This window comes from Aotus nancymaae, unplaced genomic scaffold, assembly GCF_030222135.1.
Source record: "Aotus nancymaae isolate 86718 unplaced genomic scaffold, 86718_ANA_hifiasm-v0.15.2.pri h1tg000058l, whole genome shotgun sequence".
NCBI classification, from domain to species: Eukaryota; Metazoa; Chordata; class Mammalia; order Primates; family Aotidae; genus Aotus; species Aotus nancymaae.
This window is the reverse complement of record NW_026988472.1, coordinates 4,810,642-4,882,730: the sequence shown is the minus strand read 5'-3', so window position 1 is coordinate 4,882,730 and position 72,089 is coordinate 4,810,642. Positions and strand designations below refer to the sequence as shown.

The following is a 72,089-nucleotide window of genomic DNA, read 5'->3' as shown; positions in this document are numbered from 1 at the left end:
ACACACACACACACACACACACACACACACGTATTTAATGGCAGGAGGAGGGGTTCAAGGAAACAGACTGAGAAGGAGTGACCAAAGAGGCAGGAAGAAAGTAAGCAGAGTGGCCTTTCTGTAGAAGTGGAAAAGGTTACCTGGACTTTACAAGTCTCTTAATTACTGGGTTCACATTCGTAAACCTGCTGAGATAAGCCTAAATTGTATATATGCCTCCCATCTACAAAGTAAAAATAACAGACTTAGGAATGTTGCATTCTTCCAACAAGTATTTATTGCAGTCCCACTCTGCTATATCAATTCACTGCATACAGGAAAGCTCCAAAGAAAAGCTCCAACCTGCACTGTCCAAGATGCACTTTGAAAGGGAAAATGTGTTTTTTATACTGCTATGGTAAGTTTCTGAACAAAGTGTGGGGATAAAAGACACATAAACCCTCTGGATTGATAGAAAATTGAGCTGAGAGATTTGCTGCATTCAGTCATGTATAGTATATTATTTCCAGTACACAAACTGATTTTTGTTAGTTGTATAACAATAGCTACTGTACTGAATGAGTAGCACGGGTCATCATCACTCATACATAAATGTGTCAGAGCATCTGTGAGCACCAGGCTCCAGGATCTGTGCTTTGGTGGACTTTTCTCACACATCCATGTTTTCTGCAGGATAACAGACCTCAAAGAGCTCACAGTTGGTGGGGACAGGGAGCCATACTGACGATAATGACAAAACAAGGGATGAAAACCATGGTGGGCATGAGACGGGGGGGCTCGGAACACAGAAGCTGTTCCTGACCACTTGGGCTAAGGGATCAGGAACAGCTTCTCTCAGGACATGCTATGATATATAATATTATCATCCCCCACGTGCAGATGAGGTTACTGAGGATCAGAGAGGCTAAGGAACTCAAGTGGTGGAACACATTTTCAACCTAAGTCTCTTGAAATGCAAAGTCCTTTGCATTGTGAATGTCACTAATCTTCCCATCATGATATGGTCATTTGTTTTTATTCACATTTGCCACCCATACGTCCTCCTTATCTTGATTCACTCCTTTACATTCTTTGAATCTGCTAAGTGTAATAAAGACAACTTTTAGTTACATGAGGCCTTTCTTCTTTTTTAGGCTGGATTGTTACTAAAACGTTAAGCTTTAATTCATTCTCCATCCACAGAGTGGATTAATGAAAAATGAAGGGATCACTGCTGCTAAAGTGTTAACCAGCCTGCTACACTGAGTATCGAACACAAATTAAAAATGCTATCCATATGCAGTGATGAATTAGAAACCCACTGCTCCCCTCCAAAGCTATTGACAACATCCTACAATAGTGGATTTTGTCAAAGGCCAGGAGTTCCCATGCAGGAGATAACACCTCTTGGATTTTCCATATTCACGCACACTAGTTACTGGGCATTGTTAATAAATACTGCTCATTGCCGTATGGAAATTCTTCCTTATTTTTCTTGGAGCAATAGAGCCAAGCAAAGCCATGAACACTTGATTGTTTGACATATTAGTCATATGACCAAATTTCCAATAACAGTACAACTCTGATGCCCAATATCTGCTCCCCACAGGCAAACTGGTTATCCAAGGAATCATCCACTCACTAGGTATTCCTGACAAACTTGTTTAAAGAAGTATAAGCTAATGCAGGAGACCAAAAACATTAAAAATATATCAAATGATATATGAGATTCTCTGCTTACTTCAATATGAGAAATGTTTCCATATTAAACTTCCATTGCTGCCATAACAATTTTTCACAAACTCCATGGCTTTAAATGACAGAAATTTACTATCTCACCATTTCTGTATGTCAGAAGTCTGGGTGGGATTGATTGGGTCCTCTGCTAAGGGTCTTAAAAGGCCAAAGTCAGGATGTCCCCAGAGCTGCATTCCTTAATGGAGGCTCTGAGGAAGAACCTGTTTTTTTAGATTGTTTGCAGAATTCAGTTTCTTGCAGCCTTAAGAGTGAGGTCCCCAGGTCCCTATTCCCTTGCTGCCTCTCAGCTGAGGGTGGGTTTTTGCTCCTAGAGGCTGCCTGAATTCCTTTTCATGTTCTCTCTATGACCTTCTCCATCAACAACAGCTTGATCCTCTCTCCCTCTCATGCAGAATCTCTCTCTGACTTCCGCTTCTGCTTTTTTTTTTTTTTTTTGAGACGGAGTTTTGCTCTTGTTGCCGAGGCTGGAGTGAAATGGTGCTATCTTGGCTCACCGCAACCTCCGCCTCCCAGGTTCAAGCAATTCTCCTGCCTCAGCCTCCTGAGTAGCTGGGGCTACAGGCGCTGCCACCACGCCCAGCTAATTTTTGTATTTTTAGTAGAGACGGTGTTTCACCATGTTGACCAGGATGGTCTCGATCTCCTGACCTCGTGATCTGCACGCCTCGGCCTCCCAAAGTGCTGGGATTACAGGCGTGAGACACCGCGCCCGGCCCCTCCTCTGCTTTTAAGAGCTCATATGATTACAATGGGCCCACTCACATAATCCAGGATAATCTCCCTATCCTAAAGTCAACTGACTTATGGCAGAAAGTCCCTTCCCAGCAGTATACCTAGATATGTGCTTAATGGAATAGCCAGGGTATGGGAATCTGGGCTGAATATCTGTAGAATTCTACCTACCCCACACATAAACACTTAAATTATTCTTATCTTTTCTGTAAGGTGGTGGCAAGTTGTCCAGCAAGAAGCCAAGGAAAGAATGATCTCTGACACTGATTCAATCCTAATTAGCCCTTCAGTGCCATATAAATTCTAAAGATTCTGTTTCTCCAACCAGAAAAAGACAAAATATTCCATACACAGTGTCATAAAAGCTGTGACACTGGAGATAGGGCATCTGAGGAATACAATTGTTTAGTTAGGAAGTCCCACTTACACGATTAGCAATAAAGGTTACATTCGTGCAGGGTATTATAGAAACAGTAACTCATACCTGACCTGTGTTTAGGAGATGCTGTTTCTCTGTCTGGATCACCTCTGTGCCATCTCAATACCAAGTGGTGCCTCAAATCTTCTGGCCACAAGATGAAGAGCTGCCCCTAGAAAAGATAGGCATTAGATCACCCAGAGAAGAAGTCCTTCTGAGATCCTAGAGAAGCTGCGTCCTCCAGCAGCTGTCCCTCAGGGAGTAGTGATTGAACGTGGCAAGTGATTCTTGAGAAAAGCAGGACTCTCTAGAAGAATGGAGCTTTACTTACAGAGATGGGACAAATCAGATAAACAATGTCCTAAATTCTCACCTTATAGGTCTAGGGAGAGTGAAGGAGGAAGGTCCAGCATGTAAATGGTGACTAGCTTCTTGGTGTGACAAGCTGGTTAGACTTTTTTTTTTTCATTTTCATGTGAAATAAAGCACTACTCCCTGATTGAGACCCCAGAAACCAACATAATCCCCACCTCCCACCCCTCACAGGACAGTGTGGCAGCACTAGAGGGACCCTCCCCCAGGTTCTGGTTGTTTGCTGGGACACATGACTCCTAATGACAAAAAAAGTTTCCAAGGCCCCAGAGGTGATGTAACAGTGGAATGATAGAGAAATAGGTCATAAACTCCAACCTTCTGGTGGTGGGTGTGGGTGTGGTGGGGGGAAGGTCCAGGCAGGAAGAAATCATGAGTGAGAGATTTAAAGGAGGTGGGCATTTTTGTGTGACTGGCTGGAGATTTTATTTCTTTTAGAGTATACATCAAAGAACAAATTTATGCTCAATTGTTTACATCTGTTTCTAATAGGAACATACATCTGGTTAAAATACTCAATGCATCTTGTATGCATACTCAAGCAGATACATAAAAAGGGAATTCCCCTTTTGCCAAGGGAATTGAACAGCCATTTGAATTTTACAAAATGGAACATTATTTTATGCTAAATGATTACAACAGACAAAAGCGATTCTTACAAACTATCATCATCCTCATTGTTTAGATTATGAAACCGAGACACAGAAGGCTTATGTATGCTACACAAAGTAACACATGTCGTAAGGGTTAGAGCCTAAAGTCAAACCCAGGCATTCTGGATCTTACCCACTACACTGTGCTGTCATTTGCTGATGACTCCCAGACCCACATCTTCAGCTTATTCTCTCTCCTTGGTGACAATACCTAGGTACCCACTCACCTCCTAGACACTTCTTTCTGATGGTCCCATAGACACTTGACACTATGTGCACAAACCTGAATTCACTGATGCTCTCCAGCAACTTGCAGAAGCATGCCTTCTCTGGTTTCAGCAATTCTGTGAAAGACATCTATCTACCTGCATGCACTATCTCAGACTCCTCTACTGCTCTCACCATCCCAACATATCCAATCAATCACAGGAAACCGCCAATTAAACGTTACTCCACTCTCCCCTCTTTTTTCACCTGCCGAACTTTTACTGGCCTTGGGCAAGTTTCCCTGGCTATGAGCTCTCAGAACCCACTGAATGAATGACCTTGTGATAGAGCCCTCTTCTCAGGTTGTTGTCATTGCTACCTTTATTGAACCACAACATGTGCATGCAAACATATGCACATGTGCACACACACACACTCTGACACACATTCTCCAACAGTTTGTGAGCTCCATAAGTGAAAAAGCCCTAAATTCCCAGAGACTAGCACAGTACCTGGCACCTGGTTTTGAATAAACTATATCACAGTTGAAGATCAGATGTTAACATGGGGACAGTGCGCAGATGTGAAAACAAACATCAATTTTCTAACCTTCCAGTGATGGTTATACCTAAACAAGAAAGCAAAGGGGAAGGATATGAAACTTTAACTGAATAAAATCTATGCATTGCACCACTGGACTAAGGTATTATTCAGTTTCAGAATTAGCTCAGTGGAAAAAGAGTCTGGTTGTTTCTAGGAAAAGACTCTGCTCTTAGTAGGAAACATATGGTTAAGAGTCAGTGCCATATTTTCCACTTCACATTACTGTTTTTTTTGACAATGTATCCTGGAACTGTGCAGTGAAAAAGAACAGCAATGATTGTGATGTCATCGAAACCATTATTTAAAGTCTTAGAAACCCTATTCACGGATGTGTTGTTACATGAGATAGTATTTGCCATAATTATTTAAACTGTTTTCATCAAGGTGTCCTATTCCGGCAAAAGAAAGTGGCCTATCTGAGATTCTTACTGTGCCAGGGGAACTTGTTTTCTTTTCACTCTGAGTTACCAATCAGCTGCCTGCTGGCTTCTCGGATGCCATCCAGAACTTTAAAGAGGCCTCACCCATCCCATCGGCACTTACAAAAGGTCCCACAAACCCATAGAAGAGATGGTGCCAGTTTCTCCGGACATATCTGTGAAATCTGTCCATGAGGTCTTCACTCACAGTTATTGTCATTTTAATTCCTCTTAGCACAGCACAATTAAGAGTGGTAGGGTCTGCAGGAAAAAAGGAAATGAAAAAACAACATAAATCTTGCCCCTACACTCAATGCCCTTTTTCTGGATGAAGGATAGACTAGAAACCCAGGTGTCCTAGCATAGTTCTTCATGCTGATGTGTGGATTACCCAGGCACAGTGTCAATGACTTTTCCCAGGCCATGGCTGGGCTGTTTGGGTCTCCATGTTTCTCGCCTTAAGGAGAGCAGGAGAAATGGCATTAGGTCTCAGGGCCTTGCCCAGACAAGACTCTTGGAGGCTATAACCAGGGCTGGCCTCCCACAAGTCATCCTGCAGAGAAAAGCTGTATCTTCCCTGATTGAGGAAGAGTGGAAGAGAGTGATACGGATCTAGAATTGATGCCATATTTCAGGCAGACAAGAGGAGATTCAAATTGTTTTTGACTAAAAAACCCTTATATAATGATAACAATACCTAGAATATATTGGGCATTTAATAAATCACAATACTGTTGCTGCTACTGCTATTGTCACTGCCGCTGCCGCTGCTACTATTACTAATAATAATACTAATAACAATAACAGTTCTCATTTACTTACTCCTTCTTATGTACCAGACACAGCATCAAAAGCTATGCCTTCACTTATCTTTTAACTGTTCCCATCATTCCAGTTAATCAGGAAATGGAGGCCCACAGAATCATAGTAACTTGCCGAAGTTCACACAAGTAGTAAGTGCTGGAGCTCAGATTCTAACTCAGATCTGCTTCATTCCAAAGCCAGTTTTATTAACCCCTGTGCTCTAATGTCTTACCTCAAGGAATAGTAAAATATGTTAGAAGGTTTTACTTGTTTGGTCCTGAGGTCCTGGACAATGACACCTTCTGAATTAAACAAGGGCATAAAAGATATTCTACATATGGGTAAGATATGATCATCCTCCTTATACCTACTCACAGTGTAAGATAATTAAAAAGAAAAAGTGATGGTGAATGATCCAGTTATCTGTTGCTACATTTTAAAAAATGCTCCACCATTTGACGGCTTAAAGCAAAAAAAGTGTCTGTGTCCTACACAGTTCTATGGGTTGGTGGGTATCAGCTCACTTGGGGTCTTTCGTGCAGTTGTAGTCAGTTATGAGTGGCAACTATGGTGTTCCAAAGGCTCTACTGTCCTGGACTTCCAAGTAGACTCACTTACATGACTGGCTTTTCATGCTGACTATTGGCTTATTTGAGGTTTACAACTTTGTAGCCTCCACCTGGTCTCTCCCTATCTTTTGGGATTCTCTTAGCATGATGTTTGTGTTCTCAGAGGGAAAACCCCAAGAGTGAGAGTTTTAGGAGACATGGGTGGAATTAAGTCTTCTTATCACCTAGACTTGGAAGAAACATGCATCACTTCTGCCATGTCCTATTGCTCCAACACAGTCCATATTCAAGGGGAAGAGAGTTAGACTCCATCTCATAGCATGACAATCAATGAGTGCAGAGAGGGAAGGAAGTTCTTGACAGTGGCTGTCTTTAGAGAATACCTACCACAGTGAGGATGTGGTGAGCCAGCATTAGCTTCCTTGCAGGTAGGACTGTACAGGCTGGGAATAAGCACCAACAGTATAAACACAAGAACCCTCAGATACAGTAACTTTCCTTCAAATTATTTATTCCAACCTGGAGCAGTGGGTTATGCCCATAATCCCAGTACTTTGGGAGGCCTAGTCAGGTGTGTAACTGGGTGACGGGATGCAGGGATTCAGCTCCCTCCCCAATCAGATGTACTCAGGTTCTTGGCCTCACTTGCCCCAGGAATGGGGAAAGGGCCCTGGAGGTGCAGTGAGCTTACCATTCAAATAAATATTAGACCCAAAGAGTTTAGCAGAAAATGAATTATTAGGCAAAGAGTTTGCAGAGAGTTATTTATTAGGCAGAGAGAGAGAGAGAAAGAGAGAGAGAGAAAAAGAGAGAGAGAGAGAGCTCCCAGGCTGCTGCGGGAGAGGATCCAGAGAAGGAGTCCATATATAGAGAGAGGCACAGACAGCTCCCACACTGTTGTGGGAGGGGATCCCAGAGAGGGAAATCCATTTAGGTAAGGCAGCAGGGGGATTTTAACCCTGGAGTTACCCCTGCCCCATTCATGTTCTTCTCCAATGAGAGGAGTTCTTTCAGACTTCCTCTGGAGTGATTGATCTTTGACTCTGATCCTGAATTGGTTGCTTGGGCCCACAACAGCCCCTCCTCCCAGAACGTTTGGCAGGCTTTATGAACAAAAGAAGCTCACCTGGAATTTTACCTAGCTCGTGCGAAACTGAGACAAAGAACTTTACATTCCTGGATGGGGGTGTGGATGGAGGTATGGTGCTGGGAAATTCCTGCCTTTGAAACACAGGCTGTTTTCCTTAATACAGTTCCTCAGTCCCTACTCTGAACAGGAAAGTCCAACTGCTGTTGGGACAAGGGCATTGATTGCTCTTTAACTACTTCCTGCTGAATTGGGGCATAGAAGGGGCCCTGCAGTTGAGGTTTCCTTCAGAGGGGAGTCTTCCAGGGGTGCAGGTTGATCCAGAGGTCCACGATAGAACTTATCAGCCAAAGACATCTGGGATTCCATTTGCAGGATCATTTGTGGCCTTATGGCTTTAATTCTAGAAGAAATGAATGTGACAAGAAGGTTAAAGATGAGAGGCCTGAAGGCCAGCAATAATAGAATGGTTATAAACGGACCTAGAAGAGGGTAGGGCCAGGACAGCCAGTTGTTAAACAAGCTTTAGGATCCTGTTTCTTGAAGGTGCTCTCTCTCTCTCTCTCCCTATATGGACTCCTTCTCTGGATCCCCTCCCATGGCAATGTGGGAGCTCTCTCTCTCTTTCTCTCTCTGCCTAATAAATCGCTCTCTGCAAACTCTTTGCCTAATAAATCATTTTCTGCTAAACTCTTTGGGTCTGATACTTATTTGAATGGTAAGCTCATCATGCTGCCAGGGCCCTTTCCCCATTCCTGGGGCAAGTGAGGTCAAGAACCTAAGCACATCTGATTGGGGAGGGAGCTGAGCCCCTGCGTCCTGTCACTTGGTTTACATCTTGATTGCTTGAGCCCAGGAATCTGAGACCAGCCTGGGCAACTTGGTGAAACCCCATCTCTACAAAAAATATAAAAATTAACTAGGAATAGTGGCATGTGCCTGTAGTCCCAGCTACTCAGGAGGCTGAAGGGAGAGGATAATTTAAAACTGGGAGGTGGAGGTTGCAGTGAGCTGAGATTGTGCCACTGTACTCCAGCCTGAGTGACAGAGCAAGACCTTGTCTCAAAAAAATTTATTTATTCCTAGGAAATAATAACACAGGCATACAAAGATTTTTGAACAATGTTATCACCCTAGTTTTCTTGGCAGGAGCAGAAAACTTCAAATGACCTAAATGCCCATCAGAAGGAAGTTGCTTGAAAACATTGATACACATCCATACACTGGAATGTATTGAAAACTCTAGGTGGGCCATGAGATCTTTACACTGGAATGTATTGAAAACTCTAGGTGGGCCATGAGGTCTTCAGGTCATATCCAGGAAGTAGAACGTGGCCCCTGTAGAGAAGGGGTTGAGACAATCAAGGCCCCCAGGTTATCTGTGTTGTCTTTGGCTCACAAAACTTTAGGCATGTTGTTCACTCTTTCTTTCATATTCCCCCCAAACACACACTCTGCCTTACTCTGAGGAACTCCTGGTTATTTCAGCTTGCAGAGCACTTCCTCAGGCAAGCTTTCCTTGCCACCCCTCCATTAGGGTAGTTTTCCCTGCCAGATTCTCTTTTAGCCTACCCTCATTCGCCTAAAGTGTCAGATAGAGCACATCAGTTTGTTGTAATTACTTGCATAATTATCTGTTTCTGCACTCCTTTTAAATGGGAAGCTCACCAATTTGCTATTTTATCCAGGGCTAGAGTAGTTTTTGAAGAGTCTGGGACTTACACATTAGGAACATGTTATCCCAATAGAGTCTGCAGCAGTAGACTCTACTACTTGGAGCATTACTCCACAGATATCCTCCCAAATAAAGTATTTCATATCTTTCAGCAAAATGTATCTTTTGAGTCTTGAGATACTTAGTGTTTAAAAAAAATTTCAGCTATGTGGGTTTCTGTGGCTATGATTATATGATTATTGTAGGTTTCTTGTTCACAGCTTAAAAGCAGTTAGAAAAGAATAAAACATTCCTGGGAGTTTTCAAAGAAAATGAGAATGAATCGAGCGACAAGCTAGTATAGCTTAAGGGTAGTCGTGGGGGTTTGCTGTTCACTGGACGAAGCTACTGCAAGGGCTCCCCTAAATAACAAATTCTCCACAACCCAGCCTCATCATGTAACATGTACAGAGCTGTTGTGTTCTCTTGTCCCATCAGGGGTGTTTTTTGGTGGATATGTAATCACAGTCGCATCATGGTGTGTCGCACTCAGCTCAGTGACTCTGGTGTGGGCACGTGAGAGTAGGGAATAATGAAAATGGAGCATAATGGAATTTGTAGCATTTGGGGCTTCTTAAAGCTACTTACAGAGACAGAATCAAGTTTGGATTAGTAGAGCCATTGCTTATTAATGTCTTTCAATGCTTGTAAATTGTCAGTCACTCCCCTAAAGCTACTACTCAGAGAATGTACACTCCTCAAAGGTGGATTCCTCTGTCTCTTTTGATCACTGTTGTATGCACCACAGCTAGCACAGTGCCCAGCATACCATAGACCATCACAGGTAACTCTGGATTGAATTAATGGGGCTCTTCTCCCAGGAGACAGACCCTTTGAAGCAGCCTCATTGTCTGGGCTAAATACCAAGGTTTTTGGTCTCACGGCCAAGGAGATGGAGGTTGTGGACACACACACAGACAGGGTGAGTCTGGAGCAGGAGTTTAATAGGCGAAAGGAAAGAACAGCTCTCCATCACAGAGAGGAGTCCCAAGCGGGTTGCCAAATTGTAGTAAAAATGTGGTGTATACTATATCCAGCATTTCTCCCCATGTTATCCCCCCATACCTTCCCCACCCCCCGCTGTCCTTCCCCTACCCCCCCGCAACTGCCCCCAGTATGTGATGCTCCTCTCCCTGAGTCCATGTGTTCTCATTGTTCAATACCCACCTATGAGTGAGAACATGCGGTGTTTGGCTTTCTGTTCTTGTGTCAGTTTGCTGAGAATGATGGTTTCCAGATTCATCCAAGTCCCTATGAAGGACACGAACTCATTATTTTTTATGGCTGCGTAGTATTCCATGGTGTATATGTGCCACATTTTCTTTGTCCAGGCTATCATTGATAGGCATTTGGGTTGGTTCCAGGTCTTTGCTATTGTAAACAGTGCTGCAATGAACATATGTGTGCATGTGTCTTTATAGTAGAATGATTCATAATCCTTTGGATATATACCCAGTAATGGGATTGCTGGGTCAAATGGAATTTCTATTTCTAGAGCCTTGAGAAATCGCCACACTGTCTTCCACAATGTCAGGGTTTTTATAAATGGGCTAGCGAGGAGGGGAGTTGTGAGGAGGGGCTGTCTTATACTCCTAGGGCCTGATGGTTTAGTTGGGACCAGGTGTGCTATCTGTACAGAGCAGAGTTTTTTTGTTTTTGTTTTTTTTTAATCAGCTCTTATCCCATTCCCTGACCACATAGGCCGACTGTTAGTTTGTGTTTCTTTGTCCTACTTATTGGGAGGGAGAGTTTCTGTGTCTGTTCCTGTACCTCTTTTTGCAGCTGCAGGCATACCCCGGAGTGTGTTTTTAGCGTCCCTATTTTAGTGTGCCTAAAAGGAAAGGAATGTGCTTATTAAGGCCCACTGTTTTACTGGGGTCAATTGTATAAGTGTGAAGTTTGGTAATTACCTAGCAGACTTCCCCTACCTCCTTCTGTGTCCCAGCTGTCTTATCTGTGTTTTACTGTCTGCTCTTTCAGGCTGCTTGTTGTTAGAGGTGATTTCTTTGAACTGCAGGAGGTTAGAAAGGGAGCTATTTTTGAGCTGTTTTTTGTTAAAAGGAGTTTTCTGCCAGGGACTCACTTTATCTTGTCTACCTAAATAATTTTTTTCTGCCTCCTATAACACCTTGAGAGCAAGAACTATATTTAATTGGTCTTTGCAGACCCAGCATCAGTTGCCTGGATGGTAAATGTCACTGAATTCTTGCTTATTGAATTAACTAACCTCACTTGAAAGTAAGACTGACAGAAATCTCCCTTCAATCTTCCCATTCCAATCCAGAGTTTGTATATTTATGTTATCCTGCAAACACTTCTAGCCAGCTGTAAGATTCAGGGATGAAGATGAGAACCTGATTCACTTTTCCATGAACTCTACCTGAAAACTGACATAATTCTTAGCAGAGTATGAGTTATGATAGCATTTCCTAGAACCCTGCAATTCAAGAGTCACTTTTACAGTTGCTGCTTTCCCTGCACTTCAGCTGTACTGTTTTATGATGATGCCATATTTAATTTTAGAAAAATCTCTTGGCATAAAACAAAATGATACTATAAAATATTTTAAAATAAAGTGCCAAATAGGCATAAGTTATGGGACGTTTAATTATTTGTGCTATCTAAACCTGTCATGTATCTTCTGCTGGTACCCTCCAGAAAAAGAACATGAGGAACACCTCTGTAACCAAACAAAATCTCAAGGAGGGAGAAAACATACACTGTGGAACACAGCGGGCATCTCATTAATAGGGTGCTAGAACGTACTTCTTAGAGGCTTTTCTATAGGACTTGGACTTATGTTAGGTGATTTGCAGGAGAACTCAAAAAGTGGGGCTTTTCTCTGATTGAACACTGTCAGGAAGTGGGGGATAATTCTGTGATTAAGTATTGTTAATGTAAAAAAAAATCACAGGATTATAAATTTGGAAAAAGGAGACTATTTCTTTTTTTTTTTTGCATTTTAGGTTTTGGGGTACATGTGAAAAACATGCAAGGTTGTTGCATAGGTGCATACGTCGCAGTGTGATTTGCTGCCTTCCTCCCCTTCACCCATATCTGGCATTTCTCCCCATGCTATCTCCCCCCAACTCCCCACCCCCCACTGCCCCCCTCACTCCCCCCAACAGACCCCAGTGTATAGTGCTCCCCTACCTGTGTCCATGTGTTCCCATTGTTCAATACCCATCTATGAGTGAGAACATGCGATGTTTGATTTTGTGTTCTTGTGTCAGTTTGCTGAGAATGATGGTTTCCAGGTTTATCCATGTCCCTACAAAGGACGCAAACTCATCGTTTTTGATGGCTGCATAATATTCCATGGTGTATATGTGCCACATTTTTCCTGTTCTTATAAGCGGTTACAGCCTGCAAGGTGGCCTTCTCACAGGCTGGGAAGCATAGCATCTGGCAAAGATCAGAGAGAGGCACTTCAAAGGAGGAGGGGTTGGGGTAAGGTGCTTTATTCTGAACAAGTTGGCTAAATATACATATTCGTCAGGTTACAGGAGAAACTATGAATATTCATTAAGGTGGTCCTGATGCATGCTTACTGAACAAACACGTATAACATATGACACATGTTCACCTTGGGGTGGAGACTTAACATTTAAACATATTACAATTAAGCCCTATATGTCAAAAGGTCTTTTCAGGATGCAAAAGCACTCAAGTGCGAACCCTCTGTAAACTGACTAGAACCAGTCCATGATTGGTGGTCTTATCTGTAGAAAGTTACTGAAATCAGTCGCTTGTCCAATCAAAGTTGTTGTTATGGCTTGTGAAACAGAAGGTCAGTTAGTGTCTGGTGATGAGCTACAATTGTTTTAGTATTGCTTATCACTAGGCCAGTGTTCGTTTAGCTGCTAGAAAAATAAACACCTTGTGGCAGTTAGAACAGAGTTTATTACTCTTGTCTGGCATGGCCTTAGGCCTTGTTTATAGTTTGGTGTCTTGTTGCCACAAAGAGTCCATTCTGTCAATCTTATGATCTCTGTTTTTTTTTTGAGACGGAGTTTCGCTCTTGTTACCCAGGCTGGAGTGCAATGGTGCGATCTCGGCTCACCACAACCTCCGCCTCCTGGGTTCAGGCAATTCTTCTGCCTCAGCCTCCTGAGTAGCTGGGATTACAGGCACGCGCCACCGTGCCCAGATGATTTTTTGTATTTTTAGTAGAGACAGGGTTTCACCGTGTTGACCAGGATGGTCTCGATCTCTTGACCTCGTGATCCACCCACCTCGGCCTCCCAAAGTGCTGGGATTACAGGCGTGAGCATGATCTCTGTTTTAATATTAATGCTGGGAAGCTGCTGTGTTTTAACCACAAAAGGGAGAGGGGTTTAATGGGGCATGTCTGACTTCCCTTCCCTTCATGGCCAGGAACTCAGCTTTGTAACTGAGTACCTTCATTTTTCTAGAGGTTGTTTAATTTTTCTCCCCTTTCTCTCTCTTTTCTCATTTCCCCAGCTCTCCTTTTCCTACTTAGTCCTTCAGAAATACAAATATAACCTTTCCCCTCCCTCTCACCAGACATTCCCTACAGGACAGGGTCTTCTAACTACGTGCTCCAAGACAGATCTCTCCTCCAGAGCTGATGGTTGGTTTGCAGACCAAAGCACGATGGAACTTTTACCTCCAGGGGGTAGCCTTGGAGCTTCCATCTTCCAGGGATTGCCTTGGAACTTTCATCCACCAGGAGGGCTTATTGAAAGCATGCCCACTTAGCCACTTTTATGACTTCTGCCCAGGAAGGCATCAGCTCACTTGTTCCTTTGATAAGATGCCAAGCTAGCAGGGGGACCACTGCCCTTGCTCACTCCCCCTCCACGTCATAAAAATGCCCACTTTCTGCTCCAAAGGTGAAGTGGCACATTTAAAGGCAGGATGCTCTGTGCCCCTTCCCCCAAGCTAGCTTCAGAATAAATTCACTTTTTTTTTTTTTTTTTTTTTTTTTTTTTGGTATTAGGCCTTGCTCTTGTTAATTAAACTCTACATGCAACAAGCAAATAACCGGCTTTTCAGTTACAATTTGAAAGTTTTTTTCGGGTCCCCTTGGCCAAGAAGGGGTCCATTTAGGTGGGGGTTGGGGTTGGGATTTTAATTTTAGTTTACCTCATCTTTAAAATTTTTATCTCCAAGGTGCAAAGATAAAACCATGGTCAAAGATTTAGTTGGGAAAAAAGCTGCAGTCACTTGTTTTTACCATTGCTGCTAGCAGTGAATCTGTACGGATCTGCAGCAACTTGATCCTTGCCTCCTCAGAGGAAAGAATTCAGCCGAGGGGCAGAAGTAGGTATGAGGCAGAGGGAGAGACCAAAGCCAGGTTTAAAGCAGGAGTGAGCAGGAATAAAAGGAAGCAAAGTACATTTGGAGAGGGCCAAGTGGATGACTTGAGAGACCCAAGTGCCCTGTTCAGCCCTTGACTTGGGCTTATACATTGGCATGGCTCTGGGTTTGCATTTCTTCTTCCTTGATTTTTCCCTTCTGGAGGACTGTCCACGTGCACAGTGGCCTGCCAGCACTTGGGAGGGACCGTATGCACAGTGTGTTTACTGAAATTGTGTGCATACTCACTTGAGGCATTATTCCCTTACCAGTCCAGCGTTCACAGGGGAAGGTCATATACTGGTTACATTTTGCCATTTTGCTTCTTAGTGCACATGCTTGAGCCCACTAGCCCAACTCCTGAGATCTTATCTGGAAGCTGCTGATCACCAGTTCTAGGTGTTTTCTATCTATCTCCTAGACTGTCTCTCCCTGGCACCAGCTGTGCCCAATTATTATTTTATAAAAATAGTTTAACTGCCTGACCATCACCTGATCGTTACCTGACATTCCTGGGGAGCGGGGGGCTCTCCTGCCCTGCTCATGTCTGCCCAACTACCTACTCTAACACCAGGATAAACAATTTTAATTGTTAAAGGGAAAAAATAGGTGCCAATGAATTGGACAACTAATGGTGTCTTGAACAGAAATTGTCTTCCTTTGGACAAAATGGTGCTGTTAACAGTACCTGATAAGGTCTTTTCCACTGAGGCCTAAGGGCAGTGCTTCCTCAATAACGTTTATCGAGAAGACCAGATCTCCAGATATTCGGTCATGCAGAGGCTGCTCAGGTGTGTGTTTTGGAAATGCAGCTTGTACATGTTGGTAGCAAAGCTGAAGGCATCATCTGAGTGTGTGGCAATAATTGTAAAATTATCCCATCAATGTTGATTTTATTAATTGCCAAATCATCTTTGCTATTGTAATACATAAAATGATTTTTCTAAACGCCACTTTTATGATGGCAATCTCTTTAAGTTAATTAGCAAGCATATCTAGTTTCTTTATCTCTCTAATGTATATAGAGATAAAACTGTTTTTATAACATTTCAAAGTTATGGACTGACCCTAAACCACACCTGTGACCAGCATAAATATTTGCTCATTCATATTTTGTCACATGGCAGGACCAGACAAGGGCAAGTAACTTAACCAAATGAACAGATTTAATTTCTGAGAGAAACTTACATTTTAAGGATAAATTCCAGTCTGGGATAGCAGAACCCACTTGCCAGTTATAAGCTTTTCTTTTTCAGTATGAACCACGAACAGAATAAAACCAAGGATATCCAAAGATATCTTTAGACGGTCTGTGCAGGATATGGATAATTGCCTAACACAGTTAAGAAATCATATAATTCTCTTCGTCAAGCAAAGGAGGAAGGTTCAGTAATGCACAGGGATGTGTTAAGGGGAAAGAGATAATGTTTCATAGGAGGGTAGGTGACTAGCCAAGAAGTGCTGAGGATTTTCTGTCTGTAGAATATTCTACACAGCTTGGGGTGAAAAGGAAAAATTAATAAAAATAAAATGAATGCATGAAAGAGAAGCAGAAATTAAATTTTTCTTTTATAAGTAAACTTTCCTGAGTCCTTCCCCCTCCCGTGGGATTGTATCCTCCTTTGCAAGTTTAATAAGTTTATAAATTCTTGTATTCTTGTTCTCTATAGCTGATAACTGTAAGTTTCTGTAACACAGCGAAGGTCATAAGAAATGCCCAAGCAGTCAGGACTCCAGCCTTCCGGGCACTGTAGCAGAAGGCAATAGATAAGGCCTGTGCTAGAATCCTTGAGCTCTACAGGTAGCAAACATCTGGGTCGCAGAGCAATAGTCATATGTAAGCCTAAGTTAGGTGTCTATCATTGCTCAATGAATTGCCTTTGTTCTACACCTGCAAACTTGTTTTAGCGCCACTGTGTACTTCATGTATAAAAAGTCAAACCCTGCCTTTGTTTTTTTTTAAAGAATTTTGATACTTTATTTTTTTTTTTTACATTTACTGTCTTTTAAAGGAATTTACAATGTTAAATTTCTTTTTTTTTTAATTGCATTTTAGGTTTTGGGGTACATTTGAAGAACATGCAAGATTGTTGCATAGGTGCATATGTGGCAGTGTGATTTGCTGCCTTTCTCCCCTTCACCTATATCTGGCATTTCTCCCCATGCTATCTCTCCCCAACTCCCCACCCCCTGCTGTCCCTCCCCTATTTCCCCCCAACAGACCCCAGTGTATAGTGCTCCCCTCCCTGTGTCCATGTGTTCTCATTGTTCAACACCCGCCTATGAGTGAGAACATGCGGTGTTTGATTTTGTGTTCTTGTGTCAGTTTGCTGAGAATGATGGTTTCCAGGTTCATCCATGTCCCTACAAAGGATGCGAACTCATCATTTTTGATGGCTGCATAATATTCCATGGTGTATATGTGCCACATTTTCCCTGTCCAGTCTATCATTGATGGGCACTTGGGTTGATTCCAGGTCTTTGCTATCGTAAACTGTGCTGCAATGAACATTCGTGTGCATGTGTCCTTATAGTAGAACGATTTATAATCCTTTGGATATATACCCAGTAATGGGATTGCTGGGTCAAATGGAATTTCTATTTCTAGGTCCTTGAGGAATCGCCACACTGTCTTCCACAATGGTTGAACTAATTTACACTCCCACCAACAGTGTAAAAGTGTTCCTATTTTTCCACATCCTCTCCAGCATCTGTTGTCTCCAGATTTTTTAATGATCACCATTCTAACTGGCGTGAGATGGTATCTCAATGTAGTTTTGATTTGCATTTCTCTAATGACCAGTGATGATGAGCATTTTGTTAAGGGCTCAGCCATTTTGTTCCCAGTCAGGGAACCAGCCGGGCCGGTGTACACCTAAAATAAACTCCTTCTGTAACCTCAACGGTGTTTCCAGTCTCTGAAATCCTGCAACAGGGGAACCAGTAAGTTTACTGGAGACCCAAGAACTAAATTAGCTAAAGTTTTTACACCTTTGGTTCTTGCTGCTATTGGTTTTAGACAAGGTAGATAGATATGCCTTGGCACCCAGATCTAGTAAAAGACTGAAATAAGTAATTGGCCTCTCATGATTCCTATGTATTCTTAAAAGGACCTTTAGTGCTTTTGCAAACTTTTAATTTTAATGGACAAAAAATCAAAAGAATTTGTGAACCTAGATTTCTAAAAAGAATTCTCTTCACAGATAGTTACTACATCAGTCTTTGTGCTTAAACTTGCATATACTTCTTTTAACCTAAAATGTATACAATCTTTGAAATATATTTTATTAGGATATTTTACTTATGGAAAATTAACATAGGAAGAGACATTTTCATTTTCGGTGTTTTCCTGTGATGTTGGTAAAAAAAAAAGATTGTCATTATTTTGGAATTAATTATCATTTGTAGAATTTTAGACATGCCTAGTTAATCTCATTGTCTTTCCTTTTCTAGGGCAAAGGAGCAAATCACTGTGTTCTTTTAAGGCTATTTTAGGAAAGCACAGAATGGGGTAGGCCTGAAAGTCAAGGAAAGGCAAAATCAAGAATATTTGGTAGAGTATGCAATATAGAAGTTCTGAGCATCTTAAGAGTAAGAAATACATATAGGCAGCATTGTAAATCACTTGGTAATCAACAACGATATGTATGAGAATTTAAATTTTTTCAATAGTAAAGAATCATTTAAGAAATGATGGAGGAGTATCTCAAGATGCACTAAGAACTAATGGAAAAATTTGGTAACAAATAGACTCTACCAGTCTAGGCATAAAAACAGCATATCTATTTTACGTTAAAAAAGAAAAAGCGCCCTATTATCTAATTTTACTGGGTTTTTTTGTGCTTTATTCGTGTGACATAATATGTAAATAAGGCACATGCATCATACATATGTATAACAACACATACATTTTGAGACTATATATAGACATATATACACATATATGTACTTATTGTCTTAAATATTACATATAAGATATATATGACATATCCTATATATGTGTTCTAGATATCATATATGTTAGATATATATTTTTTCATTGGGAATGAATATCTTAATGAGATGGATGGAGTAGGCTTATGGCAGGGGTCTTTGAATCAAAGGATGTTTGCTAACATCAATATTCAAATTCTTCCTTTGGTGCCTGGAGATTTTAAAGTCTGAGTCCAATCCAGCATTATACCATTATGGATGGGCCAGAAGTAGAGTTCTCTTTTGTAAAGCACGAAGAGGAGGGTTATGAAAAAGGACAGCGAAAAAGTGTAACCCATAAACCATTCTCCAGCAGATGAGTCTAGCACTTATGGAAGTTCGAAGACTTGGAAATGGAATTTTTCAGGCCATTTGGTCTCACCACATCTTGGAAAGACTTTGTGCATTCCCAAGTTCCCATGAATGTGAGGAACACAGTTCGAAGACTGCTGCTTGCCCTACGAGATCTCACACCCTAGGCAAGCATGGAAGTGGCGAAGGTCCAGTGACCAGTAATAACACCACACACTGACACAGAAATCCCAAATGGCCTGTTGGCGACCCACCTCTGGCAATGATGAGTTTTTCATCTTGAAATTTGCGGTTCCCTCTTGTATTTTACCTAGTCAAGTAAACAACTTATTGGGCTGTCTCTCCATAAGAGAGAACATACATGCAAGAACAAAAAGGGAGAAGAGAGAGACTGGAGGATCCATTCTCCAAAGTTTAATTTTGTCTTCCAAAATTTTGGACATAAAGGCAGCTATGAATTGGATGGACACAGGGGAGGACACTTGCCTCTAAGATGGTTGTGCTAGTCACCCTGCCCAGAGGAGGAGCCCTTCGTTGGGTGTCAGGAAAAGAACCCAATCAGATAAATACCACTAACATGGAGAAAGTGCTTTTTTTTGAGCTCAGAATGTCATTAATATTAATGGGGTTGCTTGACTGTTGGGATTCTCTGTGAGGCCTGGAGTCTGTCCCAGGCTGGAAGGATAGGGACTTTGAGGGATTTGCATCTAAGAAGTAAGTAAAATTCTCTTCTCCCTCCTTTCCCCTGGTTTCCTTGCAATAAGTTCTTATTACCCAGGTTGCTTCAACACCTTAAAGAAATTGACCATTGGCTTCACAGAAGAGACACTTTTCTTCTTCTGAAATTTTTTCTAGGTGTTATACCCTGATATTTTAGGGATGAAAGAAATCTACCTTCTGTGTGGGCAACCCTAGAATCCCTCACCTGACCACAACCTTCACAGAGGTCAGCGTCATGAGCTTTATGTTGAGAAAATTGTATCTACTCCTCTTTAATTCTGTCTCAGGATGCCAGCAGTGAACAGAAAGTTTGAGGTCTACCATCAAGGAGACAAGGAAGGCTGTTCTTCCAAGGGCATGTTTTTTTCCACCACATCACAACCTGTCCAACATCTATATATTACTCAACTTCCCATCTGCCCAGAGCTTGCATCTTTATTGCACAATGGGACTCTCTGTGAGACCTCTCTGCAAATGGGCATAATTACATGATCACACCCATAACTTTACAGTGGTGATTTTATGAGTTAAAAATGTAAATATTGGTGTTTTCAGGTATAACATTTACATATTGAACTTAACTCTTAACCCTTGACATTCATCAGGACTATGGTCATTAAAAATGAGACTGAAGTCAGACTCCCTGGATTCCTAGTCCATCTTGGCAAGATCCAAGTTCTTTAAATTTGTGCAAAGTTCTCAATTCTCGGAGCTTGATTTTTCCCTTCAATAAATTGAAGATAATGATAGCAGCAAAATTATAGGACTTTTGTGACTGATTGACTGAGGTCAAGCAGGTCAAAAAGGTGAAATAATGCACACACTGCTGTATACACAGGATGCAATCAGCACACCTCAGCTATTACGATCAGATCCTCCACTACTTTCCCCACACATGCACTACCTAACTCCCATCCTCTCGTTCAATGTTAGGTCTGTGAAGTACACATATAGCAATCCTTTTCTTTCTTTCCCCCCCCTTTTTTTTTGATTTTGGGAACAAATGTTGCAAAGTCATTTTAACTACCAAACTGTCTGGTGTGGAATCTTTTGCTCATATGTTTGAAGTCAAATCTGAGGGAAAAACTGTTGGTGACTTTTTTTTTTTTTTTTTTTTTTTTTTGGAACTCAGCTCCACAAACTACATCAAAATGCATGCAGCCACAGGGAAGAACTTACTTGTTCACCATGGAAACGTTATAGCTTTGTTTATATTCTGCATATAAATGAGATCATGCAGTGCTTTTCTTTCTGTATGTATCTGGTTTATTTCACTTAGCATAGTGTCCTCCAAGTGCATACATGTTGTCCTAAATGACAAGATCTCCTCCATTTTTAAGGCTGAACGATATTCACATTTATACACATATACTGCAATTATCACAATTTCCTTATTGTTCATTCATCAATGGACACTTACATTGCTTCCATATCTTGGCTATTTTGAATAATGCTGCAGTGAACATGGCAAAGCAGATATCTATTCAAGGTACTGATTGCATTTCCTAGAATAGTGGTTCCCAGAGGTCTAGGGTGGGGAAAATGAAAAGGTGTTGGTCAAAGTGTACAAACCTTCGGTTATAAGATGAACAAGTCCTGGAGACCTAATGCATAGCTATTTGTCAATTATACCTCAATAAGTTGAAAAATGCTATCAGTGAACACAGGTTATCATTTAACTCTGCAAAAGAAAAAGTAATATTTTTCGTTATGCCATGAAAATGTAAAATGCAAAATACATGCCAACACATTGATATTATTTGTCTCCTGCAGAAGGCATGGGAGTGACATTCACATGGATCACACGAAGGATACCAGACAACAAGGAAGCCTGGAGCCTCTAAGCCTGGGACACCAGCATCAACCTGCAGGAACTCATGCTGTGGGCAGAGGACTCTGCATCTCTTTGCTTCTTGCACTGGAGGATGGGAATTCCCTGCCCAGCTAGTCTGACTGCTGGCCCTACCACAGCATCTCAACCAGGGAGGTGACTGTATTCTCACTCCGTTTATAATTCCATCCTGCAACTTAAACCTCAGAACACTCTTTGAGCAAATCTTAACTCTGGAAGACATCCTCTCCTTTTCAGGATTGGGTGGTGATTGCTTTCATTTAATCTCATTTCTGAAGCATTCTGATGTTCAGAAATTCCCCCTAATTCATGGGCCATTTTATTTTCAGTCCCAATTGTGACATATCTATATATAACACATGCAGACACACGTACGCACAAACCCAGTCCGTCATCTCCATCCAATTTCCTGATTAGTCTTCCCTTATACACAGTGCGGACTGCTGGGGTTTCTGAAATGAGCACCTGGGAATACAGGGGACAAGACCTGCTAATGGGAGCTGAAAGGGTAGGAAGCTCTAATAATCGGAACTGAGGAAATACCACATGGATTTCCAATCGAGGAGGTGGAGTCTGGAATCAATCATACCTCCTTTGGCTGTATTCTATCTTCCACAGTATTAGACTGTTTCATACCTGTGGCAACAAGTTCCCTTCTCCAGCACTTCATGTAACACCGGCATTCCCTTCAGTCTTAAATAATCACTTCACTTCATATTTTTCTAGTTATGAGACATGACTTGGGAAGGACTGGGGCAGAGGGGCTTTATCAAATATCATTTCTATGAATGTCCCCTTCCCTACTGGGGTTCTAACTTATAAACTTATGGAGTCCTGTTCATATACCCACCAGAAGACTATATTGGTGGGCCACTGTTACTTACGTGGAAGCTCCTTATCCTTCAAATGTGTTGGGGGCAGAAAACATAAGAAACATTAGTCTCATAAACATTAAACAATTATTTAATTGTCTACTCACTAATACTAGTCACAGAGAAGGGCAAGAATAATGTATTTGGTGGCAAGACATGTATCAAGGGTACATGCAGGTACAACTGAAGAAGTTTTTTTCCCAATGGGTTGGTGGATGTATGTTACAAAAACGCTTACATCAGCAAAGAGGCAATAAGGCCTCTGATGACAAGGGGCAGATACGTGCCAATTGGTGGTGAGAGTTTGTGCAAAATAACATGTTTACCTCCTTTTTTTTTTTTTTTTTTTTTTAGACAGGGCCACAGCATTTTGTGGGATGCGAGTTGTAAGTGTTTAGTCATAGAAAGCACTCATAAGTAATTTTTGGGTGGGTGGATGCACTGATTGATGACTGTGCTATTTGGAAAGAAGGCCAGCCATTCTACCTAAAAGCCCCAGGAGGGAATGGCCCAGGTAGAGACCTATGGCAGTTGTAATGTTGGCAAGTCTTGGGATAAATGGATAAAGAAAATGTAGTGTATATATACACAATGGTATGGTATTAATCCTTCAGAAATGAAGACATTCTGTCAACTTCAGACAACATGGATAAAATAGGAGGACATTATGCTAAGTGATATAAGCTAAACACAGAAAAACAAATGCTGCATGTTCTCACTTACATGTGTAATCTAAAACAGTTGAACTCATAGAAGCTAAGAGTAGAGTGGTAGTTACTAAAGGCTGGTGGGTGGGAGAAATAGGGCTATGATAGTCAAAGGGTCCAAAGCCTCAGTTAGACAGGAGGAATAAGCTGGATTGTTTAGATCAATTGCACAGTATGGCAAATATAACTGACAATTGTGTTTTGTGCTTTTTAATATCACTAAGAGAGTAAATTTCTAATGTTCAAAAAATGTTAAATATTTGAGGTGATGGTTATGTTAACCAGCTTAATGTAATGCAGAAAGAACCTGAAATCCAGAGAAAGAAGTTATTTCACTAGATTGTTTTTTTATTTAGGACACCTGGGGAAGAAAAAGGTATGGCCGGCTCTTTTATTCGGATAGATCAGCCTGTGAAACTTCTTGCAATTTCCCAATCATAGTTGAGTTCAATTCAACTTGCACTAACACGCCACCAAAAGTCTCAGCCCTGCTTCGTGACCCTGCTGTCATCTTCTCTCCTGGACCTGAGTATTTCTTCGGTTTTTGTTCTAGGATATGACATTCTGGACATTGGTAAATGCCATTTGATTTGAGCTCTTATCTGTTAGTTATCAATACACACTCTCAGAAATGGTCCCTAGATTCCTGCACAATGATCAGAACTGTCAGAACTGCCTCTGTCGCTTGTTAATGCTCTCTCTCTCTCTCTCACACACACACACACACTCAAACACACACATACACAATGTAGTCATGGGCTTGTTGGGCCTGGATCTTTCTCTGGTTGATTTCCCCAATATCTCTGTCCCTTCAGTCCCTGAGATTGGTTCCATTATTCATCACAGGTGTTCAATAGACAGACAGAGACGTATAGGAGCCATGTTTTCAGACATGTCCAGCACAGGAGAATGAATATAATTTAGGCTTCCGCTATGATATGTTCTCATCTGCCCAAGGATAGATGGAAATGAGGCCACTCTCCAGGGTACAGAACAAGTTTAGTGAGAGCTTACTACATGAGGACCTTGCAGCTGTTCTGGGACACTGTTAAACATAGAAATGGCCAATAGGAGAATCTTCTCACAACATCACAGAGTGGTGTTTCCAGCTCTTTTGACACAACCTTTCAGATGGAAACCAAATAACTTGATTGGAAAAGTCTATTTCAAGAAGAAAGAGACGCCCCATATGGACATTTTATCCCATATAGGAAGAGCTGCGTTGGGACAAGGATGAAGAGCTAGAAATTATCTCAGCAACCATACGTCTTGCTAGGGACCCTATGGGTGAGAGCATCTTGAAAGAACCTTCATGGAGAATGCCAATGGGAGATTCTAGTGGTCTTGCTTGGCTCCCACACAAAGAAGTATCTTGGTTGGGCCTTCCATGCCTATCACAGATGGAGAGAGTCCAAGGCATGGGATGTATTTTCATATATTTAGAATGTTAGCCACATGCCCAAGACTTCCACAGAGCGGAAATTGACCATCTGTCTTTTCAGAAGGGAAAAACCGACCAAGACAGTTTTGTGCCCAGTAACACTGCACCGCAGGCTCCTTTGTATCAGAACCACAGACTCTGCTTGTGAGCAATAGCTTTATTACAGGTCTTCTTGATCCTCATGCCCCAGTGGGCACCCAGCACAATCTTTTTAAGAGAGAAATGGAGAGCTTCATTTTTTCCATGGCATGCATGACCTCGTGGATTAAGTATACTTGGTTTTGTTTTTAGCAAACTGAAGTCCCATGGGTCTCTAACATGGTCCAGACAAATCAGAAGGCAGGCAATTGGGTGTTGAATACTTACAGACAAATCATATGAAGAAATGGTTGGAGACACGGTTTTACAACATGTTGCTCCTTCTGTGTTCTAGTTAATCCTTTCCTTTCCACTCGCATTCCATATATCCGTCCAGCAGGTGGCAGGAGCCAACCACTTCCAGGAGTGGGTGTAGCTTAAAGATTTCTGACAGTCACTCTTTAGCACAATAGTTCTGTGGTATGTGTCTTCTTTTCTGACACACCAAGGTCCTTCTCCCATGACCTTCATCATGGGAGAAGCTCACTCCTGGAAGGAGAAAGCTTCCAGGAGTAATGGTTAATAAGGCTTCATGCTGTTGAGAACTGAAAGAATAAAACTGAGAAAAGGCATATGCCATATTTATTAACTAGCACATGAGATGATCAAATTAAGATTGTTTCTCCATGGGAGTGAAGGAAGGTGCTATCAAGCAGTAGAAAATAAACAGTGGAATTTTATAGCACGGCTGGTCAGCCATCATTCAATCATACTGACCTTCCATGCTGAGAATTAGGAAACTTAATGCAAAGTCATCACACAAACATAGCCCGAAATTGCTCGCTAAAGATGCAGAGAAATGGCATTGCTTTTCTGTCTTCTGACATCATTCGTTGCCTTTCCATGCAGCCATGAAACAAGTTCCATAGCATAGCTGGGCCACCAGATCAACTTACAATCAGAAATTCTTGAAAACAATCTGGAGCTGGATCATTTCTTCTCCCTATCTCCATGTCTGGAGAGAGGGAGGTTTAACCAAGATATGAAGATTTGACTTCAAAAGCTGTACAACTTTGAACAAGGGTTTAGATGTTGTACTTCCTGTTCCAGGATGCATGTGAGTTGAGAAGCACCACTTAAGTGGATATATAGTACTTAAGTCATTTCGGGATTTTGTAGTGTTTGGTATTGGCAGTGGGAAGAACTCCGTGCTCCAGCATCCAGAAAGATGCATAAAAACATGGTTGCATATGACAACTTTTCTTTATGAGGTAGGTCATGGTAAAAACATGTCACAGAATGTTCATAGTAGGTGGTTGGGCTCCGAGGAGACAACAGAGGACCAATTTTGAAATTAAGAGGAAGATCCCTTCAGGGGATGCCTTGCCCTGCCTCATAGGATGATATTGGAGCTTTTAATAGGGTGTGCACTTTGGTTTAGTTCATGGCCTATGGAGACTCTCCAAATGCTTTTTGGATAGGTATATGGATGGAATCATAGTTTCATGCATGCATAGACAGACGGACAGACAAATGAATAGATGGACTGAGACAAGGTTATGCAGTGTCAGTGGTGTCACATTTATGGTAGAAAAGTCTTTGTGCAATTTGCAAAATAAGGGGAAGCCCGATATCTTTCAATTCATGCTTTTGATTTGAGGGTTCCTAGAAGAAAGAGGGTAATGGGAAATATAGCTGAAGGGTTCATTGGGGCCAGGAAAGCCGTGATCACCAAGTAAGATATAAAGCAGTGGGGTCCTTTTAGAACTGATAAAAAATATGACCCAAATGGCATCTGCATCAGGTTAATCTGGCAGCAAAGAAAGGAAAGACAAGAAGAGACAGAGAAAGAAAACTGCCCCTAGAGTGTTATTGGATTAATCTAAATGTGAGATGATTGTGATCTAAATTTGAGACCTGGGAGTAGTAAATTGAAAAATTATAGGGAAGAGACATCCAAGGAACAATCGGAAGGCCAAGGAGGGCCTAGAACATCTAGGGGCATGGTGGTGGGATGCATTGAGATATGAAGGAATGTAAGCTACATTTTGGGTAGTCTTGATGAATTTTGATTTAGCTATACTGATCATGAGCTGACGGAGACACTTACAGGAGCAAATGTTCAGCACGGAGAAGGGAATGCATATCTGGAATTTAAGGCAGTGGTGAGGACAACAATAGAGATCTAGTAGTAGTCATGTACTTAGAAGTAATGTTTGAGGAAAAAGAATCCTGAGGCAGAGAGGACAGACTAAAATGAGTAGAGGCCTGAGGACTGAATTCAAGAAATATGTGATAGGGTGTGTGTCTTCGTCAATTTGGGTGCCCGCTATAACAGGCAATAGGCTGGGTGGCTTATAAACAATAGAAATATATTTCTCACAGTTCTGGAGGCTGGGAGTCTGAGGTCAGGGTTCTGTAAGGGCTCCCCTAGGGTCGCAGACTGCTGGCTTCTTCTTGTACTCCCAAGTGGTGGATAGAAGGCTAGCTAGCTCTCTGACTTCTTATAAGGGCTCTAATTTTGTTCATGAGGGCTCCACTCTCATGACCTAATTACTTCCTAAGGGCCCCACCTCCTAATACCATCACATTGGGATCAGAGTTTCAATACATGAATTTTGAGGGGACACAACATTCAGTCCATTGCAGTGGGGATGTGGCAAAGTGAAACAACTTGCCAAGAATTTCACAGTGCATTCAAAGAGACAAGAGAAAAAGTAGTAAGGCAGAAGATCAGAGAGGGGTAGGAGAAAGCTTCCAGGAGTGATGGTTAATAAGGCTCCAGACTGTTGAGAACTGAAAGAAAGAAAAACTGAGAAAAGGCATCTACCATATTTGTTAACTAACACATGAGATGATCAAATTAAGGTTGCTTCTCCATGGGAGTGAAGGAAGGTGCTATCAAGCAGTAGAAAATAAACAGTGGAATTTTATAGCACGGCTGGTCAGCTGTCATTCAGTCATACTGACCTTCCATGCTGAGAATTAGGAAACTTAATGCAAAGTCATCACACAAAAATAGCCTGAAATTGCTCACCAAAGATGCAAAGAAATGGCATTGCTTTTCTTTCTTTTTCCGACATCATTCGTTGCCTTTCCATGCAGCCATGAAACAAGTTCCATAGCATAGCTGGGCCACCAGATCAACTTACAATCAGAAATTCTTGAAACAATCTGGAGCTGGATCATTTCTTCTCCCTATCTCCATGTCTGCTGTGCTGCCAACTTTCACTGCCTGCTCCTTCTGTGTTCTAGTTCATTACGATCCTTTCCTTTCCACTCGCATTCCATATGTCCATCCAGCAGGTGGCAGGAGCCAACCTCTTCCAGGAGTGGGTGTAGCTTAAAGATTTCTGATGACAGTCACTCTTTAGCACAATAGTTCTGTGGTATGTGTCTTCTTTTGTGACATACCAAGGTCCTTCTCCTATGACCCTCATCATACCCTGGCCTACCTTTGTCATCCAGCATATCCTTTTATTGGTCCTCTTTAGGGAAGCAATTTTGAATGAAAGCAAGTTACTTCTCAAATGTTGAGCTGTATCTGACCAAGCTGCAGTTCAGGCCCCATGTTCTATCATGCTGTTAGAAGAGAGTTCTCCTTGCTATGTCATATCAGACTTACTGTTGGCCAGAAAAGCAGTCATTCAATTAATTCCCAACCAGACTCAAGGTATCAAGACTCAGCTTTGTTCACTAAATTAATTGGTGGCCCCCACTTTGAATCAAACTCTTTTCAACACTTAGTCAAAAAGCCTGCTGCTAGATCCATTCCTGTTGTGAGTTGCTCTAATCCATTCTGGAGGCCATCCTACAGGTGGAAGCCCTAACTCATCTTTCTTTTCTGGTTCATTCAACCAGCAGTTACTGAGGTTGTGTATACTGTGTGTTCTGGAAATACAGCAATGAACCAGACACATATGAATCCTTTTTCATAGAGGTCTTAGTCTGGAAGGGAGGCAGACGTTTCATTCATAAATAAGTATCTATATCAATATTGATGACTGCCATAAAACAAATTTATAATCTGCCTTAGAAACATATAGCAGAGAGACATCGCCAAGCTTAGAGGGTCTGAGAAGGCTTCCCCGTGGAAGTGACATCTAAACTTCAGCCCGAAGGATGAATAAGAGTTATACAGGTGAATAAGGCAAGGAAAGAAATTCCAGGCAAAAGGAAGAGTGTGTTTAACGGCCTGAGTCAAGAAGGATGTTGGTGTATTTGAGAACGTGAAAGAGTCAGTGAGGTTGAGAGTTGTGCACAGAGAGAAGAAGTGGCATGAGATGAGCCTGGAGAAATAGAGATTGTGCCTGGCTAGATCAAGCAAAGCTTTGTGGGCCAGAGTAAGGGTCTTGCACACTGTCCTAAAAGCAATGGGTAGCCTTCCCTAGCCATCCAGGCCCTTAGAGATCCCTCACTATATATCCCCAGAATATCTTATTTTGTATTTAGCAGCATTTATCACAATTAAACAAACATTTTCACATTTTCACAGTTGTTCTCCAAACAGAGGAGAGTAACATAATCAAAACTACAATTTTAACTGAAATTTTAATGTAAAAGTCAAAATTTAATTTTACATTCATGTGATAGTGGATCACAGTGGGGCTGCAGTAGATGTTGGGAGGTCACAACAAAGCTCTTACCTTAATCCACGTGAGAGGTGATCATGGATTGGATTAGTGTTAGCAGTGAAGATGAAGCTAACTGAACCAATTGTAGGTTTAGTTCTGAGGAGAGGATTTAGTAATGCCTGTGGAGGGTGTGGGAAAGGAGGTGTCAGAGTTAAAGAGGAAACTCTATAGTCAGAAGGATAAGATGGTAAGATTACATATGAAAATGTCAAGTTTGAGGGGGATGAGACTCTCAAATAGAGAGGAGGAAGAGGCTAGGGGATTGTATGGATCTCAAAGAGAGAAGTGAGAGCTCAGGCCAGGCAATACACATTTGGGTTCTCTCAGCATAGGACTATTACTTGAGGCCGTGAAACTGAATGACATCCCTGATGAGAAGAAAAGAGGATCAAGGACTGTGCCCTGGAGAACTCCACAATTCAAAGGTCAGATGGAGGATTTGGTTATATTGACTGAAATGGAAAAGGAAATGGCAAGAAGAAAACAGATAGAATGGGATGACAAAGCCATGTAATCATTTTGTGAGAGAGATGCGGTAGCATAATCTGACTCCAGGGTTCCTTTGCCCTTAAACTAGGATGCCACTTTCTGATGTCTGTTTCCTCAATACTCTTACCTATAACAATATGTCCCTCTCTCAAAAGCTGAGTATAGACGAAGTTGTCATTGTGTTAGATAAGAGAAGTGCCAGGGATGTTAAAAGAGTCTCTGTTACACAACTCCAGATGGCACCGTTCACATAGAATGTAATGTGAATGGGGCTTCCTAGGGTTCTAAGGCTCAGTGCAGCTCTATTCTTGAGGAGTCATTTGTCCTCAGCAAATCTGTTTACTCCAAGAGCTGTGTTCTGGAAAAATCAGTCTTAGAAAAGGGCTAACTTAGTTGTTTGGGAATAAGTCTACGTCCATTACTATTGGTCTCTTTTTTCTCTACCAAAACCATTCTATCCTTCTCAGTGTGGAATGGGGGAATTCTGGCTGCTAGGAAAAAGACTGACTTGAGACCTCCTTGAAAGACTTATCTGAGAATTTTTCTCTAATACTCTTTCAGGCTCTGATAAAAGGACGCCAAGACTCATTCTCCAGTAGCTCTGTTCAAAGAGCTCCTGGTTTTATCTTTGCAGGTTCTTGACACCAGAGCCAGCAATTCTACTTCAAATAAACAGACCCAAATAAGCAGATCAAGCATATCTTTCTTTCTCCAGTTTGAGAATTCTCGAGACCTGCCTTCTAATGCTACCTGTGTCAATATGACAAGGCAGGGTCTACTTGACAATAGTGGCTTCTCCACTAATGCTCAGCTGTTAGTCCTTGTGAGCAGAGCTTCCCTTCAACCCTAGATTTTAAGTTGAAGGTTAAACTGGATAACCTTCTGGCTTGCCTTCCCTCTGATGACTCCTCCCAACACAAAGAGATCCTCACTATGCAGGTTAAAAACTCTGCCATGTGTTTACCTATGTAACAATCTTGCATGCTCTTCACACGTACCCCAAAACCTAAAATGCAATAAAAAAAATGAAAAGAAACAAAGAAAAAAAGAACTCTGCCATTGACAGATCTATAGACACTAGGACTGTGCAGGAAATGCTGCTCCAGAATCACTCCCTAGCATTCATCAAGCACACCTTGTACTGCATGTGGACAGAGATGCAGTGCATTGAAGAGATTATGCAAGGATGACAAGATGTCCACAACCATATTGAAGTGCCCGTAGTTCTTTCCATGATCAGATGCTGCCAGTCACTGGGGAAACAGTGTTCTCATCTGATACGGTTTGGCTGTGCCCTCACCCAAATCTCATCTTGAATTGTAATCCTCATAATCCCCATGTGTTGAGGGAGGGACCCAGTGGGACGTGATCTGATCATGGGGGTGGTTCCCCCATGCTGTTCTCATAATAATGAGTGGGTTCTCACGAGATCTGATTGTTTTATAAGTGTTCAACATTTCCTCCTTCACACACTCATACTCTCCTGTTGCCTTGTGATGAAGGTGCCTGTTTCCCTTTTTGTCACGGTTGTAACTTCCCTGAGGCCTACACAGCCACATGGAGCTGTGAGTCAATTAAACCTCTTTCCTGCATAAATTACCCAGTCTCAGGTACTTCTTTATATCAGTGTGAGAATGGACTAATACAGGAAATTGGTCCTGTGGAGAGTGGGGCAGGCACTGCTATCAAGATAGCTAAAAATGTGGAAGCAACTTTGGAAGTGGGTAATAGGCAGAGGCTGGAACAGTTTGGAGGGCTCAGTGAGAAGACAGAAAGATGTGGGAAAGTTTGGAAATTTCTAGAGACTTGTTAAATGGTTTTGGCCAAAATGCTGATGATGATATGGACCATGAAGTCCAGGCTGAGGTGGTCTCAGATGGACAATGAGGAACTCATTGGGAACTGGAGCAAAGGTCACTCTTGCTACGCTTTAGCAGGACACTGGTGGTTTGTTGCTCCTGCCCTAGAGATCTGTAGAACTTTGAACTTGAGAGAGTTGATATGAAATTGGAACTTATGTTTAAAAGGAAAACAGAGCCTAAAAGTTTGAAAAATTTGTAGCCTACAATGTGATAGAAAATAAAAACCCATTTTCTGGGGAGAAATTCAAGCCAGTTGAAGAAATTTGCATAAGTAATTAGGAGCCAAATGTGAATTGCCAAGACAAGGGGGAGAATGTCTCCAGGGTATTTCAGAGATCTTGGCAGCAGCCCCTCCCATCACAGGCCTGAAGGCCTAGGAAGGAAAAATGGTTTCAAGGGCCAGTCCCAGGGTCTCCCTGCTCTGTGCAGCCTCAGGACTTGGTGCCCTGTGTCCCAGCTACTCCAGCTCCAGTTGTGGCTAAAAGGGACAAGGTACAGCTCAGGCTGTTGCTTCAGAGGGTGCAAGCCCCAAGCCTTGGTGGTTTCCATGTGGTATTGGACCTGCAGGTGCACAGAAGTCAAGAATTGAGGTTTGGGAACCTCTGCCTAGATTTCAGAGGAAGTATGGAAATGCCTGGATGCCCAAGGAGAAGTTTGCTGCAGAGGTGAAGCCTTCATGGAGGACCTCTGCTAGGGCAGTGTGCAGGGGAAATGAGGGTCTGGAGCCCCCACACAGAGTCCCCACTAGGAAACTGCCTAGTGGAGTTATGAGAAGAGGGCCACTGTCCTCCAGACCCCACAATGGTAGATGTACTGACAGCTTGCATAGTACATTGGAAAAGCCACAGACACTCAATGCCAGCTGTGAAAGCAACCAGAGCAGGGGACTGTATCCTGCAAAGCCACAGGGGTGGATCTGCCCAAGGTCATGGGAGCCCACCCTTAGCATCAGTGTGCCCTGGATGTAAGACATGGAGTCAAGGGAGATTATTTTTGAGCTTTAAGATTTAATGATTTAATGACTACCCTGCTGGATTTTGGACTTGCATGGGGCCTGTAGCCCCTTTATTTTGGCCAATTTCTCCCATTTGGAATGGAAGCATTTATCCAACTATTGTGTCCCCCATTGTATCTTGGAAATAACTAACTTGCTTTTAATTTTACAGGCTCCTAGGTGGAAGGGACTTGCCTTGTTTCAGATGAGACTTTGGATTTGGACTTTTGGGTTAATGCTGAAGTAAGACTTTGGGGAACTGCTGGGAAGGAATGATTGTTTTGAAATGTGAGGACAGACGCAGTGGCTCACGTCTGTAATCCCAGCACTTTGGGAGGCTGAGGTGGGTGTATCACTTGAGGTCAGGAGTTTGAGACCAGCCTGGCCAATGTGGTGAAACCCCATATCTACTAAAAATACAAAAATGAGCCAGGTGTGGTGGCAGGTGCCTGTAGTCCCAGCTACTTGAGAAGCTGAGGCAGGAGAATCACTTGAACCTGGGAGGCAGAGGTTGCAGTGAGCTGAGATTGTGCCACTGCACTCCAGCCTGGGTGACGAAGTGAGACTCTGTCTCAAGAAAAAAAAGAATAAAAAAAAAGAAATGTGAGGACATGAGAATGAGATTTGGGAGGGGCCAGGGGCAGAATGATATGGTTTGGCTGTGTCCCTACCCAAATCTCCCATTGAATTGTAATCCCCGTAATCCCCATGTGTCTAGAGAGGGATCCGGTGGGAGGTGACTGGATCATGGGGGCAGTTTCCCTCATGTTGTTCTTCTGATAGTGAGTTCTCATGAGATCTGATGGGTTTATGAGCATTTGACATTTCCTCCTTCACATGCTCACATTCTCTCCTGCTTTGTGGAGAAGGTGCCTGCTTTTCCTTCTTCCATGACTGTAAGTTTCCTGAGGCCTCCCTGGCCATGCAGAGCTGTGAGTCAATTAAACCTTTTTCCTTTATAAATTTTACCCAGTCTCGGGTATTTCTTTACAGCAGGGTGAGAATGGACTAATACACCATCTAAAGAAATGCATTTGGGGCACCTCAAGGAGTTTAGAGAAACCACAGAAGATATGAAAAAAAGAACCAGGGCCAATGAAACATGGAAGAAATTGATCCTACTTAATCCAAGTGACAGGAAGTTAAAGATCTACTCCTTAGTCTAATGGAATACCAAATCTGGAGTCTGGGGATTGTCAAAGTGAGTGATGTGTAAATTTATACTTTCCATATTGATCAGTTAATCATCAATTTGTTTTATTTTATTATGTTACACTCTTGCCTACTTCAAAAAAGTCTTTTAGTAGTAAGGGAAGAGCAACTCTAATTCCATACAATTACTTTCACTTGGTCCCTAAGAAATAGCACAGATATAAAATCTTTTCTATATATTTTAATTAGATTTTATAGACCAAAAAGTTGGATTTTTTTCTCTTTCATCAGAAGAGAACGAATGACTGACTTTCTCCCTGGAGAAGGCTATGTATTTTCTGCGCTTCAACCTAAATATCATTTTCCCTATAGTCTCCATCAACATCTTAGTAATTGGCAACTGAATTTGTAGTTTTGTTGGTACCAAGAAAATTGCCACTTATTATAACAATATTGTGGCCAGAAGATGCATGGAAATTACCAACCAGTCAAATGTGCACCAGTGTAGAATCCCACATGTGATTTAGGTAGGTACACCATCTTTGTACAGTTGGTCCCAAGATAACTGTCTTAGTTTAAACAAAATATAAAATAGATCTGAATGGCTTCCTGGTCAGAATATTTGCCTGTTTTTCCCAGCCTCAGTTCATGTATTCAACTAGTAGTTCCATTCAGATGATATAGGTTATACTTTGACCACAGCCTCCAGCCAGAAGTAACAAGAAATCCAGGAGGAAAAAGTCTGGTATCAGTGTCAGCTTTAAGATCCGACTCACTCTGTAGGGACTTAAGTGACAATATTACAGAGTATTCATTTGAAAATGGGGAAAGTGCTGCTATATAAAAAGGAATGCATTTAGAAAATCATTCAACATGTAGACTCCGATGAAGAGCTTAAACTTTGTTTCATTCTACTGTTTCTTTGGTTATATAAACAGGGAATTGTTCCCTAGAAAAAAAGGTGGCCTGGCAGCCCTGGTCTTCACTATAAAAGCAGAGATGCCCTGGCACTGCTGCTTGGCCACTGTGTTCCTTTTAGCAAATCATTAACCACTCTCAGTTTTCTCAGGATCGCTTGTAGTCATAGGGATAACTTACTGTCAGCCTCCCTCTCCTCACCTATGAAGTGGACAGCCCACACCAACTACCTCAGGCGTTGATGAATAACTCACAAAGAGTGTGGCACAAGGGTGGGTTTGAATTTAAGGGCAGTTCCTTTCCCCAACCACCACCCCACCTCAGTATTGGTGTGGCATTCTGCCCTTGCTTTATACTCTCATTTAAAAAAATATAACAGGGTCCAATTTCACCTCTTAAACTAATCTGGCTCCCTTTTTTCAAACTCCTAATTTTGGAAAAAAAAAAAAAGCCAGAGTAGTCCTTTCTACTTTCTTCTGATATTCCTTGAAAATACTTCTCCTTCATAGCAAAGATAATTAAAAAGCTTGGTTCCTTCCCTGCTGTGAAATATTGAGCTTCATTTCAGGATCAAAGGACATAAACCGGTTTATGACATAAACAGGTTTAGACCATCTGCAAAAGACAGGACAGAGATTGAATATTGTATTTACTAGGACAAGAGATTTACACTGACCACTTTGGAATAAGATTGTATGTACTTAGTTCAACTAAGTATTGAAAAGTCTTATATAAGACTGAAAAGCCAACAGACTTTTTCTGTGATATGTAATTGCTTTATTATATATATTTTTTACTTTGAAAAAATAATGCTTTGCCATGGTGATAGTTTTATCTTTCATATCTTTAAATAGGTGGGGGAATGAATGGAAATTTGCTTTCTCAGTTTTTCAACTATACTGTGTTTTTAATAGATACTTTCTTTCAGTAGGATGCTGTGTATTTAAGCCTGCAAAATTCTTCTTGGGTATTTCTGAATCCTGTTGTGTACGTGTGGGTTGAAAGTTCAAATATCTCATCTCCTTTAGTATTTAGTTGCTCACTTCATTGTTAGAGAAACTGGTAGCCAGATATCCTTTCTCTATTTTCTGCCATAAAGCCTTTTAGAATTCAAATTTCTTCTCATCACACATCTGATATTGACTTTGGAAGCAATGGCCATAGAAAAAATGTTCTTACTCAAACCATCTAATTGAGAAGTAACTGACTCATGCCTACTCCCTAAGTTCGGGGCCAGTGTGGTGCTTAATAATTTTTTCCCGTAACACTAAAATTCCACTACAAGTATCTTCCTTAAAATCCTACCCATATTCAAGAAAACAAACATGAAAATGTGTGCGTGTGTGTGTGCATTCTTTTCCTAGGACAGTGTTCATTTTCATACGTTAATTCTGTCATTTAATAAAATCTCATTCTCCTTTCAGTAAACCTGTTAACCTTGAGTCTTTCCCAAACCTTGCCAATTGGCAAACACCTCTTTGTAGAGCTATCCATAATTCTCAGATCTGCTAGCTTCCACTCTGTGGACCTCCAAATACAGTGGAAAAGAGAATGTGACCAGGGAAGAGAGGACTGTTAGACTCTAAAGCATTTTTGTTTAAATCTAGCAACAAGTCGTACCCCATGGCATACTCCAGGGCAGATAACCTGATGCATCCTGGTTCCTCGTTCACACAGCTCACCATTGAGGAAGCACATCTATGAATTCCCTATTCAAATTTGGTTGGCTCTTTAGTATGACTAAAACATGGGGACACACTCATCTCTAAATAAATAGTACTGCCTGTTTCTGCTAATGGCATATCAGCTCATTGTTTCTAAGCCATGGAAATCTTTGCAATTTTAATAATGTAAGCTAGCTCCCTAATCTCTGTGAAAGGGTCCTTGAAGCATGAAGTATATAGTTGTCCAACCCACTTCCACAATTCTTGTTACTTTACACATCAGTTTAGTAGCTTACACTGTATTAGCATTAACTCTAGACATAATAGATGGAATTATGAGATCACATGTGCTAATGTAATAAATTTTTGTGTAAGACAAAATGTTATTACACATTTCTTGTGTGACAGAATTGTACAGTGTTTCCTACTAGGTCTGAAGTGCACGCTCTAGAGGATAAATGATACAGAAGGTATCTGAGTATTCAAGAGGCTTAGAAACATTCTCCCCAGAAATACAAAGAGTGGAGACAGTTATTAGAGGGAGGTTTTCATGTTCACAGTCTAAACTGGGTCTAATTGTTGCCATTACAACTAGAGAGCAATTTCAATAGAACACCTACCTTCTGAGGGGCAAGTATGGCAGTTCATTTAAGTGCAAGACTGAATCTGGCTTTGCATATTTGGGAATACTAACTTATGGTTTTTGAGTGTAAATTTTTTGTTTGTTTTTTAAATGAAAGCTACATACACTTTACTAGGCTACTGTCATTGCATTTTTTAAAATGATGACTTACTTGTATTTTAAAAAGATGTTTAACATAGAGTTTCTAACTGACAGATCTGGAAATCAATCTGAATTGGACATACTATGGCTTCAATGCACAGGATAAGTTTTCTCATATTGCTACCTTAACATGAATTTGATACCCAACCTGAAAACAATCCCATAAAAATTTCTTCATGGCCCGTTTAAAATTGCAATAGTTCAGTAAAACTCCAATTAAACAATTGCCCATTAACTTGTTATTTAAAATATAGACTTAAAAACCAATAGACTTTTTTTTGGTGTGTATGCAATTGCTTTTATAAACACAGGTTAGGTTGGAATAAGGAAGTCCTAGTTCATCATGCTGGAGCTTGTCCTCTCTGCTGCAGGCTGTTGAAGTGAGCCTCCTTCAAGATCTGGTTGATGTGGGAATAAAGACCTTGGCATAGTATATACCCCTCGTGCAAGAACTGGGGAATGTTTGTATTGGGTTCAGTAACAATTTGGTTTAAGTTGCCTTCTGGTCCATTTCCTCTCTCTGGGATATTAATGTAGCTGCAGCTCCTTTCCTTATCACTGCATGAAAACTGGAAAAAAAAAGACAGAAAGGGGATTGCTGTTGTGCTATTACAATATTTTTCCTACTTGGCTTGGAGAATAGCAGCATAAAAACTCTATACTGGGCTTAACGGTTTTTATAAAGTAGAGCCATTTAAGATAGTTCATTCTATCCTCACAACAATCCTTCAATTGAGTTGGGATTAACAGCCCCCATTTTACAGATGAGGAAACAGATAACTGCCTTGTCCAAAGTCACAGAGCTAGGAAGTGGCAGGGTGAGCATTCAAACACAGGCCTTCCAATTCCAAATCTCTTCACACATTCTCTACTCTTGCTTGTACCATTTATTCCAATAACTAGATCAGAGAAGTAAATACTTATCCTCCACCCGAAGTATCAATTAATATTAAGGATATAGTAGAAATAATGACCATAGCAAGTAAGATGGACTATGGGTAAAAGTTACAATGAAGCAAATAAGACACACACATGCATACACACATCGATACAAATAAACAATGATTTTGTATACATATCCTGATAGTGGACATGTATGGCCCTCCTATATCAATTCAATACTACATACATATCCTGAAAGGCATTTGACCTACTTTTAGTCAAAGTTACATGTTACTTATTAGCATTTTATGACTAGCATTCATTGTTCTTCTATATTTACGGATTTAATAAGGTGTGTATTTCCTCTTACAATCTTTTTTTTCATTGAACTAATATGACTCAGTATCTTTTTTATGTTGGAGAAGCTACTCAGGGATCCCTGTACACAGTCATTTCCAAGAATTTCCTGCCTTCCAATGTTACAATTCTCAAAAGAATAAGGTAATGACAAGGACTCTTGTTCAAATGACAATATTAACAATGCTGGTATTATAGTTCTTCTAAGTAAGTATTTTCCAAAGGTAACATTAGTAAGACTTAAACCAAGAATGGTCATAGTCCATAGGTCATTTACAGTTGCTCAACTTAGGTCACACAGTACACTGCCCACAGGTACCAAGAAACAACCTATGCTCATCATCATCCAACTAGAAACATATGTTAAAAGAACTTGTGCAGGAAAGAGATGGGAAGGGCCAAATGAAGCCAGATGTGAGAGTTAGCAATAGCAATCACATTGATTTAAGAATAAATGTTAAGGCCAATTCAAAAAGAAAATTCAAAAAAATATTTTCCTAGGCCTGAGTATAAAAATCTAGAACTCCCACTGTCACAAAGTAATGACGTTATGAATATTCCAAAATTAAATAAGCTATTATATTGGATAAGAAACCCACAGTCCACACTTCGGTTCCTCTTAGTTAGCTTTCCTTGTTGTTTTGGTTACAGGTACTGCCTGAAAAATCAGGTAAGAATTAAAAATCATTTCTGATGAATCAAATTTTCATTTCCAATGACAACATATTGATTTTACACTATAGTGCAACACTAGGGTGATGCTATCCTGTGTACGTTAAAAATTCATAGGCTAGAAGGGATTTCTTTAGAATTATTAAGAAAAAATAGATCTACCTTTAATTTGCTTCATTTAAAAAGTTTTTAAACTCAATTGTGTACAGATATAAATAGGAATGCTCATCAACACATTTGTATACTATCAATATTTTTTAATAGCTAAAAATCAGAAACTAAATATTTAAAAACAAAGTAGTTAAATTATAGTACATGCATTCATACAACAGAATCTCATCAGCCATTAACAATAATAATATATCATTCTATATCAGAAGTCTTTATATTTCAAGTTCTTAGAAAAACCTATATTTACAGGCTATAAACACAGTTAACAGAAATAACTAAATAATGACTTTCACAGCTTTCATCTGGGTAAACCATTTAAAAATTAATTAATTAGAGAAATGTAATGGAATAAATGCTTATAAATAAACTTGTCATATAATTTAAAATCTAAAGTTATAATAAGTTAAATAATAAATACTCATTAAAGGTCTGGATCATTTCCAATTTTTAAAAAAATATGGGAAAATAGTTTTCTAATAAATGTTTTGTTATTTAAAAGAAAATATTTTTTGTCTAATTCAAAGGTTATTTAAAAATTATTTGTGAAACAAGGTGAAAGTAACCAGTAAATAAGAGCAATGTAAAGAAATACCGCTTTCTTTACATAATATATATTCACCTCTTTATAAATATAAAGGTATTTTTGGCAAGAAAGGTTAAAGGGAAAATAATTTTATATGAGAAAGAATCTTGTATGGTAAACTTCTGTTCTAAAATAACTGGTTATTTAAGAAAGAGAGATGTCTAGGATAAAACAGGAAGTCCAAGCATCTCATTAATGATTTGTATCAAGTTGTCTATAATTAAAGGAAAATTATTTATAATAGTCTTTTTAGAGATTAGGTTTTGATTTTTTAAAAAAACACCTATACACTAAAGAATTGGATAGAACAACAAAATTTTCTTAAGGTATTGTTTTACAAGGGATTTTAATTTTTTTAACCCAATTTTTAACTTTTATTATCTTGCTGTTTTCAGCTTTGTCTCCACTTTGAAAAGGCCTGAGATAATAACCATCTCCTTCAAATCATTTTCAGCTTCCATAATTTTTTTCCTCAGGTTCTAACTGTTTGCCATGGCCTGATGCTAAAAATGTTTTACCTTAAAGGTCTAAAGAAAATGTTTTCTTCCAACATAACATTCTGTGCTCTTGGCTTTGAATTCTATAAATCCAAAAATTTTCACGAATTACCCAGGAAACACTCTCCCTATGTCTAAATAATTCAAGTATCCTTTCCATTAGTTTTGATTTGCAGGTTACCTAAATGGACTCTCCACAGAGAACAGCAATTGTACTGCAAGAGGATTTTTTTTTTTCTTTTTTGCCTTTTGGCAACTGGCCTAACAAACAAATTTTACATTTTATCAAAATAACTCCTATGCCATTGTTATTAAGTTTTGATTTGCTTAGAAAAAAACTGAGGTTAAACTGTTTTTTTTAATCAAGGTTATTACATCCATGTAACGTTGTTGCTTTTAAAGTCCTTGTGCCTTTAAGTTATAGGGCTTTGACTCCTGAGTATTAAAAAGAACACCAAGTCCTGCTAAATCTTAAACAATGACAGCAGTTAAAGCCTTATCTTCAGACCCAGTAGAAGATGCCAATAAAAATAAACTGTTCATAAGACACAGGGCCAGACATTAAAACTATTCAATTGCTCAAGGCCAAGGAACTATCATGGAAGAGGTGGGTGCATGAGATTCTAACGGCCAATTTTGAGAGATAAATTAGTTTAGTTTCTCTATAAATTAATCATTAACATTGAAGGCACACTGATGCAAGACCAGCATCTGGGCCCCAAAGTCACAGTAACAAGGTTCTCTTGGAGCAGTAATCCACTTCTTAATTTAAAAAAATATAAAGGTTATAAAAAAAGTTTATTGAAATTGTATCTTATGGTCAAGATGACCGAATCTTAATAAATTTGTTTATAAAATTTTAAAAGAGGATTTAATGGGCTGTACACCATCTTTATTAAGGCTTATTGTTTGGGAAATTAAGTCTCCTCCCTCAAAAAATAAAGGGTTTTGTCTTTTTTGGGGAAATCTTTGTTATCATTTGGCTAAATAAATGACTTATTTTACAATGACCTTTGATCCTATTTTGTGAGTTGTTTTTAACACTTTATAGTTGACACACTTTCCAAAATAACATTCTAACTTTGATCCTCATTAATCTTTTGATATTAGGTCCCCTGAAGTCCAAAAGAGACATATTCAGGTTATTTGATATAATAAAATCATATAAGAAGCATTGTCAAGTATGAAACGGCATTTAACCTTTTTTGGATTATATTTATATAAATGTGTTACTAGTACGTGTTTCAAAATTGTATGAAATTCCTGTGATACTGATATGTTTTGGTACATGTCAGCAGTCCCCAACCTTATTAGCACTTGGGACCGGTTTCGTGGAAGATAATTTTTCCACGGATAGGGGAAGGAAGGTATGGTTTCAGGATTAAACTGTTCTACCTCAGATCATCAGGCATTAGATTCTCATAAAGAACACACAGCCTAGATCTGTCACACGTGCAGTTTACAATAGAGTTTGTGCTCCTATAAGAATCTAATGCCGCCACTGATCGGACAGGAGGCAGAGCTCAGGCAGTATTACTCGCTTGCCCACCACTCACCTCCTCCTGTGCAGCCTGGTTCCTAAGAGGCCATGGACCATTACCAGTCTGCAAGCCCGGGGACTGGGAATCCCTGGTATATGTTATCAGTAGTAATTATGATTATGTAAAATTATTGTATGCCACAGAAGTAACCAAATTTCCTTGTCAATTGTGTCTTTAATTATGACAATTTTAGAACTCTTGTCATTCATGGTTGTTTTACTTTTATCATTTTCAAAAGGTGGTTTTACAATCAGATATAGGACTCTGACAGGTGCTCCTGAATGCAGGTTTGGGATCACTCTGGAGACCGTGATACTATAATAGAGGAAAAACTTCCAAGACTCCCATAGAGAGCTAATGTGTTCTGATAGGCCCAAAGAGTCCCAGATTATCTTGGGACCTCAGTAAGGAAATCACCCAATTAAGACAGGTATTTACAGGCATAGATAAATCCATGGCTGGGCTAGAGGCTCTGAAGTGTAATCTGAGATTCCTTATGGAATAAAGTTCCAGCAAAGCCAACTCAAAAAACAAAAGAGCCTGCATGGCCAACAGCTATTCTTGCTGACTTTATGCAAATACTCAGGCCAAGTATAATAAAACTAACACTTATTTTGCACATAAATTTGTAGTATGATTAGTTTTTAGTGAAAATGTGGGCTGGAGAGAGAAAAAATACATTTCAAAATGAACTATAGTATACCTGTTGTTAGATTCTAGTCTTGCCTAATGTTTTATCAATTTTCATTATTTTCTAGTTTAGACTGAATTCTAAAATTTTTCCTGGCTACAAGTCACCAAAAATAATGTTTTTATTTTTTTACTTCTTTCCTTTCCTTTTTTCCTGACTTGAAATCACTAAAAATTAACCTGTGCTTTCTTAAAGCCTTGTGAACTGAAGCTAGACAATTTAAGCATCAGAAAAAAACAACAGCAACCTATTTACATACATAAAACACTTTCATACCTGCCTACTGATGTATGGACTTCAGAGTAATATGGCCTATATTGATTTTCCAGGATTGTTCTCCATCTTCATGTTTGTTTGTTGTATTCTTTCTCTCTTCCTTCCCCTATTTTCACTTCATAGGACATGATACTTCACAACCTGCTAGAAATGAGATTTTCTAATAATGTGTGACTAACCATCTAGAAATAAACCATTCTTGCCACAAGAGATCAAACAAAATCTGAGACCAGAGACTCATTTTCTTCTAAAATGCTTTCTCCAAAAGATTTAAGAAAGTGGGAGAAATGTGAAGGAAAATAAATCTCAGGGCTCTAAAATCATTAAGCCAAGGGAAAAGTCAAGCTGAGAACTACATCAGGCAAACCCGCTTCCCATTTTATTCCTAAATCCGATAGCTACAAAATTTTGTTTAAAAGCAACATAACTTTCTCACAATTTGCCAATAAGAAAATCCTTTGTGGGCCTTAAGATCTTACCCCAAAACAATTCTGTTGAATTTTACCCTGGCAATGTAAACTGATAACTTACCTTCACAGGTGCCAGACAGAAAGTCATCCCTGTGCTCACCTGAGACAAATGTGTATCTGATTGTTCCCTCTGCCCTATTGTTTATGTAAAAATGCAGATTCACTGAGCCAGACTAAATTGTATATTCAGTGACAGGCAGATCAAGGACTCAAAATAATGCAACCTCTTGTCTCTTACCTACCTATGACCTGGAAGCCCCAGCTTCAAACTGTCCTGTCTTTCCAGACTGAACCAATGTACATTTTACACATATTGATTGGTGTCTTCTCTCTCCCTAAAATGTATAAAAGCAAGCTATACCCCAACCACCTTGGGCACATGCTGTCAGGGCCTCCCAAGGCTGTCAAGGGTGTGTCCTTAACCTTGGCAAAAGAAACTTTCTAAATTGATTGAGACCTGTCTCAGATATTTTGAGCTCACATATATATAGTTGGGACTTTAAATATTTTTTTTAACTTTTAGTTTTGTATCTTCACTTTCTAACTCATCTACTACAAATATATTTCTTTTGTGAAAAACAAACATTTTATTTGTAAGTAAGCAAACTAAAGAATGCTACTACAAAATGAAGTAAAATCTGCTTTTGGAATCAGTTACTTCTGACTTCAAAGCAAAGACTTAAAATGCACTATGATTCCATAAAGGAGGTTTTGGGAAGAGGGTTTAATCTCCTTTAGCCTACTAAAGAGCATCTAAAAAATCACATACACTAGCATTTTGTAGGCCAATAATGCTGTTCATTTAATAAACATAGCCTATATCATGCAATCTGGGCTTTGTTACACTTACCCTGTGAATCTATTTCATGTGAGAGATCCCATTTAATGGATTGTTTTATTGTCAGAATGACTGAGAGGAAAATTTGCTTCTTGATGGTATATGGTTTTGACACTTGAAACTGCTATCTTAGTATAGAAGCATTAACCTTACTACACTTTATTTTATTTTTTAAGAGACAAGCTCTCGCTGGAACACCCAGGCTGGATTGCTGCAATCCCAGCTCTCTGTGGCCTTGAACTCCTGGGCTCAAGGGATCCTCCTGCCTCAGCCTTGCAAACTGCAGATTCTTTTATCAGAGAATAAATAAGATTTTTAAGCACTCCAGTATTTGGAAAGACTCATAATATATAAAACATTTTCATCATCCTCCTGATTCCTCATAAAAATGTCTTACTGGAATGCTTATCCTATCTGACAGTTACAAAGCTCATTCTTTTTTGTCTGCACTTTCAATATAGGTTTAATGCTGGTATCTGTGCAAGGCAAATGAAGAACGGAGCCCTTGCAAATTTACATACACAGCAAAATAAAATTATATTTATGAAGACGCTAAAGAAGGGTATCTTACTATGCAAAATTCACAAAGGCACTTTACAAAAACCCTGGAGTCCAGGTTTGTGTGAAAAAGCAGGATTTAGGTTAGTTTGGGCCATAACGAAATCTGCATACTTACCTGTAACCAAAGAAACTTTGAGGCCAGCAGGGATTTGCCATAACATATTCTGTTTTAGAATAGGCATCAGAACCATCTGTGTGGCTTTCTGACACTTTGACTCACATGCACATGCTGGCGCCCAACCTCTGAGACGCTCTCAAGTAGGCACAGATTGTTCTGATGTTCAACCAGTATCTAAACAAATATTTGCATGTCTATTATACAATGTATAAGGGGGCACTTTGCTTGGGCTACTTAGGGATTCAACAGGGAATTCTTGAGCCTAATCAAGAAAAATACAATACTTTGAGAATGACAGCATCAAGCTATTGCAATGACAAGAATGTAGCAATGAATGCTGACTGGGGTAATAGAGGAGGCTTCTTAAAATGAAAGGCATCTGGGCTAGGCCTTGAAAGATACAGAAAATATTAACAGGAAGGGTGTGACAAATGGAGAGCATAAGAGCACAAGTAAGCTGAAGAAGAGATTTTGAGTAGACAAAGCCACAGATGACGTGGCTGGTATCTCCCAGAGAGGAGTCAGTGAGAGCCAAAATATGCAAGAGAAGATATGGCTGGCTTATCAGGGGCCTTGAATGTCACTCTAAGAAGTCTGTACAAACAGGTATTTGAGCATAAGATAAATGCTCAGATCTATATTTAGGAAGAGCATTGTAATGTATGAATCAAATACGGGGTGGATGAGACCACAAAAACCACTGGGAAATTTTGCAATGTATTAAGCAAGAGACAATGCAAACCTGAATTAGGATGGTGGAAATGTAAAGAAAGGGATGTATTTGATACATGCGGAGGTAGAACAGAAAGGAGTCATTGAGGAAATGACAGAGACATCTAAGTTGATGCCAAGCACCCAGGACAATGCTTGCCAAATGGTAGGTGCTCAGTAAATATTTGGTAATGAAATTTAGGAAGTCTCAGATGTTTCCTGACATATGTTATAGCAAAGGAGTAGGGAGGGGATAGAGGAGGTAAGGTTTAGTGAGCAGCTGCATGAAGGGAGGTGAGAAATAAAAGGGAGTGAATGCAGATTACAGTTTGGATTTAGAAGAGAGAGAAAAGACACAGTACTTGAGAGAAAAATAAACCAGACGCAAGATTAGTTAGGGAGTGAAAAGAGAACCTTAGCAGGCTAATGAAGGAAACAGTAGATAAATAGAACTGAGGAGATGAGATGGAATATCAGTTACAGAATATCTTCATAAAAACAGAGCAGAAATTCGTGCATGTATTTATGATATAAAATTATATAACTCTTTTTAATTGTAAAAGCAGATGAACCCGGTAGTTTACTTTCTTTCAAGCCTTAGCTTTCCTCTCAATTCTATCCCTCCATGCCTTAGAGCTTTTCCTTTATGTGAACCTCCATAACAAAACATTCATTCCTAATACATATTCTATCCCTGGAATAATAATATGATGTTTATTCAAAGGTACCCGTAGAAACTTGAGTAAGTAAAACAGATGATCCTAACCAAATCCATCAGAGGGCACTTAAAATATGTGCTCCCAAAGATCCAGTGCATTTAAAATGACACATCCACATTCCCTAATACTAGAAACATTGTGGAATCTTATGAACTGTAAAATGTCAAGTTAATTAGGTTGTTGAATTACAACCACTTTCCAAATTAGCAAGGCAATGATATTCATGTATTAACTTTTCTGTGCTGATGGGGTAAATAATCTATGCTTTTTGTAGCTCAGTTTCTCTCATAAGATGAAGTTAGAACAGACACTGAGCTGTAAGTTATTTTTCAGCTTACAAATTAAATTTATAATAGAATCTATACATTTATTTAAAAATCTATGCAACTCACCTTGTTTCAATTCAGTAAATGGGTTTTGAACAAACAAAAAGAAATGAAAAAACAAGACTGATAGGTAATCCTCACCTGCAGAAAAAAACATGTGGACATATTCATCTTCAATTCATTAAAACAACTGAGACTGTAAGATTCAACTGCAATATGAAAGTGCTTGGGATGTTTAGTATGCTACATGAACAAGGATTCTTAAAATGCACGAAACAGATTGGGCTGTCTTTGAAAAAGCTTGTTACTCCATTTTGAATGTATCTTTAAGTAGAAGCTATTTTCACAAGGTTCCCATTTTGCCATAGTGTTTAAAACCACATCTAATGACCATTATTTTGTTCAACAACAATTTCATCCATAAAAATGTCTCCCAAAGTAGTTCTGTCTCTTAGAATGTATGTAATCAAACTTAATGAGAATGACTCTAAACTACTAAGAACCTAAGACAAAATGTTCTTCAAAAAATTTCACCAATGCTGGGGCGTGGTGCCACACACCTGTAATCCCAGCACTTTGGGAGGCCAAGGCAGGAGAATCATTTAAGGCCAGGAGTTAGAGACCAGTCTGGCCAACATGGAAAAACCCCATCTCTACTGAAATACAAAAATTAGCCAGGCACGGTGGTGCACGCCTGTAATCCCAGCTACTCAGGAGGTTGAGGCACAAGAATCACTTGACCCAGGAGGTTGGGGGTGCAGCGAGCGGAGATCATGCCATAGCACCTTCAGTCTGGGTGACCCAGTGAGACTCTGTCTCAAAAAAAAAATGTCTCAGTTGTCATCTGAATTGATATTACTTAAAATAATCTGACAAGGGGAGATTTCCTATCAGGTAAAAAAACATAGGTTTCATAGAACTCTAATTTTAAAGGCACTTGGGACCTCCTGGTTCTGTTTTTCTCTCATTTGTCTTACTTCTGCTGCCCTCTTGGAATTGTAGCATTAGGACAGAAAATCTTTTTCTAATCTATACAGTAGGGAAGAGAAAAAGGCAGAGATCTGCTACAGATAAGCCACTTGTGTGTATATCTACATAATTTTCCACTCTTAATTTCTTCTATTACTCAATAAACTGGTGAGAGCATAAATTAGTTCAACCATTGTGGAAGACAGTGTGGCGATTCCTCAAGGACCTAGAAATAGAAATACCATTTAACCCAGCAATCCCATTACTGGGTATATACCCAAAGTATTATAAATAGGATTACAAATTGTTCTATTATAAAGACACATGTACACGTATATTCATTGTGGCACTGTTTACAATAGCAAAGACTTGGAACCAACCCAAATGCCCATCAATGATAGACTGGATAAAGAAAATGTGGCACATATACACCATGGAATACTATGCAGCCATAAAAAAGGATAAGTTAATGTCCTTTGCAGGGACATGGATGAAGCTGGAAATCATCATTCTCAGCAAACTGACACAAGAACAGAAAACCAAACACCACATGCTCTCACTCATAAGTGGATGTTGAACAATGAGAACACATGGACACAGGGAGGGGAACATCATACACCAGGGCCTGTTGGGGGGTGGGAGAGCTAGTGGAGGGATAGCAAGGGGTGAGGGGACTGGGGAGGGATAACATTAGGAGAATTACCTAATGTAGATGATGGGGGGATAGATGCAGCAAACCACCATGGCATGTATATACCTATGTAACAATCCTGCACAATCTGCACATGTACCCTAGAACTTAAAGTATAATAAAAAAAAAATAAAGAATAAAAGATAACCAGAAAAAAAAGGTAAAATGAATGCTCCTGTAAGTAAGAGACACTTGTACAGAAATGTTTGGGTCTTTATTCAACAAAAATCCCCCAGCACCTAAGAGAATAAATTACGTAAGTTAAATATAGTTACATTTTACCCATCCAAGTAGCTGCCCAGGATCTTGGATAATCATACCCGTGTATAGGTAGGTACCAGGAAGAGGACGTGGATTGATAATCTTTTCTCATCTTGCTCAAAAAAGGGAAAAGTAAGCCATACTTAGTTACTAACTAAAAGGATTAACTCAGAAAGACTTTACGAGGCTCCTTTAACACTCTACTAGTAATTATATCTCAATTAAAGCTATATTATGCTAATGAATATAAGTCATTAAAGTGAAGCACCTTGAAGTTAAAATTCAAGCTCCTTAGAATGGTGGTTACCAGAGGGTTAGAAAAGAGGAAGGGGAGATGAAAAGAAGTTGGCTAAGGGGTATAAAAATACAGTTATATAGAAGGAATAAGTTATAGTATTCAATAGTATGGTAGGAAAATTACAGTTAATAATAATTTATTATATATTTCAAAATAGAAAAGAAGAATTATAAGTTTCCAACACAAATAGAAGATATATGTTTGAGGTGATAGATATCCCAATTACCCTGATTTGATCATTACACATTATATACAGGTATCAAAATATCACATGTACCCCCAAAATATGTACATCTATTCTATATCAATAAAAAATTAAAAACTTCAAGCTCTTTTTCTAGCACCATTAAAGTTTTGTAAAATCATGAAACTGCCCCAGATTTTTCACTTTTTCACTGAGAAAGCAAGACTTACCTTCCAGCTAATAACATATCACTACATACTAGAAAATATGTTTTCCATACGAAAAGAAGGTGAGTAAGACTACTATTCCTTGCTCATATGAGGGGCAAAATTACAGGGCCTAATTCCTCCTGATTATGTTTAGCAAAGTTTTTCTGTGCTTCTTTTCCATCTTCTGTGACATACTATACATAATAATTAAGAGTTCCAGCTCAAAAGCCACTGTAATCAAGCAAGAACACTTTTATGAAGGTTTCTTGGAATAATACATTTCTTTTCATTAGGGAGCACAAATTGGATAATTTAGTGTAGGCAATGAATGAAACAGAGGTTATCTAATCATACTTCCTACCTCTGTATCTCGAGAATCCTGAAAGACAGGGCTTCTCTTACTCCTTTTGGGCTGGGGGGGATGATGGTTGTCCTCTTTATTGCCATTTCTTCTTTTCCTGAAAATAAATTGCAAAGAGAGAGGAAAATATGTCATCTAACAATTAATCTTTTGGACGCTTAAACTGTAAAGCAGTGACAACATATATATATGAGATCTTGCCTGAAAAAATATGTCACTATCTGCTATCCCAAGACATAAAAGTCTTAAGTACTCCATTACCAGGCATGAAGATAAAAAATGTAATACAAGAACTGTAAGTAAAGTTAGGCTGTAAATTTCATTTCTAGAAATAATTTTCATAACTTTAAGTGACCCTTGAAAATAAAGTAAGAACATGAGGAATTTAATAGCTAGGTTTTCAAAATCTACCTAATTAGTTTCATTGTCTTGACTCCATGAAGTTACAATTCCAGGGTAAGTGATGTTTTAACCCCTTCCATAAAATAACACTTAAGACATGTATAACTGCCAGTGTCTACTTACTAGTAATTATAGCTCAATTAAAGCTATATTATGCTAATAAATACAAGTCATTACACTTGTAATGGTGTAGGGACACTGAAGAGCTATTTCTTGTATGTTGAATGTGGTTAGGCACTTACTGTTGCTATACCAACTAGTATTATGACATAGTAGTTACTCCACTAGATTGTCACCGATTACTTGCTTGAGATTGTGGCCGATTACTTCCTTGAAATATTCTTTTTTCAAAATTGTTTTCAATGATTGGTAAGATTACATCTTCAGTTTCAAGTTCCTTGTCAATAAGTAATCAGAATGTGGCATTTGACATAATTTTCATAGCACTCTATTATGAATCAGACATTCTCCCCAGCCATCTGCTTAGAGCCTACTTTTGAGTTTTTGGTACTTCTAAGAATGGCTGAGCGGGTAACACTTTTATAATTTCATTACTCTTTAATCAATTCTCACCTTTGGGAGACTGAGTAACGATCATGTAGTGCAGTGATTTCTAACACTCTGTTAAATTAAACCACTTTCTTTAAGAAACTAAAAGCAACACATAATAGGAAAAAAAGGAGTTCCTGTACTGGGAACAGGGGCTCTTTAACCACATCCCTGCCTAGATCTGCTTTCCTGTGACACCCACTAACATAGCCTGAACTCTTCTTAAAACTGAGGAAAGAGCAGGCCCAGAGAAGCACAGTTACTCAGACAGTAAAATGAGTAAGGGTGGTAGAGCTAAGGCTGGAAGGAAAGTTCTCTTTAGCCTTGGCCCAAGGTCCTCCACAAAAGTTTTCAGGAAGTAAAAGTTAATGAAGAACTGCATGTCCCAATCAAACAATATCTTTATGATAAAGAACTTGCCAGTATAAATGAATCCAGCTTATTTGTATACAGTGTTTAAAAAGGCACTTTATTTTTTTTTTGCAGGAAATGTGATTTTTTCCCAGACGTGTGAGGCATGCCAAAGCAGTTTTAGTTGGATTTGGGGAAAGACCTTTGTAGTCAGATGAGGCTTGCTTCCTATATACTGTTTACTGTCATATGTCTGTGCCCCTAATTCCAAGAGCATGTTGGTAATTTGGCCCCTAAATTCATAGTTAGTGTATTTTCCTTTATATTGCAAGCTCCTCATTACATGATCTAAATCACTGCGGCAGGCTCCGTTGACTAGCTTTTCACCACCGGCCTAAATAACCTTAGGATGCCTTCCAGAAAATAACCTTAGCATACCTTTCAGAAAATAACCTTACGATGCCTTCCAGAATCTCACTTCTATGAATTGATCCAGGGTAGGGTCTCTTTTTCTGAAAGATAGGCAATATACTAACAGCTGATCAAAACATGGAGCAACAATAAAAGATCCACCGCATCTACCAAGGAAATTCTAGGCTACATCTTACGGAAGCCTCAGTGAGATTATTATGAAATGAAAGAAAGAGCTTCGAACCCAGAAAGATCTGGGCTCTGTCCTGAGTCTGTTACCAACCAAGTAAATGCACTTTGTCAACTGAACTGGCTGAGGCCAATAAAACGGATTTTTAAGATATCCTAATGACACAGGCAAATGCTGACTACAAAATGCCAAATAAAAAATCATGTAGAAAACTGTTGCTATATTATACTCCATTACGAAATGATTGATTACATATAGAAAAAATGACTGGATGTAAATATTATTTTATTTCACAGTGTTTATTGAGCATCCACTAAATGCTAGGCACTCCTCCAGGTGCCCAGGATAAAAGAGTAAACGAACACAAGCCACAGCTCCTGCCTTCATTAGGGAGCATGGTGATGGCTGTCTTTGATCATGGTATTTTGAGTATTTTGCGCTCAAGTTTTACTGAAACTTTGAAAAGCTCACAATATGTTTGCATTGTTTTTAAAACAGACTAATACTATGAAAATGGTTTTTCAAAGTGTGAAGCTAAGTTTAAAAAGCGGGATGTTCAAATCATGATACAATATTAATCTCATTTGTTTAGAATGCAACTTTATGAATGAAAAATATCCAAGGAAATTGATCACAAAATACGATTAATGGTCACGGCTGGGTGATCAGACTGTGGGTAAGATTGGCTTTCTTTATTACACTTTACAGTCTCAGCAAGTTTTCTACAATGAGATTCAGAGACGTTTGCAATGAAAGAATACATTGATAAAGGTCCATAGAACCCCAGTACCACGTGGAGAAAGATGACAAAACCAATCAGAGAAACAAAAATACTAGTTGCCAGGGTACCTAACAGCCTCACCGAAGAAATGCCAATTTGAAAAACAGAATAGTATTGTCCACTGACTGAGTTTTCACAAGGGGCCACGTCTCCCCACCTCACCCCCGCCTCCAGGGCTCGTAAGGCACCGACCACCAAAGAACCAGCATTTTCTTTCGGAGAACGCTTCGCGGCATTTTTTTCAAGTACGAAGGGCTGGGCTGAGGCGAGCAGGGCCGCTTCGCGGAGCAACACTGCTACCTCCAAGTCTTGCGAGCCAAGCGCCACAAACCCCGGAGGAAAATACATCTCCGCTGCGTAACCGCCCCGAGCCCCGAGATCTTGGCTGAGAAAGCAAAGCATGATGACGGTGGGGACCAGAGAATGGACTGGTACCGTCCGGAAAGGCCCCGACGAACCTACCGTACAGGGCAGCCTCCCATAGTCTTGCCCTCAGAACCATAGCAACCGCACAAGAAGTTTCTGCGCCGCCGGAAAAACGCAGCCCGGAGGGCGGGGCTGGCCTACGATTGACGGGCTCTGGGCCTGCGCATCGGAGCCCGGGGAGGTCCCTGAGGGTGGGGGGCAGATGTGGAAAGTGGCTGATTCCAGAGCTAAAGATCCGTACCATAAAGGAAGCCTAACCCAGCTAGGGGCTAAGTGACCCTGCAGCCGAGGCTGCGGAGCAGACAGCCCTGGACAGGGGACTTTTAGACTTCCATGTTTGTCTCTGCATTGTGCAATTTTAACAAGAATCCTGCTAAGTCAGTTTAGTTAGAATTCTCCATCCTCAATATCTCAGTTAGGTTCCTCATCCCACAGGTGATGTCTGGTCAACGGAGTCCACTTTCACCAAGTATCCTGTTAGTTCAATTTAGCCAGAATACCCCCTTATCCTTGGTGTTTCCTCTTAGTAATTTTCCATCCATTGCTCCCCACCCTGCTTTTTGGCTATAAATCCCCGCTTTTCCTTGTTGTATTTGGAGTGGAACCAAGTTTCTCTCCCTTCACTACACAACCCTCCATTGCAGTGGTCCCTACACCTATCCTGATGGATAAAGTCTGCCTTCCCGTTCTTTAATAAATGTCATGAATAATTTTTTTCCTTAACATCCTTCACTTGGATCCCATGCCCTTCCACATTCTCAAGGAATAAGCTTTTGTAATGATTATTCCTTTTACTTGAATCACCACATTCTCCATGTCTATCGGATCACGCTATCATCTACAAAGTGGGCAAATAGATGGTTAGAAATGAGGGATTTTTGTTTTCTAGAGCTGATCGTGGTTACTGCTGTGTGGTAGGTGAGACCCCAGGGGGCTGAATTATCTGAGGAAGGTTGTGGGTCGGGGGCGCTGGAGGGTATGCAAAGTGGCTGATTCAAGAGCCAGGAGTGCTACCATGAGGCAAGCCTCAGCCAGATAGGGGCTAGGTTACCCTGCAGCTGAGGCTGTGGAGTGGACAACCCTGGCCAGGGGTGGAAGGGAGGATGAAGCTCAGATTCAGAGGGGTCTGCAGAAGCCGGCACAGGCTTCCTTGGGCTGAGGCTGCGTCAGCCAAGGAGCACCAGATTCTGACCAAGATGAGAGAGACAAAAATGCAAGTTACACCAGCCACAGACATGTGTGAGCAAATGGACATCATCAGCAGGATTTGGGAGATAAGTTAACCACTGAAAACACTGCAATCAACATGAGACTCCTAAGCAATGCAGACCCTGTATTAGGCCATCTTGCATTGCTGTAAAGAAATACCTGAATCTGGGTAATTTAAAAAGAAAAGAGGTTTTAATTAGCTCACGGCTCTGCAGGTTCTACAGAAAGCATGGCGCTGGCTTTGTCAGAGGCATTCGAACCAGAGCAACTCTATTTTGAGTGAGGGGTAGGAAAAATGAGGCTGGGACTTGCTTAGCTGCATTCTCAGAAAGTTAATTATTTCTAGCCTCTAGAGGTTTATGGTTAAGGGAACAGATTGATAACATTTACTGAACAGACCCAGACTTAGGAGTGTCCTGATATCCTGATACCTTGATAACAGAAACATTCCTGATTTTGCTTTAAAGATCATAATATCGATTCTTGCAAAATATAGTAATTAAGAAAATTAATCCTTTATCACAAACCCTTGTAGCAGAGCCTATCTCCCCATGATCTTTTTTTATCCTGTATATAAATGAGTATTTTACCTAGGGTGGACACATTCCTTCTCTTACTTTTGGGAACACCCTACTCTGTCTATAGAGTAGCTGTACTTTTCACCACTTTACTTTCTTAATAAACTTTCTTTTGCTTTGCACGGTGTACTCACCCTGAATTCTTTCTTGGATGAGATCCAAGAACCCTCTCTTGGGATCTGGATTGGGACCCCTTTCTGGTAACAGCTTCTGCTCAGCTTCTGGGGAGGCCTCAGGAAGCTTTTGCTCTTGGTAAAAGGTGAAGCAGGAGCAAGCACTTCATATGGCAAAGGCAGGAGCAAGAGAGAGAGCTGGGGGAGGGGAGGCAGGTGCTACACACTTTTAAATGACCAGATCTCATGATTATTATATAATGTTCAATCTTGTCCCTTGTAATAATCCCCATTATGAAGTGTGCTTTGTGAGGTATTAATTTGACACGTTGAATTTTTATGTGATTCATATTTGCAGGGTATATCTTCTTCTATCCTTTACTTGTAACTTGTTTAGTTTTAAAGTGGGGTTCTTTTTTTCCCCAAGATACATATTAGTGATCAATATATTGTGAAAATCAAGATCTTCTTGCAGCTATAAAACAATAGCAATAAAAATACCAAAAAATTAGATGCAGAAGCCAATGTGGAACTGAAGTGTTTTGCAGAAATCCACAGAACAATTTGTTAGGTGCCTCAAAAGAACCTCAATCAAATTTACTGACAGCTGTTATAGAAAGATAACTTGAAACTAAGGTGACACATTTATATGAAAAAATATTACTTTATTGCCCCATTTTCTGCTGTAGGGTTTTAGATGAAATTTCATTTCACAAAAGTGTTCTGTTGCTAAAACAATATTTTAAAAATGGCTATACTCTATAGGATGATCTTTCAGCGGTCTCTCAGCTTAGAAATTTTGGGATTCAAATATCCTTCTCTAGATCGAATGGAAAAAGTAAAAAGAGAACAATAATATCGTGAGGGAGGAAATGTTGGTCTCCTGTATTTTTCTTTTCTTTTTCTTCCTAAACTAACCAGTCTGTGTTGGTTCTCAGCTGCGCTGTTAATCCAGGGAAAAAGTGCCCTTCAAGAGAATACATGGATTCATTGGGGCCCAAGGCAAGTTTGAATTGCTCAGAAACACAGCCAGAATAACAGAAGGCTCCTCCTTGCCTTCTGCCATGATTGTGAGGTCTCCCCAGCCATGTGGAACTGTGAACTCTCCATTAAACTTTTTTTTTTTTTGTAAATTGCCCAGTCTCAGGTATGTCTTTATCAACAGCATGAAAATGGACTAATACATCCTCTGATTTATGTTACTTCTCATGCAAGTTGCTCAAAGTGCCTTCTCATGAAGACCTGTTTGGGTAGAGACAGACACATTTGTTCAGGCCTATTTTTCTCTTTTTCTTCCCCTCCCTCCCTCACTCCCTCCCTCCCACCCTTCCTTCCTTGTACAAAAATAAGTGAATTTATTTCTTCTAAGTAGAAAGATCAGACTATTTCATAAACTTTTGTGAGGTTCTTTTGAAACTTATTTTGGGTTGAGGGGTACATGTGCAGGTTTGTAATATAGGTAAACACATGTCACAGGGATTTGTTGTACAAATAATTTTGACACCCAGGTATTAAGCCTGGTGCCTATTAGTTATTTTTTCAGATCCTCTCTCTCCTCCTACTCTCTACCCTTTGATAGGCTCCAGTGTGTTGATCCTCGGTATGTGTCCATGTGTTCTCATCATTTAGCTCCCACTTATAAGTGAGTACATGTGGCATTTGGTTTTCTCTTCCTATGTTAGTTTGCTAAGGATAATCACCTCCAGCTCCATCCATGTTCCTGAAAAGGTCATGCTGTCTTTCTCTGTCTTTTTTCTTTTTACAGATGCATAATATTCCATGGTGTATGTATACCACATTGTCTTTATCCAGTCTCCTATTGATAGACATTTAGGTTGATTCTACGTCTTTGTTATTGTGAATAGTGCTTCAGTGAACATACTTGTGAATGTGTCTTTATATACCCAGTAATGGGATTCTGGGTCAAATGGTAGTTGTGCTTTTAGCTTTTTGAGGAATTGCCACACTCCTTTCCAAAATGGTTGAAATAATTTATGCTTCCACCAACAGTGTATAAACATTGCCTTTTCTCCACGAACTCACCAGCATCCGTTATTTTTGTTCTAGATTTTTCATCCAGCCTTATACAGTTTGACTATTATTTTCTTTGAGATGGGATCTCACTTGTCTGTGAATGTGGATTCTACTTATGTCTGAGAATTCCTGGGATTCCACCTCTCTCAGTAGCCTATGTTTAAACTTTATGAATTTGTTAATTTTGAGTGTTTTCTTCTTACCCACTTTTATGACTGTCACTTCTTGCACACGTGTTCTGCCAGAGGTGACACAGTTTGTGTGTCTCATCTCACCTCAGAGGGACTTGTCACCCTCTTATATCAGTTCCTGTGGCTACCTTATTACCTCAGCTCTCTCATGATCTAAAAAAAATGATAATATAGATTATTAGACTTTTTCTTATTTTCAGGGCTAAAGTGACTTTCTCTTGAGCCTTTCTAAATATTATGTGGAGGTAGAGCTCTCCTTTGTTAATATTTTGAATACTGGTACAAAAATGTGGCATTCAAATATTTGAATTAAAAAATAATCCAGGGGCTAGCTGACTATGACTTGCAAGCTAAATCCAGCCCATGGCTCATTTTTGCATAGCCTTTGAGATAATAATTTTTTTTACATTTTAAACACTTATTCTTTTAAAAAAACACAACAATATGCCACAGAATCTATGTGGCCCACAAAGACTAAAATTTTTACTGCCAAGCCTGTTAAAGAAAAATCCATGACCGTGTATTAATCTAATATCTACTATTCTGCATTACATTAAGGCTTACGTTTTTCATCCATTATTTAATTTATTTACTTAAAGATTGAAAAGCATGGATTACTTTCTGATCTTACCCTATCCCCTCAAAAAAGCATCCAGCTTTACCAAACTATGTTTCTGCTCTGAGAAACTTGTCCCAGGGCTTAGATGAATACACAAATATATATTTGAGGTAGGAGACTGGCAGGACTTGTTTCTGGTCATAACCCTGCTGACTAAAACAGGATCTGATTCAGACAGAATAAAGTGGAGAAACTGGCAGAAACCAGCAGATGGCCACAAAGGTGATCCCTGGCTGCCTTCTTTGCTTATTAGCATGAGAGACTCCCACCAGCACCATCACAGTTTACAAATGCCATGGCAATGAACCGGAAGTTACAACAGCTTCCCATGGCAATGGCCTGGAAGTTACCACCCCTTTCATAGAAAGTTCTAAATACTTCACCTCTCAATTTGCATGAACCTGCCCTTAATGTACATATGATTGAAAGTGGGTATAAGTGAATAGAAATGCATTTGCAAAGACCCTATAGGTTGCTGACTCTGGGTGTAGTGCCTATGAGTTAGCCCTGCTCTGCAAGGAGCAGTTCCATTCAATAAAAGATTGCTGCCTGATACTACCAGCTCACACTTGAAATCTCTCCTGGGCAAAGCCAAGAGCCCTCCCAGGCTAAGCTTCAATTTTGGGTCTGGCATATCTTGCATCAGTTTCAAAGGGAGAATTTTTCCAAATATTTCATGATTGTGTATTTCTCAAGGCGATTTGTTAAAAATGTCAATATATCAGAATCTTTCATTCTATGTCTTGGTCAATGTGTCATTTATCTAAGCATAATGGTGACATATACCTCAAGCATAATGACTGTTAGTCTGCTTAGAAATGCAGTATGATTATTGCCCAGTAAGATGTAACATCAAATATGCCCATTTAATTGCACTGGACTCCTCCAAGTACTTACAGGAAAGTTGGTAAGAATAAATATTAATGCTTGAAAATATTTTGGAATATGTGCAAAACAGATCAAATCTGAATAACACAGATGACACTGTCACAAGATGCTAACAAAGTGCCTAATAGGAGCCATAAAAGACAGTCAATAATAAAGGGGTGAAATGAAAGGGAACACATCAAAGCATCATCAGACGAGTGCAGAAGCACACACATTAAAACACCCTGCAGCTGCAGAAAGACATGGTAGGAACTAAAGCCCCACCACTAATCAGACTTCTCACCAACTCATGAGTTCACAAATGAGTTCGTTAAGCGTCAAATGCCCACAATAAAACTGACCAATTTAAACATCACTGAGGGCTACTTAAAGCATTACGTAGAAAGCTACAGACAACAGTGAATTTATTCTGAGCAAGTCTTAATCCATCATCTTCACAGATGGCTAAAGGAAGGGCCTCTAAACATTTTGTCTCATAACCTCTAAGCCTTCAAACTCTTTTATTACAACACATGAGAAATACGCAGTTTGTATATACTTCAGCACACAAATAAATATAAGTATGTGTATGTGAATGTGCAGTGTATTTGTATATTCTGTATGCAGTGGACACTACTAATTATTTTATCTAATTTCTTTAAAATTATCATTCTTTGAATTCATCCAGCTGATCAAGGTTTATCTCTCACAAGAATGGTGGGAAGAAGCTTAAATTTGACATGAAGTTAAACACCACCCTTTGAAGCTGGAGTGCGGCTGCTCAGCAATCATTAAAATCCAGGTCCCAGTGAAGCGCAACCACGCAGCCATCTGATGTCGTGACTTTGATCATATGCTAATTAGTTGCTCACGGAAAGTCTAAATTCAGAAATCACTTCTCCCATTCTTTGAGAACTTCTAAGTGCACTATACTAAAAACTATAATTAATAAAAGAAAAAAAGAAAGTAAAATTTAGTAACGATAGTGTCCTTGTCAAGAAAGTACAGGAAAGATAAAAGATATACTAAATATTAGATCAGGATTATGACTGCTTTTACTCCTTAAGAAAACCCAAAATCTTGAAGAACCACAATTCCTACTCAAGCTGCTTTTTAGAGACAGAGAAATTGAGAAATCTCTCTTTTCCTACTCAAGGTATTTCGTTACGGGAATCCCAGTTGGATGGAATATACAGGAGTCAACTCAACAGTATTTCCTAATTTACGGCCCCCTTCCTATGCTTCCTTTTCATATACTATTTCCCACATTAAACTGCTAAGTAATATAAAAGTAATGACAACAGGAATCATGCGCACAGCTTACTGTCTATGTTAATGTGAGTTTATACTCCACTGGCTTCATCAAGGTAAGTTTTCTAGTACAGGAATCTCTTGCCTAGGAGAATAAACATTGCAAAAGAACTTTACCGTTCGTTTCAGCAACTGCCTGAAACATCTGTCAACTCCTCAATAAAAAGTGTCAAATGACATTTTTCAATCCCCAAACTCTTTGAAACCCTAGTCTAAAAATCTTGTCTTGTTGGCTCCATCGATCCTAAATCATTATGATTCCTACCCAATTCTAACAAAACTGTCCCTGACTTTAAAAGATCCATTTTACACTAGATTTCAAAATCAGAAAAAATGTGCCTAAAGCCAGTCCACAACTGACATAGTAGTGGCTCTTTTGAGGTAGTGCTCTTCCTTACAGTGTTATGCAAATAATGTCAGAGCTGTCTCATGAACAGGTTATTTGGCTACTATCTGGGGAGTACAGTTTATGATGAGCATAGTCACCACTGCTGTGCGTCATGTCACAGTACACTGAGCTTAGATCCTATCATCAATATCTATGGAGATTTCTGAACTATACACTGACTGAATGACCTACAGATATATTCAGATAAATCTGTTACTAGTCCAGAGACTTAACCGTGCAGTAACACAACCTAAAAAAGTAAACAGGTGTGTATTTATTTAGTCTGCATTAGAATTTATTTAGTTAAATTCATTGCAAGCATGACAGAAAAGAGAACCAAATAAAAACGGATTAATCAAAGCATGTATAAAAATTGGCCTAGGTGGGAGGATCACTTGAGCCCAGGTATTCAAGACTGGCCTTAGCAACACAGTGAGACCACTGTCAAAAAAAAAAAAAATTACCCAGGTGTAGTGCTGCCCATACCTGTAGTATCAGGCACCAGGGGGGACTGCATGTTGAGGATTGCTTGAGCCCAGGAGATTGAGGTTGCAGTGAGGTATGGTCATGCCACTGCCCTCCAGCCTGGGTGACAGAGCAACATCCTGTCTGAAGAAAAGCATTTATAAATATAGATATGAAAATAATTTCTTTCACAAAAGGTCTTTCTGAGACACATCCTCCACTAAAGGTGACGTGGGACTGTCTGTTTCCAAAGTTTCTGGATGCAGGAGAATGGTTGGGCAAGAGACAAAACAAAACAAAGCAAAAAAGATCTCTCAAGTCTCTTTCTTTGTGTTCCTGAGACCCGGTAGATGCCAGTCTGGGGACAGTGGGAAAACCCTGTCTGGCCCTGCATGTGCCTGACTTAATAGTGTGCATGCCCCTTGCTGAGCAAGTCCTTTGTTGCCCATATGCCTTGATGTCTGTTTCTTGTCCCTGCAGAGCCCTGACGGATAGTGACTTCTTTCATTCTTGCCAACTAGGATCCAGCTCATAGGTCCCCAGATCAATCCTCCCAGAAGTTGAAGGGGGAGTGAGTGTGAGGAGGGGCGGGTGGTCTTTGCGTGGATCAGGTGACTGGGTTCATGGCCACGTAGGGAACAGGTTTCGAGGTGGTCATCCTTCTACTAAAAGGCGACACTGCCATGGCCTTGTCGTCGTGGGGAGCCCAGACAAGGGAGGAACGAAGGCCCTAGAGGGGAGGAGGGTCAGCTGAACAGAGTGAGTTGTGAAGGGGTACACTATTTGAGGTTTTTGAGTCCTTAGAGCATATGAATCCGCCCAGAGAGGACGGATTCCAACATCCTTAGTGGGGACCTGGGAAGAAGCGGAGGAGTGGCCGTGGCGGGACAAGGAAGGGCAACTCAGGCTGCAAGACAAACTCAGATTTCACTGCGCATGCTCCTTGGGTGGCCGCCTCGGTGCGCACGTTCTCTAAGCTTCTTCCCTCGATCCCTTTGCAGCACGTCGCCGTTGCTGTGAAGCTGTGAGGGTGTGAGGGTCTCTTTCCTGCTGTCTGGACTCTTTCTCCCCTACTGAAACGTAGCGGGTAGGTCTGCCCACAGGGCAGTCCTACCAGGAGGTGAAATGAGAATGAGTGTGAGGAGCCAGCAAGCTTCTGAATGGAACAGGCAGCGTGGTCCGTGGCTCAGAGGGAAAACTGCCTCGAGGTCATCATCCTTCTCAAGCGGCACCACGGCCATGGGCCTTCTTGTCTTTGCAGGGCCACAACTAGGGAAGAAGGAAGGCCACGGAGTGGACGGGGGTCAGGTGGAGATGGGGCGAGTGCTGGGGTTGCTGTTGGAGGTATCTGAATCCTGGAAGCACCTGGAACCCCCAACAGAGGACAGATTCCAGACTCCTAGGTGGGGGGGTCTGTGTGGGTGGGAAGGGATAGGAAGGGAAGAGGTGGGTGGTAAAGAAGGAGCCTAGAAACTTGGAACATTGTGGGCTAGTGACCACAGTCCTGAGTTCTGTAGAGTGCCCGGCAGAGGTGGCCAGTGAAGAGCACCCAGCGCTGTGTCGCAATTTCTGAACTCCACCATGGAGGTTCGAATGGGCGGAGCTCTGCACTCCAACAAAACTTGATTTTAGGGTGCAAATGGGCCTAGCAAATGCGTGTGTGAGAAAAGCCGTTGTCACTCAAATTTTAATTTTCTAGCTGTATTTTCCTAAATGTCTCCATGATGGAGAGTTCAGTTGTGACACCAAACCTCACTGGAAATTTCTTGCGTCTTTGCCAGGAGCCTTAAGACATTGCTGTGCTGGCTTGACCAACAAGTAGCTTTGCAAGCATACGATTCACAAGGCATACACCCATACTTGCCCTGGGAGTTATTTCAAAATTTTTCCAAATTAAAAAAAAAGTACAAGTTAACATTTGTCCATAGAAGTGCTTAAATATAGCTATCCTCTCAAGTGCATTTTCCCAATCACAGTATTCTGTTTGCAGAGTGAAATATGAGGTGCCAAGGAAGATCAACATATAAGCCCATACCAAGATGAGGTTTACAACTTTCTGAGCTCAGTGTGTCTCTGCTTGTGAGTGCCTTAAGATCCGAGGTTTTTTATTAGCAGAAAGTTGTTTTTGTGCTAGTGTTGTTGAACTAGTATAGTTTTTATCAGCCTTCCGTGCTGATAAAATAATCATGGCATCTCATGAAGGACAGACTAATCCAAGAGGATTACGTTCTGGTTTTGTCTGGATAGATGATCTTCTGTTCCCCAGTTTTTGCCCATGACTTCCTTTTCATGCTTATTGATAAATGATTGCACACATCTGTACCAAGATAGGTTAAAATGGCTTCCAAAGCTCTTGAGGGTAACTGTCTTAGAGTAAACTGTGGGAAGAGTAACTTTATGAAGCATTAAGAATATGGAATAGTGGACCGGGCGTGGTGGCTCATGCCTGTAGTCCCAGCACTTTGGGAGGCCAAGGGGCAGATCACGAGGTCAGGAGATTGAGCCCCTTCTGGCCAACATGGTGAAACCCCGTCTCTACTAAAAATACAAAAATTAGCAGGGCATGGTGGCGTGTGCCTGTAATCCCAGCTACTCAGGAGGCTGAGGTAGGAGAATTGCTTGAACCAAGGAGTCGGAGGTTGCAGTGAGCTGACATCGCACCACTGCACTCCAGCCTGGCGACAGAGCGAGACTCCGTATAAAGAAGAAGAAGAAAAAAAGAGAATATGGAATAGTGTTGGAGAAATGTCTTTAGACTTATTTATGATCAGAAATATCTATGTATTCTGTATATTTATATTATTGACAAGTATGAATAACAAAACTTTTTATTTGCACACTCTCACTCCTCCTGGTCCCAGGAGACCAGTCATGAAGAATCTCAAGAAGGGGAACCACCCACTGAAAGTCAGGATCCTACACTTGGTCAGGAGAGAGAAGAAGATCAGGGTGCAGCTGAGATTCAAGGTGCTGGGAAGGGAAAGAAAGGCCTCCTATGAGGGGAGGAGGCCTATGGGTGCATCGTGCTTTATGCCATAACCAGTAACAGGAGGAAAGAAAACATTAGGAAAGCATCTCAAACATTTAAAGTTGGCTGGAAAAGTGAAGAGTATAGTTTTCAGTTTTATGCAGTCACTGGATATAGTGAATCTTCTCTTTTTCTTTGAGATCTACTTTGTATGCTTGAAAATTCAGTCACTGCTAAATTAGGACTTAGGTGACCACAGCCCTGAGGTCTGTAGAGTGCCTGGTAGAGGTGTTCAGTGAGAAGCACCCAGTGCTATGTTGCAACCGCTCAACTCCACCCTGGAGGTTCGGATGGGAGGGGCTCAGCATTTCAACAAAAATTGATTTTTGAAACCATTTGATGTAAGAAAATGTACATTATTTCACTATTTAATTTGATCTTCTTAGAATGTTGTATCATCTTCTCAGCCGCGGTATCCACAGTGTTGTAAGCACCCTTTAATAGCACGTAGAGTGCCAAGTCACCCTACCTTATAACACCCTGAATAAAGCCCATTTGCATAGGGATGTTAGCCCCATTTTATTAATAAGAAAACTGAGGCTCACCAAAGAACACTTGAGTCATGGAGACAGAATTCATATTTCGTTTCAAGGTTTGTGTTCTTTCTGTCATCTATGTTGTAAGAATATGTGACTGGTTTTGCTTAAGATGCATAATACTCAAATATGTCTGTACTATAAGGTATTTCAGTATTGGCTTAGGACAAAACACAGTTCAGTGAAGCAGGACAGCAACTCCAGAAAAGAACTCAGTGAATGACAGCCACTGTTCCCTTTCATTGGTATTTTTGACAGTATGTTTGGTAAAAGCTGGATAATTCAGGACACTGGCATACGGATAGCTATATTAGTATGATTTTAAGGGGCTTTTAAAAGTTGTTTCAACACTTTTATAATTAGAAAACTTAAAGTGCCATAAGATTATCATGAAACAGAAATTGTTTCCGCAACGGGTAGCATTTTCAAGGTAAACATGGACAGAGTTTGGGCCATGGATTATTTAGTAATTCACTGTTCAGAGGTTTCCAGAATATGACTGTCTACAATGCCGATTTATATGTATATGTGTGCATATATATATATATATATATATTATACTTTAAGTTCTGGGATACATGTGCAGAACGTACAGGTTGATTACATAGGTATAAATGTGCCATGGTGATTTGCTGCACCCATCAACCCGTCATCTACATTGGGTATTTCTCCTAATGCTATCTCTCCCCTAGCCCCCAACCCCATGACAGGCCCCCATGTGTGATATTCCCCGCCCTGTGTCCATATGTTCTCATTGTTCAACACCCACTTATGAGTGAGAACATGTGGTGTTTGGTTTTCTGTTCCTGTGTTAGTTTGTTGAGAATGATGGTTTCCAGCTTCATCCATGTCCCTGCAAAGGACATAAACTCATCCTTTTTGATGGCTGCATAGTATTCCATGGTGTATATGTGCCACATTTTCTTTATCCAGTCTATCATCGATGGGCATTTGGATTGGTTCCAAGTCTTTGCTATTGTGAATATTGCTGCAATGAACATATGTGTGCATGTGTCTTTATAGTAGAATGATTTATAATCCTTTGGGTATATACCCAACTACTTCTTTGCACTCAACTTCCTGTAGTCTCACTGCAGGACAGTGATTTTGTTGTTGTTGTTGTTGGTACTTTATTGTCAATGAGTTTCATTTATGGAAAGTTACATATAGGGCCTTTCGACCTAAGAATAACTTTAAATAATTTTTACCAGAAAATGTTAAGTTACCTCAACAAGGGATGGGTGTCACGACTGTATGACTTGTCATAGGCCAGCCAATACATTGATGCAAACTTTCAGAAAATTACATTTAAGTTATGATTAAAACGCTATTTATGTGGCACACTTCAAATTTTTTAGATAGTTGATACTCGCTGTTTGTAATACACAATGGTAAAGCATGGGAAATGTGGGTCTAGCATGATTTATCCTTAGATTGTCATTTAAAATAAGATTTCAGGCCAGGACCAGTGCCTTATGTATATAATCCCAAAACATAGGGAGGCCAAGGCAAGCAGATCCCTTGAGCCCAGGAGTTTGAGGCCAGCGTGGGCAACATGGGGAAACCACATCTCTACCAAAAAATACAAAAATTGTCTTTGGTGGTGGCATTCACCTGCAGGCTCAGCTATTCGTGAGGCCGAGACAGGAGGATCCGTTGAGCCCAGAGGCTGAGTCTGCAGTGGGCCGAGGTGGTGCCACTGCACTGCAGCCTGGACAGAGTGAAAGCCCGTCTCAAAAATACAATTAAATACATAAAATAAAATAAGCCTTCATAATACGAGATAACAAAATGGTAATAATTTTTGCATCACATTTGTTATGACACTAGCCTGCAGGCTTTTAACACTGAGGAAAAGAATATTATCATTTCCTTATTTATATTTTATGTTTGCCTGCTTCACTTGATAACTTTTGCATTTTTAAGTGTGTGACCTGGAAGCTGATCTTCAGGAGCTGTCTCAGTCAAAGACGGGATGAATGCGGAGATGGTCCTGATGTCAAGGGGAAGATTCTGCCAAAACTAGATGATTTAAAAATGCCAGAAGGAGGTATGTTATCCGTTAAGATGCAAAATTACATGCTTTCTGTTTTCCACAATATTATACTCTTGATAATAAAAAGAGAGAACATTAGTGCCCCTTTAAAAACAGAGCTCAAACGCAGACTTTCTTTGGAAGGTGGTTCAGACCCTGAATGCCTGACCACAAGACTTAAACACTATCAGAGACAGAAACAAATTGGGTCAAAGCCATATTGAATCGTCAAATGTGAAAGCATTTTCTTCTGAGGATAACCAACAGTTTTCGAATTAGTTTTTAATTTCTGCTTTTAACAAATACATTGTGCATTTGTAATACCAGTTGGTGTAAAATGTGCTGAGAACTGAAGAGGATTCTAGTACCAGCTCTACCATAATTTGTGAGATTCTAGGTGAATCCCATATATTCTATAGCCATGTTTGCTCTTATTGAAAATAGTGAATGCACATCAGATTAAATTCCATTTCAGTGCTAATTTCTGCGTCCTCTGGTTCTGTTGGATAGAATACAAAGATATTTGACTTTCATGATTTGTTTAGCTTAACAATCAGCTTCAGTCCAATTATAATATCTGAGTTGAGACTTCATTGCTCCTAAGAAAATAAATGAGCACTCTGCTTGATATTTGTTTCTCTAATGGAGACCTGAATGGCTGTTCTTGGATTTTGTCAAATTCTGAATTCTGTGGCTTTTAAAGAATAATTGCACTTTAAGTCCTTTCCGCAGTGAAGCCTTGAATATCTGAATAATAAAATGGCAAGAGATGGGTTTCTGTGGCCCATGAAGTAGGGAGAATGCATGTAGGTCAGTGAGCATGCTCCTTGCCCTCCTGTCAGTCTTCATGAGCTACTGTGTGTAATTAGATTGAAGACACATATGGTTGAATCACCCCAACCATATCATAGGCTACATATTACACATTTCTGTCTTGAGACATCAGTTAATAGGATCTAAAGTTCAAAGCCCATAACTTGCTAATTCCTGAGTAGTCAGCATATTTTACACATATATTCCAAATTGCTGACTGTTAATTAGAAGAGCTTCTGAATTTAAATGAAACACTTCATGTTTAGGGAAGAAATTACCTAGATGTTTTTACTCTGCACTGCTGAACCATTTCATTAGACTATTTACATTAAAAGATAGTTTTCAGACTACTAAACAAGCCTCAATTGTATTCTTAGGAAGATCATAGCCTTAAATGCACATCTTATTAAAGTAGATAGCAAATTATATTATACAAGAAAATCATAATAAAAAACAAAAATAATAATAAAAGGGCAACAGCATAAACCTAATGGAAGAGGAAAGAGGTAGTGAATAAAAGACAGGTATGAATCATTAGTAAAAGGCAAACTAATCCAAAAGTAATAAATTTAAAAGCTTGTTCTTTTGAAAAATAGTATAAATAGAGTATCCAGTAGTATACAGTAGTTTATACTATCTAGAAGAAAATGGAAAAAGATGAACACGGAATATGCACAAGACACATGTGTTAAATATAGGGTATAATAGAAACTGAATACATTCTTGAACGCTAATATATTTTCAGAGTATGGATGAAATGATTGATATGATAAGAACACACTCATTATTTACTACATTCATGTAATACCTGAATATCTAAACATCACAAAGACTGTGGAAGAACTTGAGAAATTTGCCAGTTGTCCCTCAAAAACACTTACTTTTAAAAACAAATATTTGTCTTCATGTGTCTTATTCTTCTTTTCCATTTCCCTTTATCTCTGTTTCCTTTTTTGCCACACTGTTCATGATATATACTTATTTGATGTTTTGATTTCAAAAATGATAGTGATAGCTTAACACTAATGTGGCTGTATAATTAATTATGTAAATAGGAATACCTTCAAGTGAAAAAAGAGTCATTATTCATGTTGACATCAGCACCGGAAGTGAAAACTGGAGACCAATGTTTACCATACCTGAAAAACAACACAAACTAGCCTAAAGCAACATTTTTGTACTGTTGCACAATAGGGAAAAATAAAATAGTGGCCTATTTATTATCTTCAATTATGCACTTCTTAATGTGACGTTAACAGTTTTCTTAAAAGATAGCTTTCAGACTATTTCCAGGAGCCTAGTTTCAAGCCAGAACATTATTCATTTTTTTTTTTTTGGTAATTTTCTTTTGTTTCTTAGGTATTTTGAGTGTTGGTTATATTTTTAGTAATATTATACACAATTTCTGTTTTCTACTTTAATCCCCCTTTTAATAGATTCACTTGTGTTCTGACCTCAAACTGTCTTTTGGTTTTCTTGTAACACTAGAAAGCAAAATGTGTTTAAAAAGTTTTTTTAATGTATATGCTTGGAAGTCTGTCTCCAAAGTCTCTACAGAGATCTAACGGAATGTATGCCGAAGCATGACTCTTAGACTTCTGGTTTTAGTCCATTTGACAAAACTGAAACTTTGGTTTGTTTGCAAACCTTTAATGTCATCTGAATACAGTTCTGCTAGTAATGGCCCCTCCTCTTATGTTTCTATTATAGGTGAAGGACAACTACACGTTTAAATGAAGAAAGGCTGAAATAATACAAACTGGTTTTATCTAAGGCGTTTGACTTTAAAAGATCTCAATAAAGTTTTACAGTTTTTTCCAAAGAATTCTTGCACATCTTTTGTTAATTTTATTTCCAAGTATTTGAGACTATTGAAAATTGTGGCTGGGTGCAGTGGCTCACGCCTGTAATCCCAGCACTTGAGATGCAGAAGCAGGAGGACTGCTTGAGTTCAGGGGACTGACACCAGCCTGGGCAACATAGCCTCTAGGAAAATGAATGAAGGAATGTAGGGATGGATGCATGTATGTATGTACTTGCAGTCCCACCTACTCCGGATGCTGAGGTGGGAGGATCCCTTGAGCCCAGGAGGTTGAGGATGAGGTTAATCATGTTCAGGCCACTGCAACTTCAGCCTGGGTGACAGAGGGAGACTTTGTTTTGAAAAAAAGGGAAAAGAGTATTTTCAGAAATTTTGTGTTCTGATTGAACTAGTATATCCAAGTGTGATACTGTGAAATATATGTTTGGTCCTCCAGCCAGTTTACTGGTATACAACTCCTAAAAATTTTAGAATCTCCAAGAAGTGACATCTTTTATATGCTAGTGAGTTGACGGAGGCTGGCAGCCCCTAGATAGCTCTAAGATGAGGATATTAGAGGGATGGTACTTTCAGCCACACCCTCAACCTTCGGGGAAGGGAGAGGCTTTCTGTGATGAAAATTTTTAATCTATTTAATCATCCCCTTTCTCCTCCAGACTTTTCTTTTCTGGAAGAGTTGTATGCAAGAGGGACACAGCATTTTCAAAAAACACATTTTAGTATAATTTAGGTAAAAATATTCATGTTTAAGAAATGGTCAGGATAAATTCTGAATTTAGAAAAAATTAAAAAATGGGTTTACAGCACCTCCATCCCTTTTGTCTCTATCATTTATCCAGAGAAACGTGGAAAACTGCAATTCCTGGCTTGTGGCTGCTGCATTGAGTAGTGAAACTGCTGGAACTCTTCTGTCAATATTGTCATACATCCAGATGTATTAACCACAAAATGCAAGGCCATTTTAAAACTCCCCCCTTTTGTCATTTCCAGGAAATTTCCTTCAAACACCTCGCAGTAAATTCAGCATTCACAGAGTTAAAACATCATGGACAAGAGAGATCCTGGCTCATATGTTGGGAGGTGGCTTTAGTAGCAGCAGCCCAGCTGAAAACAAGGCTGGAATGTGTCGTCACACCCCCAACCCCCCTTTTTGAGACAAGGTTTTGCTCTGTTGCCCAGGCTGGAGTACACTGGAGGGCTCATAGCTCACTGCAACCTCAGACTCCTGGGTTCTATTGATCCTCCTGCCTCACTTCCTGAATAGATGGGACTACAGGCATGTGTCACCACATTCAACAAATTATTAAAATTTTGTAGAGCAGGAGGTCTCACTATGTTGCCCAGGCTGGTCTTGGACTCCTGGCCTCAAGTGATTCTCCTGCCTCATCCTCCCAAAGTGCTGGGATTACAGGCGTGAGCCACTACACCTGGCTTGTTCCCCACCCCCCTTTTTTTCCTTTAAGACTTAAGGTTGATCTAAGGCTTTGCTCAAGCCCAGGAAACTTTTTTTTTCCCTCCCACTTGGAGGAAAGAGCAATTCAAATGTTCAGGAATTTTTGCCTGCTCAAAGCTCTTTGACATTTGGGTCCTTTCTCTACCTGCCTGCAGGAGAAAACAGAAACCAAAGTCAGCACGTGGCTGCACTTTTCCCCCTTCCATTATCCAGCACAGAACAGCGGTGAAGGGATCCACTGAGCCAGCTCTCTTATAGTTGGAGAGATTATTGTTAAATACTGGGAGTACATACATGTATTACTCATAACAGACAACAGGTCAGCTGCTGCTTCACATTATGGGGAAATCCATAGTCTCCTAGGTGTGACAACTTCATCATCTCTAGCCCTTCAGTCTTCCTTTATTGGAAGAAGGCTTTCACCATATTTTAGTGAGTTAGGGTCTTGCTGGTGACTCACACTGTGTCAGGGATCCCCAAGGCCACCCTCACTTTCAGTGATTCCCTGGCATTCCCTGCCGCCCTTCTGTATACAGTGCTCATAACTGAAGCCAGCCCCCTCACCTTAGCTCAGGATCCCATGCCTCTCACCTTCTCATGGGCTTTGTTCCTGCAATGATCACTCCCTTCTCCTAAACCATCACTGCTCCCTATATATTGGATCATTCCCCAAGCTAAGATGAAACTCACCTCCTTCCCCCATGTCCTTGTGTAGCTACTAACATATTTATCTGCTATCATTGAAAGCAAAACTGCATCAACGTAAACAACTCACTGCACTGGAATCAATTTTCAAAATTGTCTGGAAAGGAAAATGAATCAGAGGAGCCAAAACAATTTTGAAGGATAACTTTGGGGAATTCATATTGCATAATGTCAAGATTCACATTAATTCTATCTTATTTATTATTTTATTAATATGATTTTTAATCATCCAGCCCCATATGTCAATTATGTTAATTCTATAGGAATCAAGACAGGGTGCTATTGGAGAAAAAAATCAACAGATCAGAATAGAATCCAGCAACAGACTCACAGACATGGTAAATTCGTTTTCAGAAAAGGTTCAAAGGCGATGGAGAAAAATTGTCTTTTCAAGAAATAGTGTTGTTTTCTTTCTGATTCTTGGACACTACATCATTCATCGTTTTTTTAATTCCTCTGCATCCCTTCTCTGTGTTTCCCCTTTGCACTTCAACTGCTCTTCTGTTTAAGGGTCTATCTGTCCCATCACAGTGTGATAGCCCCCACAGCAAGTACCACGTGTTGTTGGTTGGTCTTCCTATTTCCAGCATTCCAGATATTTCCTGTAACATGGCAGGCATCAATGCATATCTACTGAATTGATTAATCAATCTTCTGTAATGATCCTAACAGATAAGCATCTCTTCTATTTGGGACTCATTATTGGAGATGGTATGTTTCTAGGCACCTTACACATGGCGTTTGGTTTCCTGCCAGACACTCTAGGGTAATAGCTCTGCCATGGTGCCCTGGAGCTCTTGCAGGTCACCACGTAGGCCACATAGGCAAAGCCAGGCTGCAGGCTAACCTGATTCTTGGCAGAATACCTCGAATCTCATTGGAACAAAGGGAGATATGCAGCATGGTGGGAGCTGCCAAAGCTACTTTCTTGCCAGCTCCCTATCTTCTTGAAGGCTGACACAAGGCCGTTCTTCATTCATCTTCCTAGTTTTAGTTAAGCCCAGGCCTTTCCTCATGTTAAGGTACAGTTGGAAAGTATAAAAGTGCTCACTGCCTTAGGGTATATCTGTGGGCTCCTCATAGGCAGACAGACCCACCATCTGTGCTGTCTGTCACTGAGTACCTCCAAATTAGTGTCATACTATGGGACATGATGCTGTTCTTGCTTTTGCTGTGTCTTCAAGCAATCAATCACTTGGATCCATTTGGGCTCATTGTCTCCCTATAGGCCAAATCTGTGGATATGTGACAATCCAAACTAACAGCTGCAGTGTTGATCCTTGCGGCCCTGTTTGCCACCACAGGGCTGCTTAGGGAATGCTTGAACACTTGACACAC

General features: G+C 40.1%; 1 protein-coding gene across 1 annotated transcript; it reads right to left on the bottom strand.

The window, feature by feature from the left end:
• Window positions 1-33,733: 33,733 nt before the first annotated feature.
• VCF2 (VCP nuclear cofactor family member 2) lies at window positions 33,734-52,685 on the bottom strand. Its single transcript, XM_012471768.2, has 4 exons — window positions 52,621-52,685; window positions 49,475-49,571; window positions 37,527-37,657; window positions 33,734-35,255 (listed from the first exon to the last, which is right to left on the bottom strand). Exons 1-4 carry the CDS (start codon window positions 52,638-52,640, stop codon window positions 35,159-35,161), a joined length of 345 nt encoding a protein of 114 aa, XP_012327191.2. The 5' UTR covers window positions 52,641-52,685; the 3' UTR covers window positions 33,734-35,158.
• Window positions 52,686-72,089: the final 19,404 nt, after the last annotated feature.

Excerpts from the sequence above, each read along its gene's own strand:
- VCF2 (XM_012471768.2), bottom strand. The coding sequence starts at position 52,640 with ATGGGAGGCTGCCCTGTACG. Across the intron at positions 49,572-52,620 it reads ATGGGAGGCTGCCCTGTACG|GAAAAGAAGAAATGGCAATA; the intron begins GTAGGTTCGTCG and ends ATTTATTTTCAG. Across the intron at positions 35,256-37,526 it reads CCCCAGTTCTTGCACGAGGG|ATGGTCTAAACCTGTTTATG; the intron begins GTATATACTATG and ends TGTCTTTTGCAG.